The sequence below is a fragment of the Bufo bufo genome, chromosome 6 (genome assembly GCF_905171765.1).
Source record: "Bufo bufo chromosome 6, aBufBuf1.1, whole genome shotgun sequence".
Classification (NCBI taxonomy): Eukaryota; Metazoa; Chordata; class Amphibia; order Anura; family Bufonidae; genus Bufo; species Bufo bufo.
In genome coordinates, this window is record NC_053394.1 from 437,868,573 (window position 1) to 437,936,968 (window position 68,396).

At 50.2% G+C, this 68,396-nt stretch overlaps 1 protein-coding gene across 3 annotated transcripts; it reads right to left on the bottom strand.

Moving 5' to 3' along the window:
* Positions 1-836: 836 nt before the first annotated feature.
* Positions 837-49,285, bottom strand: RHOT1 (ras homolog family member T1). 3 transcript variants are annotated; one of them, XM_040438905.1, is made up of 21 exons: positions 49,134-49,285; positions 39,283-39,341; positions 34,452-34,533; positions 32,622-32,665; positions 32,468-32,521; positions 31,731-31,783; positions 31,519-31,627; positions 29,740-29,841; positions 27,018-27,116; positions 26,830-26,938; positions 26,637-26,757; positions 25,945-26,029; positions 25,669-25,814; positions 25,493-25,593; positions 17,439-17,569; positions 17,256-17,339; positions 17,061-17,180; positions 16,725-16,927; positions 13,292-13,414; positions 4,133-4,276; positions 837-1,818 (listed from the first exon to the last, which is right to left on the bottom strand). In XM_040438905.1, exons 1-21 carry the CDS (start codon positions 49,168-49,170, stop codon positions 1,701-1,703), a joined length of 2,124 nt encoding a protein of 707 aa, XP_040294839.1. In that variant the 5' UTR covers positions 49,171-49,285; the 3' UTR covers positions 837-1,700. The 3 variants fall into 3 exon arrangements, with proteins under 3 accessions (XP_040294839.1, XP_040294841.1, XP_040294842.1); XM_040438907.1 differs by lacking the exon at positions 4,133-4,276 and having other exon boundaries at positions 842-1,818; XM_040438908.1 differs by lacking the exons at positions 4,133-4,276; positions 13,292-13,414 and having other exon boundaries at positions 842-1,818.
* Positions 49,286-68,396: the final 19,111 nt, after the last annotated feature.

Here is a 68,396-nt window from a genome sequence, read left to right on the forward strand (position 1 = left end):
CTGCAGCTCTGGGTGGGACTGGGGTATACAACAGCAGAATAATGACTGCAGCTCTGGGTGGGACTGGAATATACAAGATGATTTAACAGCAGAGTAATGACTGCAGCTCTGGGTGGGACTGGAGCATGAGATAATCTGACAGCAGAGTAATGACTGCAGCTCTGGGTGGGACTGGAATATACAACATGATTTAACAGCAGAGTAATGACTGCAGCTCTGGGTGGGACTGGAATATACAAGATGATTTAACAGCAGAGTAATGACTGCAGCTCTGGGTGGGACTGGAGCATGAGATAATCTGACAGCAGAGTAATGACTGCAGCTCTGGGTGGGACTGGAATATACAACATGATTTAACAGCAGAGTAATGACTGCAGCTCTGGGTGGGACTGGAGCATGAGATAATCTGACAGCAGAGTAATGACTTCAGCTCTGTGTGGGACTGGAATATACAACATGATTTAACAGCAGAGTAATGACTGCAGCTCTGGGTGGGACTGGAGTATACATGACATAACACAGGATCCATCCAGTCTCAGTCAGCGATCGTCCAGCACCCTTCTTGTATATCCAGTTCCTAACCGTGAAGTGACCCCATCACGTGCTCACAAGACGGCCGCCGTGGGGTGTGAGGGTTGGTGTGTAACCATATGATCAGCACACAAGCTGCCAGGATCTGCGGCTTCACCTACTTTACAACGCTCATAGCCTGTGGTATGGAAGCAGAGCCGGTCTCACTAGTTCCTTGCCCCTGTCAGCTGCTGTACATACATTCAGGCAGTGTCAGACTCCACAACAGAAACATCCTAACAGATCTGTCAACAGCAGCTGGTCGATGGGTTCCTTGTGAACAGAGACCCTGAAGATCTGGCATCAGCTTCTGAGTTCTGTCTCTGGGAAAGCTGGATAGCAGAGCAGTGGGCGAGAGCTCTGTGACCATAGCGGGGGCCACATTGGTTTGAGACTGAGTTCCGGACAACAAACAATGGAGCAGACGGGTGCACAGGGTGGAGTTTAATGAAATCCACAGAGGTCAGTGATGACAAATGGAAGCTTCACCCTTGTGATAAGTGGGGGCATGGCCTGAGATGAGTGGTGATGGGCAGGGATACGTGCCATACATAAACAGTGCGGGCGTCTTACGGTGGAGACTGAAAAGTGTGAGAAGGAACATCATGGCGGCACCAGTGGAGGCAGAGCTCGGGTCAATCAATTCATTCAAAAATATTCAAAATTTCTGGCTGGGATCTCACAGACTACACACCGTCTTAAAAAAAATCCATCTGTTCATATAGAGAAACAAAAATGCTCCTTGGGGGCGGGGCCTAGACAGGAGGAAAAGCAGAGGAGGGGCTTTATTGGAAGGTAGTGGGACATTCAGTTATATACATTATATACAGAGAAAGCGCAGTACTCGCTGTCCACAGCGCGGGCGGCTCCACGTGGTCAGTCTGCCGCTCTGTCCCACCACATTTGGCACTTTGTGTCCATCCTGAAGCATCCACAGATCAGGCACAGGGGACACGGGAGGTCCCACCCCCGCAGGTCACGCTGCCAGTCCTGGGGAATCTCTGGTATTGAATACTAGGAGCAGGTGATGAAATCCACACGTAGTGATCATACAGCGAATAAATAATACCGGGTGGGGAATGGGCGGGGATAAAACAATGTCCGTGGGCGGAGCCATGGCCGATCCTGGATCATCGCTGCTTCAGCAGAGCTTTGTACATGGCAAATCCCAGGACCGCAAAGACGGTGGCGCCAAAACTGGCACGGAGCCAAAACGTGGAGCCTTTCAGCTCTGCTTGCGACATGTGCCTGCAACACAGAAAACAATCCGTCAGTGAGCACCCTGCACCAGTTCAGCACTGCTACATACACACTACTGCAACTCCCATCATCCACTAGTGCCAGGCTACAAGTATAAGAACTAATTATCTGCACAACTGGTGTGGAAATTACCATAAACCTGAAGAGGATCTCAGGAACCTAAAACACTGCCAAAATCACCTGCGGGGGCGCTCTGCTTAGTCACTGCCGCCATCGCGGGGGGGGGGCGCTCTCCATTAGTCACTGCCGCCAATGCGGGGTCGCTCTCCAAAAGTCACTGCCACCATCGCAGGGGCGCTCTCTATAAGTCACTTCCGCCATTGTGGAGGTGCTCTCCATTAGTCACTGCCGCCATTGCAGGAGCTCTCTCTATAAGTCACTGCCGCCATCGCGGGGGCGCTCTCCATTAGTCAATGCCGCCATCGCGGAGGCGCTCTCTATAAGTCACTGCCGCCATCGCGGGGTCGCTCTCCATAAGTCACTGTTGCCATCGCGGGGGCGCTCTCTATAAGTCACTTCCGCCATTGTGGAGGTGCTCTCTATAAGTCACTGCCGCCATCGCGGGGGCGCTCTCTATTAGTCACTGGCGCCCCCGGGGGTTGGTAGCGCTAACTATAAGTCACTGCCGCCATCGCAGGGGGCACTCTCCATTAGTCAATGCCGCAATCGCGGAGGTGCTCTCTATAAGTCACTGCCGCCATCGCGGGGGCGCTCTCCATTAGTCACTGCCGCCATCGCGGGGGCGCTCTCCATTAGTCACTGCCGCCATCGCGGGGGCGCTCTCCATTAGTCACTGCCGCCATCGCGGGGGCGCTCTCCATTAGTCACTGCCGCCATCGCGGGGGCGCTCTCCATTAGTCACTGCCGCAATCGCGGAGGTGCTCTCTATAAGTCACTGCCGCCATCGCGGGGGCGCTCTCCATTAGTCACTGCCGCCATCGCGGGGGCGCTGTCCATTAGTCGCTGCCGCCATCGCGGAGGTGCTCTCCATTAGTCACTGCCGCCATCGCGGGGGCACTCTCCATTAGTCACTGCCGCCATCGCAGGGGCGCTCTCCATTAGTCACTGCCGCCATCGCGGGGGCGCTCTGTATAAGGCGGGGGTGCTCTCTATAAGTCACTGCCGCCATCGCGGGGGCGCTCTCCATTAGTCACTGCCGCCATCGCTGGGGCGCTCTCCATTAATCACTGCCGCCATCGCGGGGGCGCTCTGTATAAGTCACTGCCGCCATCGCGGGGGAGCTCTGTATAAGTCACTGCCGCCATCGCGGAGGCGCTCTGTATAAGTCACTGCCGCCATCGCGGAGGCGCTCTGTATAAGTCACTGCCGCCATCGTGGGGGCGCTCTCTATTAGTCACTGCCGCCATCGCGGGGGTGCTCTCTATAAGTCACTGCCGCCATCGCGGGGGCGCTCTCCATTAGTCACTGCCGCCATCGCGGGGGCGCTCTCCATTAGTCACTGCCGCCATCGCGGGGGCGCTCTCCATTAGTCACTGCCGCCATCGCGGGGGCGCTCTGTATAAGTCACTGCCGCCATCGCGGGGGAGCTCTGTATAAGTCACTGCCGCCATCGTGGGGGCGCTCTCTATTAGTCACTGCCGCCCCGGGGGGTTGGTAGCGCTAACTATAAGTCACTGCCGCCATCGCAGGGGGCACTCTCCATTAGTCAATGCCGCCATCTCGCGGGGGTGCTCTCTATAACTCACTGCCGCCATCGCGGGGGTGCTCTCTATAAGTCACTGCCGCCATCGCGGAGGCGCTCTGTATAAGTCACTGCCGCCATCGCGGAGGCGCTCTGTATAAGTCACTGCCCCCATCGTGGGGGCGCTCTGTATAAGTCACTGCCGCCATCGTGGGGGAGCTCTCCATTAGTCACTGCTGCCATTGCGGGGGTGCTCTCCATTAGTCACTGCCGCCATCGCGGGGGCGCTGTCCATTAGTCACTGCCGCCATCGCGGGGGTGCTCTCCATTAGTCACTGCCGCCCCGGGGGGTTGGTAGCGCTAACTATAAGTCACTGCCGCCGTCGTGGGGGTGCACCACATTAGTCACAGAGGAGCTCTCCCAGCTCTATGGGGCTGAGTGCGGTGCCAGCCCGGCAGAAGAGTGGGACGTCACCTGACTGGTACGCTGTCACTTGTACAGGGGTCACTGGTCTCCACACATGGTCTTACAGTAATGCTGCGTACACAGAACGACACGCATGGTCGGTTATATACAGTTAGTCTTGGCACACACAGACCTGGGGATTACAGGGTTAATGTGCCCAGGCCACACCCCTCAGGAGGTCACACGCCCGGTACCTGGCCACCTCTACAGTGGGCGGAGCAGATGATTCCATGAAGATGGAATGTTCCATGTGGGAGACGGGGTGCACTTGGTGTCCCAGGCTGCTCTCCGCATCCGTCATCAGCGACTCTCCCAGGACATCTACCCAGGCTCTCAACCTTATACACACACACAGGGGCCGGTCACAGGGGCCACAGAGACAATCCTGCACTCACACTCTAGAAAGGGGGAGGGACGTGAAAGAACAGGGGGAGGAGCCTGTCTCCTATTACCAGCGCATGCAGGGCGAGGAACTTGTCTCATATTACCAGCGCAGAGGGAGGAGCCTATCACAAGCACATGCAGGAGGAGGAGCCTGTCTCCTATCACCAGGGACAAACGCAGGGGAGGAGCCTGTCTCCTATCACAAGCGCAAGCAGGGGGAGGAGCCTGTCTCCTATCACAAGCGCAAGCAGGGGGAGGAGCCTTTCTCCTATCACAAGCGCAAGCAGGGGCAGGAGCCTGTCTCCTATCACTAGAGACCAGAGCAGGGGGAAAAGCCTGTCTCCTATCACAAGCACATGTAGCGGGAGGAGCCTGTCTCCTATCACCAGGGACCAGCGCAGGGGGGAGCAGCCTGTCTCCTATCACCAGGGACCAGCGCAGGGGGGAGCAGCCTGTGTCATATCACCAGGGACCAGCGCAGGGGGGAGCAGCCTGTCTCCTAACACCAGGGACCAGCGCAGGGGGGAGCAGCCTGTCTCCTATCACCAGGGACCAGCGCAGGGGAAGCAGCCTGTCTCCTATCACCAGGGACCAGCGCAGGGGAAGCAGCCTGTCTCCTATCACCAGGGACCAGCGCAGGGGAAGCAGCCTGTGTCATATCACCAGGGACCAGCGCTGGGGGAGTAGCCTGTGTCCTATCACTAGAGACCAGCGCTGGGGGAGTAGCCTGTGTCCTATCACTAGAGACCAGCGCTGGGGGAGTAGCCTGTGTCCTATCACTAGAGACCAGCGCTGGGGGAGTAGCCTGTGTCCTATCACTAGAGACCAGCGCTGGGGGAGTAGCCTGTGTCCTATCACTAGAGACCAGCGCAGGGTGAGGAGCCTGTCTCCTATCACCAGGGACCAGCGCAGGGGGGAGCAGCCTGTCTCCTATCACCAGGGACCAGCGCAGGGGAAGCAGCCTGTCTCCTATCACCAGCGACCAGCGCAGGGGAAGCAGCCTGTGTCATATCACCAGGGACCAGCACAGCGGGAGTAGCCTGTGTCCTATCACTAGAGACCAGCGCTGGGGGAGTAGCCTGTGTCCTATCACTAGAGACCAGCGCTGGGGGAGTAGCCTGTGTCCTATCACTAGAGACCAGCGCTGGGGGAGTAGCCTGTGTCCTATCACTAGAGACCAGCGCTGGGGGAGTAGCCTGTGTCCTATCACTAGAGACCAGCGCAGGGTGAGGAGCCTGTCTCCTATCACTAGAGACCAGCGCAGGGTGAGGAGCCTGTCTCCTATCACCAGGGACCAGCGCAGGGGGGAGCAGCCTGTCTCCTATCACCAGGGACCAGCGCAGGGGAAGCAGCCTGTCTCCTATCACCAGGGACCAGCGCAAGGGAAGCAGCCTGTGTCATATCACCAGGGACCAGCGCAGGGGGAGCAGCCTGTCTCCTATCACTAGAGACCAGCGCTGGGGGAGTAGCCTGTGTCCTATCACTAGAGACCAGCGCTGGGGGAGTAGCCTGTGTCCTATCACTAGAGACCAGCGCTGGGGGAGTAGCCTGTGTCCTATCACTAGAGACCAGCGCTGGGGGAGTAGCCTGTGTCCTATCACTAGAGACCAGCGCAGGGTGAGGAGCCTGTCTCCTATCACTAGAGACCAGCGCAGGGTGAGGAGCCTGTCTCCTATCACTAGAGACCAGTGCAGGGTGAGGAGCCTGTCTCCTATCACTAGAGACCAGTGCAGGGTGAGGAGCCTGTCTCCTATCACTAGAGACCAGCGCAGGGGGAGCAGCCTGTCTCCTATCACTAGAGACCAGCGCAGGGGGAGCAGCCTGTCTCCTATCACTAGAGACCAGCGCAGGGGGAGCAGCCTGTCTCCTATCACTAGAGACCAGCGCAGGGTGAGGAGCCTGTCTCCTATAACTAGAGACCAGTGCAGGGTGAGGAGCCTGTCTCCTATCACTAGAGACCAGCGCAGGGGGAGCAGCCTGTCTCCTATCACTAGAGACCAGCGCAGGGGGAGCAGCCTGTCTCCTATCACTAGAGACCAGCGCAGGGGGAGTAGCCTGTGTCCTATCACTAGAGACCAGCGCAGGGGGAGCAGCCTGTCTCCTATCACTAGAGACCAGCGCTGGGGGAGCAGCCTGTCTCCTATCACTAGAGACCAGCGCAGGGGGAGCAGCCTGTCTCCTATCACTAGAGACCAGCGCAGGGTGAGGAGCCTGTCTCCTATAACTAGAGACCAGCGCAGGGTGAGGAGCCTGTCTCCTATAACTAGAGACCAGCGCAGGGTGAGGAGCCTGTCTCCTATCACCAGGGACCAGCGCAGGGGGGAGCAGCCTGTCTCCTATCACCAGGGACCAGCGCAGGGGAAGCAGCCTGTCTCCTATCACCAGGGACCAGCGCAGGGGAAGCAGCCTGTGTCATATCACCAGGGACCAGCACAGCGGGAGTAGCCTGTGTCCTATCACTAGAGACCAGCGCTGGGGGAGTAGCCTGTGTCCTATCACTAGAGACCAGCGCTGGGGGAGTAGCCTGTGTCCTATCACTAGAGACCAGCGCTGGGGGAGTAGCCTGTGTCCTATCACTAGAGACCAGCGCAGGGTGAGGAGCCTGTCTCCTATCACTAGAGACCAGCGCCGGGGGAGGAGCCTGTCTCCCATCACCAGCGCAGGGTGAGGAGCCTGTCTACTATCACTAGAGACCAGCGCAGGGGGAGCAGCCTGTCTCCTATCACTAGAGACCAGCGCAGGGTGAGGAGCCTGTCTACTATCACTAGAGACCAGCGCAGGGTGAGGAGCCTGTCTCCTATCACTAGAGACCAGCGCAGGGTGAGGAGCCTGTCTCCTATCACTAGAGACCAGCGCAGGGGGAGCAGCCTGTCTCCTATCACCAGGGACCAGCGCCGGGGGAGCAGCCTGTCTCCTATCACCAGGGACCAGCGCCGGGGGAGCAGCCTGTCTCCTATAACTAGAGACCAGCGCCGGGGGAGCAGCCTGTCTCCCATCACCAGCGCAGGGGGAGCAGCCTGTCTCCTATAACTAGAGACCAGCGCAGGGGGAGCAGCCTGTCTCCTATCACTAGAGACCAGCGCCGGGGGAGCAGCCTGTCTCCTATCACTAGAGACCAGCGCAGGGGGAGCAGCCTGTCTCCTATTACTAGAGACCAGCGCAGGGGGAGCAGCCTGTCTCCTATCACTAGCACATGCAGGGGAAGCAGCCTGTCTCCTATCACCAGGGATGAGCGCAGGGGGATGAGATTATTATATTTAATAACGTGCATAAACCAGATGTCTGACCAGCACAATAAATAACATTTAGTAGGAAACAGTCAGCATGCAGATTAGTGTTTAGCGATTGTAGGACAGGACTGTAGAGATGGGACCGGACCCCACTGACTGGTTAACTCTCCATGCCCCATGCACACTTCTGCAGATTGTTTCCGTGCTGATTTCTTCAGCGTCAATTGTTTACAGTTTTAGCTGCAGATTTGACCCTTTTTCCAAAGAATCGTGAGTTCTGCGGTAAAACTGGATCAAGTCAGCGCCAAAAACCCACAGAAATCTGCACGGAAATATGTGTGGTCACCCGCATCGTGTGCAGGCGGCCTAAGGCATGGTGAAGGTGCACTTCTGTAAGTGACTGCAGCTCTGGGTGTGACTGGAGTAGAAGACATAATGTGACTGCAGCTTTGGGTGTGACTAGAATAGGAGACATGATGTGCCTACACCTCTGCATGTGACTGGAGTAGGAGACATGATGTGACTGCAGCTCTGGGTGGGGACTGGAGTATGAGACATGATGTGACTGCAGCTCTGGGTGGGGACTGGAGTATGAGACATGATGTGACTGCAGCTCTGGGTGGGGACTGGAGTATGAGACATGATGTGACTGCAGCTCTGGTAGGGACTAGTGCATGGCACAAGATGTAAGGTAATTTCTGCAAAAGCTCCAGACCTCAGTGAAGGGGGTCAGTCATCAGGAATATCTCACACACTGCAAGCAGGAGGGACCCAGCAGAATATGGGGGTGCAGCCGAGCAGGCTGGGGGACTGAGCCCTCACAAGGAGGCGCCACGTGTCATGTGATTCCTCTGCAGCCCCAGGAGCATGCTGGGTAGAAGGGATAGGGAGCAGCGTCACATACAGTTGCAAGAAAAAGTATGTGAACCCTTTGGAATGATATGGATTTCTGCACAAATTGGTCATAAAATGTGATCTGATCTTCATCTAAGTCACAACAATAGACAATCACAGTCGGCTTAAACTAATAACACACAAAGAGTTAAATGTTACCATGTTTTTATTGAACACACCATGCAAACATTCACAGTGCAGGTGGAAAAAGTATGTGAACCCCTAGACTAATGACATCTCCAAGAGCTAATTGGAGTGAGGTGTCAGCCAACTGGAGTCCAATCAATGAGATGAGATTGGAGGTGTTGGTTACAGCTGCCCTGCCCTATAAAAAACACACACCAGTTCTGGGTTTGCTTTTCACAAGAAGCATTGCCTGATGTGAATGATGCCTGACACAAAAGAGCTCTCAGAAGACCTACGATTAAGAATTGTTGACTTGCATAAAGCTGGAAAGGGTTATAAAAGTATCTCCAAAAGCCTTGCTGTTCATCAGTCCACGGTAAGACAAATTGTCTATAAAAGGAGAAAGTTCAGCACTGCTGCTACTCTCCCTAGGAGTGGCCGTCCTGTAAAGATGACTGCAAGAGCACAGCGCAGACTGCTCAATGAGGTGAAGAAGAATCCTAGAGTGTCAGCTAAAGACTTACAAAAGTGTCTGGCATATGCTAACATCCCTGTTAGCGAATCTACGATACGTAAAACACTAAACACGAATGGATTTCATGGGAGGATACCACAGGGAAGCCACTGCTGTCCAAAAAACCATTGCTGCACATTTAGAGTTTGCAGAAGAGCACCTGGATGTTCCAGCAGTACTGGCAAAATATTCTGTGGACAGATGAAACCAAAGTGGAGTTGTTTGGAAGAAACACACAACACTATGTGTGGAGAAAAAGAGGCACAGCACACCAACCTCAAAACCTCATCCCAACTGTGAAGTATGGTGGTGGGGGCATCATGGTTTGGGGCTGCTTTGCTGCGTCAGGGCCTGGACGGATTGCTATCATCGAAGGAAAAATGAATTCCCAAGTTTATCAAGACATTTTGCAGGAGAACTTAAGGCCATCTGTCCACCAGCTGAAGCTCAACAGAAGATGGGTGTTGCAACAGGACAACGACCCAAAGCATAGAAGTAAATCCACAACAGAATGGCTTAAACAGAAAAAAATACGCCTTCTGGAGTGGCCCAGTCAGAGTCCTGACCTCAACCCGATGGAGATGCTGTGGCATGACCTCAAGAAAGCGATTCACACCAGACATTCCAAGAATATTGCTGAACTGAAACAGTTCTGTAAAGAGGAATGGTGAAGAATTACTCCTGACCGTTGTGCACGTCTGATCTGCAACTACAGGAAACGTTGGGTTGAAGTTATTGCTGCCAAAGGAGGTTCAACCAGTTATTAAATCCAAGGGTTCACATACTTTTCCCACCTGCACTGTGAATGTTTACATGGTGTGTTCAATAAAAACATGGTAACATTTAACTCTTTGTGTGTTATTAGTTTAAGCCGACTGTGATTGTCTATTGTTGTGACTTAGATGAAGATCAGATCAGATTTTATGACCAATTTGTGCAGAAATCCATATAATTCCAAAGGGTTCACATACTTTTTCTTGCAACTGTATGTTAACCTACAGAAAGCAGCCAGCATCACATTTCTATAGGGGCCACACTGCTGCCCCTATAGAGAGGCCGGGAAACAATGTATCACCATATCCTGTACTGATCCCGAGTTACATCCTGTATTATACTCCAGAGCTGCACTCACTATTCTGCTGGTGGAGTCACTGTGTACATACATTACTTATCCTGTACTGATCCCGAGTTACATCCTGTATTATACTCCAGAGCTGCACTCACTATTCTGCTGGTGCAGTCACTGTGTACATACATTACTTATCCTGTACTGATCCTGAGTTACATCCTGTATTATCCTCCAGAGCTGCACTCGCTATTCTGCTGGTGCAGTCACTGTGTACATACATTACTTATCCTGTACTGATCCTGAGTTATATCCTGTATTATACTCCAGAGCTGCACTCACTATTCTGCTGGTGCAGTCACTGTGTACATTACATTACTTATCCTGTACTGATCCTGAGTTACATCCTGTATTATACTCCAGAGCTGCACTCACTATTCTGCTGGTGCAGTCACTGTGTACATACATTACTTATCCTGTACTGATCCTGAGTTACATCCTGTATTATACTCCAGAGCTGCACTCACTATTCTGCTGGTGCAGTCACTGTGTACATACATTACTTATCCTGTACTGATCCTGAGTTACATCCTGTATTATACTCCAGAGCTGCACTCACTATTCTGCTGGTGCAATCACTGTGTACATAAATTACTTCAGCCTGAGCTGTGCCCCCTCCACCTCTGCAGACTATCAGCCTGAGCTGTGCCCCCTCCACCTCTGCAGACTATCAGCCTGTGCTGTGCCCTCTCCTCTGCAGACTATCGCGCTGGTGCAGACTCTCCTCACCCCCTCTGCACATTATGGAGTTGCCTCGCTCTTGGGTCACACATAGGCAGCGTTGAGTGCTCACCACAGGATGGCGGCACTATAAACCCAGCCAGGAGCAGTCCTCTAATCCGGCATCAAGCTCCAGACTATCAGAGAGCTACATTTAAAGGGCCGGTGCACCTTCTGCGAGTTTAGTGTTTGAATGATAACAGTCAGTGAATGGAAACATCCATTTATATTCAGAGGCTGAAAATACTTCTCACAGCTGAGGGTTTGTTACAGTGTATCACAATTTGTTATAATGCATGAGGATTGTTTGGGCTGACACACTGCAACAAACCCTCAGCAGTGAGACCAGATCAAATCATTCACATTTGTTGACAATAAGCAGAGATGTTGAAAATGAGCCATTCCAGATGCGGAAGCTGGCATGCAGCTGTGTGACATAGAGAGGGCGTCCTCGCTGGACTATCAGATGCCGGAGTACAGGGAGCGGGCTGTGTGAGAGAATGGTGGAGTAGTCCACACACCATATGGGAGAGAGGTGTCTGCAGGAGAAGCGCAGATCGGAAGAGGCGTATACTGTCCGAGTCAGAGGTCCGTGTGAGGCACAGTACGGCGGCGTCTATAGGCGAGGCACAGTACGGCGGCGTCTATAGGCGAGGCACAGTACGGCGGCGTCTATAGGCGAGGCACAGTACGGCGGCGTCTATAGGCGAGGCACAGTACGGCGGCGTCTATAGGCGAGGCACAGTACGGCGGCGTCTATAGGCGAGGCACAGTACGGCGGCGTCTATAGGCGAGGCACAGTACGGCGGCGTCTATAGGCGAGGCACAGTACGGCGGCGTCTATAGGCGAGGCACAGTACGGCGGCGTCTATAGGCGAGGCACAGTACGGCGGCGTCTATAGGCGAGGCACAGTACGGCGGCGTCTATAGGCGAGGCACAGTACGGCGGCGTCTATAGGCGAGGCACAGTACGGCGGCGTCTATAGGCGAGGCACAGTACGGCGGCGTCTATAGGCGAGGCACAGTACGGCGGCGTCTATAGGCGAGGCACAGTACGGCGGCGTCTATAGGCGAGGCACAGTACGGCGGCGTCTATAGGCGAGGCACAGTACGGCGGCGTCTATAGGCGAGGCACAGTACGGCGGCGTCTATAGGCGAGGCACAGTACGGCGGCGTCTATAGGCGAGGCACAGTACGGCGGCGTCTATAGGCGAGGCACAGTACGGCGGCGTCTATAGGCGAGGCACAGTACGGCGGCGTCTATAGGCGAGGCACAGTACGGCGGCGTCTATAGGAGAGGCACAGTACGGCGGCGTCTATAGGCGAGGCACAGTACGGCGGCGTCTGTAGGCGAGACACAGAACGGCGGCGTCTATAGGCGAGGCACAGTACGGCGGCTCTCTATGGGTGAAGCACAGTACAGCTGTATCTATAGGGGATGCACAGTATGACTCTCTATGGGTGATGCACAGTACAGCAGTGTCTATAGGGGATGCACAGTACATCTGTATATATAGGGGATGCACGGCATGGTTCTCTATGGGTGATGCACAGTACAGCAGTGTCTATGGGGGATGCACAGTACAGCAGTGTCTATAGGGGATACACAGCATGGCTCTCTCTATAGGTGATGCACAGTACATCTGTATATATAGGGGATGCACAGCATGGCTCTGTATGGGTGAGGCACAGTACGGCAGTGTCTATAGGTGGTGTACAGTACATCGGTGTCTATAGGAGATGCATGGATCTCTATGGGTGATGCACAGTACAGCAGTGTCTATAGGTGATGTACAGTACAGCGGTGTCTATGGGGGATGCACAGCATGGCTCTCTATGGGTGATGCACAGTACATCTGTATATATAGGGGATGCACAGCATGGCTCTCTATGGGTGATGCACAGTACAGCGGTGTCTATAGGGGATGCACAGCATGGCTCTCTATGGGTGATGCACAGTACAGCGGTGTCTATAGGGGATGCACAGCATGGCTCTCTATGGGTGATGCACAGTACATCTGTACCTATAGGGGATGCACAGCATGGCTCTCTATGGGTGATGCACAGTACAGCAGTGTCTATAGGGGATGCACAGCATGGCTCTCTATGGGTGATGCACAGTACAGCGGTGTCTATAGGGGATGCACAGCATGGCTCTCTATGGGTGATGCACAGTACAGCAGTGTCTATAGGGGATGCACAGCATGGCTCTCTATGGGTGATGCACAGCATGGCTCTCTATGGGTGATGCACAGTACAGCGGTGTCTATAGGGGATGCATGGCTCTCTATAGGTGATGCAGAGCACAGACGAGGGGCGTGCAGCGGGTCAGTAGGTTAGGGCACATAAGATGAAGGACCTGTTGACAATGGAGGTGAAGAGTTTGTTCTTTACGGCCTGGAGGAGGTCAGAGTGCAGCAGGTTCTGACACAGGCAGTATGTACACCTGTTGCAGGTACAGAGGCAGCGTAGCCGGGCGTGACTGCGGAGACATACAGAAGACATAGGGTCAGAATCTGCACAGCGCTCATCATCATCATCATCATCATCATCATCACCACCCCATTCCACCCCCCAGGAAGGTCCGCTCCTACCTAGATGTCCTGAGAGCCCAGAGTCCAGGGAGACGGTCCGCCTATCTGACCGCGGCCCCCACTAAATGCACACACTTCCAATCATCCTGACCTACCGCTGCTCACACAGCTGAGGGTCTGCTACAGCGTATTGCATGGTTCTGCTCTAGAAGAGACGAGGACTCCAAGAGAAGGTCCAAGATGGCGCCTCCAGTGCTGACAACCAGCCATCAGGAAACTACAATCGGGCCCGAGACCTACACCACAGTAACAAACCCTCAGCTGTGAGAGGCATTAGGTTAGGACAAGTTTCACACTTCTAGACACTTCTGGACTGGAGGCACTAAAACTGCAAGCGCATTATTATAGAATGATGAAGACTAGTGCATCCCTTTAAGAGACGAATTAAGAGCGATGACTAACACACCAAGACCACGCCCACCCTGCGCCTGGGGGCCCGGACATAACGGGAGCCCGGGGAACGGACTGCGGGCGACATGAGGACAGGCCACAAATCCACAAGAGGCAAAATATCCCCCAATACAGAGTGACCCCCCTATAAGAGACGTCATAACCCCCCCAATACAGAGTGTGACCCCCCTATAAGAGACGTCATAACCCCCCAATACGGAGAGTGACCCCCTCTATAAGAGACGTCATAACCCCCCCCAATACAGAGTGTGACCCCCCCTATAAGAGACGTCATAACCCCCCCAATACAGAGTGTGACCCCCCTATAAGAGACGTCATAACCCCCCAATACAGAGAGTGACCCCCTCTATAAGAGACGTCATAACCCCCCCCAATACAGAGTGTGACCCCCTCTATAAGAGACGTCATAACCCCCCCAATACAGAGTGTGACCCCCCTATAAGAGACGTCATAACCCCCCAATACAGAGAGTGACCCCCCTATAAGAGACGTCATAACCCCCCCCAATACAGAGTGTGACCCCCTCTATAAGAGACGTCATAACCCCCCCAATACAGTGTGACCCTCTATAAGAGACGTCATAACCCCCCCAATACAGTGTGACCCCCTCTATAAGAGACGTCATAACCCCCCCAATACAGTGTGACCCCCTCTATAAGAGACGTCATAACCCCCCCAATACAGAGTGTGACCCCCTCTATAAGAGACGTCATAACCCCCCCAATACAGTGTGACCCTCTATAAGAGACGTCATAACCCCCCCAATACAGTGTGACCCCCTCTATAAGAGACGTCATAACCCCCCCAATACAGAGAGTGACCCCCTCTATAAGAGACGTCATAACCCCCCAATACGAAGTGTGACCCCCCTATAAGAGACGTCATAACCCCCCCAATACAGATTGTGACCCCCCTATAAGAGACGTCATAACCCCCCAATAAAAAGTGTGCTGTACATTATAGATCGCTCTCCGTGTGCAGCACATTATAGATCGCTCTACATGTGCTGTACATTATAGATCGCTCTACGTGTGCTGTACATTATAGATCGCTCTCCGTGTGCTGTACATTATAGATCGCTCTCCGTGTGCTGTACATTATAGATCGCTCTCCGTGTGCTGCACATTATAGATCGCTCTCCGTGTGCTGTACATTATAGATCGCTCTCCGTGTGCTGTACATTATAGATCGCTCTCCGTGTGCTGTACATTATAGATCGCTCTCCGTGTGCTGCACATTATAGATCGCTCTCCGTGTGCTGTACATTATAGATCGCTCTCCGTGTGCTGTACATTATAGATCGCTCTCCGTGTGCTGTACATTATAGATCGCTCTCCGTGTGCTGTACATTATAGATCGCTCTCCGTGTGCTGTACATTATAGATCGCTCTACGTGTGCTGCACATTATAGATCGCTCTACGTGTGCTGCACATTATAGATCGCTCTCCGTGTGCTGTACATTATAGATCGCTCTCCGTGTGCTGTACATTATAGATCGCTCTACATGTGCTGTACATTATAGATCGCTCTACGTGTGCTGTACATTATAGATCGCTCTCCGTGTGCTGTACATTATAGATCGCTCTACGTGTGCTGCACATTATAGATCGCTCTACATGTGCTGCACATTATAGATCGCTCTCCGTGTGCTGTACATTATAGATCGCTCTCCGTGTGCTGTACATTATAGATCGCTCTCCGTGTGCTGTACATTATAGATCGCTCTCCGTGTGCTGTACATTATAGATCGCTCTCCGTGTGCTGTACATTATAGATCGCTCTCCGTGTGCTGTACATTATAGATCGCTGTACGTGTGCTGTACATTATAGATCGCTCTACGTGTGCTGTACATTATAGATCGCTCTACGTGTGCTGTACATTATAGATCGCTCTACGTGTGCTGTACATTATAGATCGCTCTACGTGTGCTGTACATTATAGATCGCTGTACGTGTGCTGTACATTATAGATCGCTCTACGTGTGCTGTACATTATAGATCGCTCTACTTGTGCTGCACATTATAGATCGCTCTACATGTGCTGTACATTATAGATCACTCTACGTGTGCTGTACATTATAGATCGCTCTACGTGTGCTGTACATTATAGATCGCTCTCCGTGTGCTGTACATTATAGATCGCTCTACATGTGCTGTACATTATAGATCGCTCTACGTGTGCTGTACATTATAGATCGCTCTACGTGTGCTGTACATTATAGATCGCTCTACGTGTGCTGTACATTATAGATCGCTCTACGTGTGCTGTACATTATAGATCGCTCTCCGTGTGCTGTACATTATAGATCGCTCTCCGTGTGCTGTACATTATAGATCGCTCTACGTGTGCTGTACATTATAGATCGCTCTACGTGTGCTGTACATTATAGATCGCTCTACATGTGCTGTACATTATAGATCGCTCTACGTGTGCTGTACATTATAGATCGCTCTCCGTGTGCTGTACATTATAGATCGCTCTCCGTGTGCTGTACATTATAGATCGCTCTACGTGTGCTGCACATTATAGATCGCTCTACATGTGACATTGATGTGGATGAATCGCGGCTGAACGAATTGGGCATCTCCCTGTTTGTACCCCTATTGGGGGGTCCCGGCAGCCGCACCCTCATTGCTGTCATCTCCCACGTTCGCTAGGACAGCAGTACCGCGCCCTGAGGAATCCACACCCTGAGCGGCACCGGACGCTGTTATCACTGTACGGAGATCAGCGGCTGGAGGAATACACAGGGACGCCGCTGCTCCTGCTTCCCCCAGGTACTCACGGGTACATGGACATGGTGGTCATCTTGATGAATATCTCTCGGCTGGGGTTGTCGGCAGTGTTACACGTGAAGGCTTGGGGTGGAGGCATCTTGTGCTTTTTGCAGAAGTCCGCTGGGGAGATGCTGCTCTCCTGCTTCACCTCATGGAGGTCGGATTTGGCGGCCACTATGAGGCAGGGGGTCCGGCTGTCCATGAAGTGTTGCTGTGGGGAGAGGACAGGAGCGTTAGTAAGATCTAATGACACACAGAGGCCCTGGGGGGGGGGGGGGCGCTGCCCTCGATGCCCAGCAATCACCAGGTCCTCCTCCCCATGACACCTCAGGATCTGAGCAAACCTTGAATATTCGTGCGCAGTACTCGAAGGACTTGGGGTTGGTGATGTCATACACCAGGCAGACGACATCACACGCTGTATCGGCTGGAGATAAAGCCTCGCACTCGGTGATGTGGTGCAGCTAGAAGATAAAGGGTGACATTGTGAACGATGCAGATGGAGCGGGATGAGGTGTGTCGGCGCCGCAGTCACCTACCAGCAGATACTTCTCCTGCCCGTACACGTAGACGGTGTTTATTGCATAGTAGGACTTGTGCTCCTCGCGGATCCTCTTCTGCCGCTGTCATGAGAGGAGAGCGATGTCAGCTTCATACCGCATCCCTGCCCAATCTACACCGCTTATCTGACCCCCAGCATAGACCTGGCAGGCCCCACTCACCAGCAGGTTCCTCCCCAGATGAGCCTGCAGAATGCCACCCTTCCCGCAGCCCCTCGAGCCGATGACGTTGCACCTGAAGACGCTGCGCTGCGTCTGTCTCTTGTGCAGATCGATCTTCTTGTCTCTTGTCACTAGGAAGACAAAACAACGCCAGACGGGGGTAGGATCCCCATTACCACAGCAGACGGCAGGGTTCACGAGCAGTGACGGGTCAAATGACTCACTGCCCATAAAGTGTCCTAGCACAGGAAACGGAAGGTCGTCCCTGTTACTCTGTGCGCCCGGACGATCGCAGCGACACCAAATACATGAAGGTTTTATGTCTTTCATTTACCGTGCGGCACAAATGACAGGCCCCGTTACTCTGTGCGCCCGGACGATCGCAGCGACACCAAATACATGAAGGCTTTATGTCTTTCATTTACCGTGCGGCACAAATGACAGGCCCCGTTACTCAGTGCGCCCGGACGATCGCAGCGACACCAAATACATGAAGGCTTTATGTCTTTCATTTACCGTGCGGCACAAATGACAGGCCCCGTTACTCTGTGCGCCCGGACGATCGCAGCGACACCAAATACATGAAGGCTTTATGTCTTTCATTTACCGTGCGGCACAAATGACAGGCCCCGTTACTCTGTGCGCCCGGACGATCGCAGCGACACCAAATACATGAAGGTTTTATGTCTTTCATTTACCGTGCGGCACAAATGACAGGCCCCGTTACTCAGTGCGCCCGGACGATCGCAGCGACACCAAATACATGAAGGCTTTATGTCTTTCATTTACCGTGCGGCACAAATGACAGGCCCCGTTACTCTGTGCGCCCGGACGATCGCAGCGACACCAAATACATGAAGGCTTTATGTCTTTCATTTACCGTGCGGCACAAATGACAGGCCCCGTTACTCTGTGCGCCCAGACGATCGCAGCGACACCAAATACATGAAGGTTTTATGTCTTTCATTTACACAGTGGCGGATTACAATAGGGACGTTCGGGTCAGCAGCCCCGGGCCCAACACTGACCCAAACGCCCAGATACTGAGGCAGGGCACTGGAGCGCATAGTTCCCTGCCCCGCGCCGATCACCGCCATAGGCTTCAGGCCTAGTAGGCCTGAGGCCTATGCGGTAGTGAAATCCCGGCGCTGGCACGCGTGATGACGTCATTGCGCACGCCTGTGTTGGGATGCAGCACAGTGAAGTGTGCGCGCCTGCCATCGCGCCCCTGGACATAGGTGAGTATTTAGCTTTTAGTTTTTTTCCCTTTTTTTTAAATATATTTTATGTGCCAACTTTGGGGGACATGGGGGGGGGTACATCAGGGGGAAATTGCAGTATTGGGCAAATTACTATGTGGGGGAAAAATACTACTGTGTGTGGGGGGGAAACTACTGTGTGTGTGTGGGGGGGGGGGGGGGGGTAGGGGAAACTACTGTGTGTGTGTGGGGGGGGGTAGGGGAAACTACTGTGTGTGGCGGGGGGGGTAGGGGAAACTACTGTGTGTGTGTGGGGGGGGGTAGGGGAAACTACTGTGTGTGTGTGGGGGGGGTAGGGGAAACTACTGTGTGTGTGTGGGGGGGGGTAGGGGAAACTACTGTGTGTGTGGGGGGGGGGGTAGGGGAAACTACTGTGTGTGTGTGGGGGGGGGTAGGGGAAACTACTGTGTGTGGGGGGGGGGTAGGGGAAACTACTGTGTGTGTGTGGGGGGGGAGGGGAAACTACTGTGTGTGTGTGGGGGGGGTAGGGGAAACTACTGTGTGTGTGTGGGGGGGTAGGGGAAACTACTGTGTGTGTGTGGGGGGGGGTAGGGGAAACTACTGTGTGTGTGGGGGGGGGGGGTAGGGGAAACTACTGTGTGTGTGTGGGGGGGGTAGGGGAAACTACTGTGTGTGTGTGGGGGGGGGGGTAGGGGAAACTACTGTGTGTGTGTGTGGGGGGGTAGGGGAAACTACTGTGTGTGTGTGGGGGGGGTAGGGGAAACTACTGTGTGTGTGTGGGGGGGGTAGGGGAAACTACTGTGTGTGTGTGGGGGGGGTAGGGGAAACTACTGTGTGTGTGTGTAGGGGAAACTACTGTGTGTGTGTGGGGGGGGTAGGGGAAACTACTGTGTGTGGCGGGGGGGTAGGGGAAACTACTGTGTGTGGCGGGGGGGGTAGGGGAAACTACTGTGTGTGGCGGGGGGGGTAGGGGAAACTACTGTGTGTGGCGGGGGGGGGTAGGGGAAACTACTGTGTGTGTGTGGGGGGGGGTAGGGGAAACTACTGTGTGTGTGTGGGGGGGGGTAGGGGAAACTACTGTGTGTGTGTGGGGGGGTAGGGGAAACTACTGTGTGTGTGTGTGGGGGGGTAGGGGAAACTACTGTGTGTGGCGGAGGGGGGTAGGGGAAACTACTGTGTGGGGGGGGGGGTAGGGGAAACTACTGTGTGTGTGTGTGGGGGGGTAGGGGAAACTACTGTGTGTGGGGGGGTAGGGGAAACTACTGTGTGTGTGTGTGGGGGGGGGTAGGGGAAACTACTGTGTGTGTGTGGGGGGGGGTAGGGGAAACTACTGTGTGTGTGTGTGTGGGGGGGGGGGGGTAGGGGAAACTACTGTGTGTGGGGGGGGGGTAGGGGAAACTTTTGTGTGTGTGTGGGGGGGGGGGTAGGGGAAACTACTGTGTGTGTGTGTGTGTGTGGGGGGGTAGGGGAAACTACTGTGTGTGTGTGGGGGGGGGTAGGGGAAACTACTGTGTGTGTGTGGGGGGTAGGGGAAACTACTGTGTGTGGCGGGGGGGGGTAGGGGAAACTACTGTGTGTGTGTGGGGGGGGGTAGGGTAAACTACTGTGTGTGTGTGGGGGGGTAGGGGAAACTACTGTGTGTGTCTGGGGGGGGTAGGGGAAACTACTGTGTGTGTGTGGGGGGGGTAGGGGAAACTACTGTGTGTGGCGGGGGGGGGGTAGGGGAAACTACTGTGTGTGTGGGGGGGGGGTAGGGGAAACTACTGTGTGTGTGTGGGGGGGGTAGGGGAAACTACTGTGTGTGTGGCGGGGGGTAGGGGAAACTACTGTGTGTGTGTGGGGGGGGTAGGGGAAACTACTGTGTGTGTGGCGGGGGGGGATAGGGGAAACTACTGTGTGTGTGTGGGGGGGGTAGGGGAAACTACTGTGTGTGTGTGGGGGGGGTAGGGGAAACTACTGTGTGTGTGTGGGGGGGGTAGAGGAAACTACTGTGTGTGGCGGGGGGGGGGGGGGTAGGGGAAACTACTGTGTGTGTGGGGGGGGGGGGGTAGGGGAAACTACTGTGTGTGTGTGTGGGGGGGTAGGGGAAACTACTGTGTGTGGGGGGGGGTAGGGGAAACTACTGTGTGTGTGTGGGGGGTGTAGGGGAAACTACTGTGTGTGTGTGGGGGGGTAGGGGAAACTACTGTGTGTGGCGGGGGGGGGTAGGGGAAACTACTGTGTGTGGCGGGGGGGGTAGGGGAAACTACTGTGTGTGGCGGGGGGGGTAGGGGAAACTACTGTGTGTGGCGGGGGGGGGTAGGGGAAACTACTGTGTGTGGCGGGGGGGGTAGGGGAAACTACTGTGTGTGGCGGGGGGGGTAGGGGAAACTACTGTGTGTGTGTGGGGGGGGTAGGGGAAACTACTGTGTGTGTGTGGGGGGGGGGGGTAGGGGAAACTACTGTGTGTGTGTGGGGGGGGGTAGGGGAAACTACTGTGTGTGTGTGGGGGGGGGTAGGGGAAACTACTATGTGTGGCGGAGGGGGGTAGGGGAAACTACTGTGTGGGGGGGGGGGGGTAGGGGAAACTACTGTGTGTGTGTGTGGGGGGGTAGGGGAAACTACTGTGTGTGGGGGGGTAGGGGAAACTACTGTGTGTGTGTGTGGGGGGGGTAGGGGAAACTACTGTGTGTGTGTGGGGGGGGGGTAGGGGAAACTACTGTGTGTGTGTGTGTGGGGGGGGGGTAGGGGAAACTACTGTGTGTGGGGGGGGGTAGGGGAAACTACTGTGTGTGTGTGTGGGGGAGGGTAGGGGAAACTACTGTGTGTGTGTGTGTGTGGGGGGGTAGGGGAAACTACTGTGTGTGTGTGGGGGGGGGGGGTAGGGGAAACTACTGTGTGTGTGTGGGGGGGTAGGGGAAACTACTGTGTGTGGCGGGGGGGGGGGTAGGGGAAACTACTGTGTGTGTGGCGGGGGGGGTAGGGGAAACTACTGTGTGTGTGTGGGGGGGGTAGGGGAAACTACTGTGTGTGTGTGGGGGGGGGGGGTAGGGGAAACTACTGTGTGTGTGTGGGGGGGGTAGGGGAAACTACTGTGTGTGTGGGGGGGGGGGGTAGGGGAAACTACTGTGTGTGTGAGGGGGGGTAGGGGAAACTACTGTGTGTGGGGGGGATGTAGGGGAAACTACTGTGTGTGGGGGGGGGTAGGGGAAACTACTGTGTGTGGCGGGGGGGGGGGGGGTAGGGGAAACTACTGTGTGTGGGGGGGTAGGGGAAACTACTGTGTGTGTGAGGGGGGGGGGTAGGGGAAACTACTGTGTGTGGGGGGGGGGGGGGGGTAGGGGAAACTACTGTGTGTGTGTGTGTGTGGGGGGTAGGGGAAACTACTGTGTGTGGGGGGGGTAGGGGAAACTACTGTGTGTGTGTGGGGGGGGGTATGGGAAACTACTGTGTGTGGGGGGGGGGGGGGGGGGTAGGGGAAACTACTGTGTGTGGGGTGGGGTAGGGGAAACTACTGTGTGTGGGGGGTAGGGGAAACTACTGTGTGTGGGGGGGGGGGGGGGGGGTAGGGGAAACTACTGTGTGTGTGTGGGGGGGGGGGGGGAAACTACTGTGTGTGGGGGGGGTAGGGGAAACTACTGTGTGTGTGGGGGGGGGTAGGGGAAACTACTGTGTGTGTGTGGGGGGGGGGTAGGGGAAACTACTGTGTGTGTGGCGGGGGGGGGGGAGGGGAAACTACTGTGTGTGTGTGGGGGGGGGGGGTAGGGGAAACTACTGTGTGTGTGTGGGGGGGGTAGGGGAAACTACTGTGTGTGTGTGGGGGGGGTAGGGGAAACTACTGTGTGTGGCGGAGGGGGGTAGGGGAAACTACTGTGTGGGGGGGGGGGGGGTAGGGGAAACTACTGTGTGTGCGTGTGGGGGGGTAGGGGAAACTACTGTGTGTGGGGGGGTAGGGGAAACTACTGTGTGTGTGTGTGGGGGGGGTAGGGGAAACTACTGTGTGTGTGTGGGGGGGGGGTAGGGGAAACTACTGTGTGTGTGTGTGTGTGGGGGGGGGTAGGGGAAACTACTGTGTGTGTGTGTGTGGGGGGGGGTAGGGGAAACTACTGTGTGTGTGTGGGGGGGGGGGTAGGGGAAACTACTGTGTGTGTGTGTGTGTGGGGGGGTAGGGGAAACTACTGTGTGTGTGTGGGGGGGGGGGGTAGGGGAAACTACTGTGTGTGTGTGGGGGGGTAGGGGAAACTACTGTGTGTGGCGGGGGGGGGTAGGGGAAACTACTGTGTGTGTGGCGGGGGGGGTAGGGGAAACTACTGTGTGTGTGTGTGGGGGGGGTAGGGGAAACTACTGTGTGTGTGTGGGGGGGGGGGTAGGGGAAACTACTGTGTGTGTGTGGGGGGGGTAGGGGAAACTACTGTGTGTGTGTGGGGGGGGGTAGGGGAAACTACTGTGTGTGTGAGGGGGGGTAGGGGAAACTACTGTGTGTGGGGGGGATGTAGGGGAAACTACTGTGTGTGGGGGGGGGTAGGGGAAACTACTGTGTGTGGCGGGGGGGGGGGGGTAGGGGAAACTACTGTGTGTGGGGGGGTAGGGGAAACTACTGTGTGTGTGAGGGGGGGGGGGGGTAGGGGAAACTACTGTGTGTGGGGGGGGGGGGGGTAGGGGAAACTACTGTGTGTGTGTGTGTGGGGGGTAGGGGAAACTACTGTGTGTGGGGGGGGGTAGGGGAAACTACTGTGTGTGTGTGGGGGGGGGGGGGGAGGGGAAACTACTGTGTGTGGGGGGGGGGGGGTAGGGGAAACTACTGTGTGTGGGGGGGGGTAGGGGAAACTACTGTGTGTGGGGTGGGGTAGGGGAAACTACTGTGTGTGGGGGGTAGGGGAAACTACTGTGTGTGGGGGGGGTAGGGGAAACTACTGTGTGTGTGTGGGGGGGGGGGGGGAAACTACTGTGTGTGGGGGGGGTAGGGGAAACTACTGTGTGTGGGGGGGGGGGGGTAGGGGAAACTACTGTGTTTGGGGGGGGTAGGGGAAACTACTGTGTGTGGGGGGGGTAGGGGAAACTACTGTGTGTGGGGGGGGGGGGGTAGGGGAAACTACTGTGTGTGGCAGGGGGGGGGTAGGGGAAACTACTGTGTGTGTGTGGGGGGGGGGGGGTAGGGGAAACTACTGTGTGTGGGGGGGGGGGGGGGTAGGGGAAACTACTGTGTGTGGGGGGGGTAGGGGAAACTACTGTGTGTGGGGGGGGGTGGGGGAAACTACTGTGTGTGGGGGGGGGGGGGGGTAGTGGAAACTACTGTGTGTGGGGGGGGGGGGATAGTGGAAACTACTGTGTGTGTGGGGGGGGGTAGGGGAAACTACAAATACAGGGATTATTACCTGGAGCACAATAGAGGGTGGTATTATTACTGGGGGTCTCTAGGGGACATTATAGCTGCTGTGGACACTATAGGAACATTTGGGGTAATTTATCAGACTGGTGTAACGTAGATCTGGCTTAGTTGCCCATAGCAGCCAATCAGATTCCACCTTTCATATTTGACAGCTCTTTTGGAAATCCAGTTCTACTTTACACCAGTTTGATAAATTACCCCAATTATGTCTCCTGGGGTCACTGTTTTTTCAGCAGTATAGTACCTGGGGCATTGGGGGGCACAACGGGCACAGTATTGGGGGTGGCAGCAGGATGACACTGTGGGGACACCAGGATGAGGAGGTTGATGGACAAATTGAGAAATCTAACGTGTCTGTGTTACAAACTCTGTAGAGATGAGATGCGGCTGAAACGATTAGTCATGGCGGTCTGGGTCTAACGGAGGAGAAGAGGAGTCCCTGGAAGTAAGAGGTATGTGGTGCTGTATTCTCCTCCAAGTCTTTTTTATTATAATCATATGTATTTTACATTTTTCGGTTTAGGAGCACAGACGGATCCGCACCTATAATGCAAACGCTGGTATCCGTTCAGTACGGATCCGTCTGCATAACTAAGTAAAAAAAAAAGTCTAAGTGTAAGTCAAACGGATCCGTCCCCATTGACTTACATTGAAAGTCGGGACGGATCCGTTTGGCTCCGCACCGCCAGGCGGACACCAAAACGCTGCAGGCAGCCTCCAGAGCGGAATGGAGGCTGAACGGAGCCAAACTGATGCATTCTGAGCGGATCCTTATCCATTCAGAAGGCATTAGGGCCGCTTGTGAGAGGAGCCCTGAAACGGATCTCACAGGCGGACCCAGAAACGCTAGTGTGAAAGTAGCCTCATTTGGTTTTGTTTTTTAGTCTGGAGATGTCATGTGTCCGAGGAAGAGACTGTGCGCTCACGAAGCACCGCAGTGAGGAGTCGGAGTTGGGTAGACAGCCCCGGGCCCATCATGCACTTAATCCGCCCCCACATTTACCGCGCGGCACAGACGCCCCCTTTACTTTATGTGCCCGGACGATCGCAGCGACACCAAATATGTGAAGGTTTTATGTTTTCCATTTACCGCGCGGCACATATGACAGGCCCTCTTTACTCCGTGCGCCCGCACCATTGCAGTGACAGCAAGTATATGACGGTTTTCCGTTCTACCGCCCTCACACAGACTTGCGTATATCATTTGTGAGGCCCCGTATTCTGACGCCTTCGTGCTTCCCCCGCTTGTTTCTTGATTTCAATATTTTGGGGGCGTGTGGCTTTCAGATTGAGGTTTTTCTGGCTTTGGGGAGCAGGATGAACACATCAGTTGTGGGTCCGATGCAGCTGCTGAGGCCGAGGAGTGGCTGCAGCAATCACCAGAAGCAGTGGGGACAATGGGAGGTCAGCTCCATGACCAGAATGACGTAAAGGTTTGGGATCCGGTGACATACAGATCATCCCACCTGTGATCGCAGTGGCCTGAGACTCCTGCTCCGTCAAGATGGAGTAACCCAAATAGCCCAAATACTCCAGACAGCGCTGAACATCCAAGTAGGTGGTCAACCTGGGGGAGACAGAAGGTTATGTGAGCGGGGGAGGGGAGAAGACGCCAGCAGTTCTGCTTAGGACCGACACTCACGTCCACTGTGAGAGGAAGCCCTGGTAGGTGATCCAGCCGCGGTCGTTGGTGCAGACGGTGTTATTGACGTCCGGGCCCCAGGGCATGTACGGGAAGACCTTAAATAAATCCTTCAGCTCCTCAGGAGACAAGGCGCAGTCTCTGTCCTGGGAGAAGACACCTGGGTCACCGCACTGGGACAGAACCACCGCCGTCCCCCCACCTGGCAGGTAACAGTAAGTGCCCCCCAGTACAGTCACATGACTTTACAGGATGGGGGAGGGGCACACAACTCACCTGGTCGTGCTTGTCGAACATGCTCTGTAAGAAGAGGTAAGCGTGATGATTGAGCTCCGTGGTGCAATCTACGGGAACCTTCAGCCTGAGGAAGAGCCACAGATCATCAGAGGAGAGCACAGAGCCCTCCCTGCTCCTGCCCCCCACGGCAACTGTCCCCACTCCTGCCCTGCCCCCACCACAGCCGTACCCGCTCCAGCCCTGCCCCCCACCACAGCCGTACCCGCTCCAGTCCTGCCCCCCACCACAGCCGTACCCGCTCCAGCCCTGCCCCCCACCACAGCCGTACCCGCTCCAGCCCTGCCCCCCCCCCCGTAGCCGTACCCGCTCCAGCCCTGCCCCCCCCGTAGCCGTACCCGCTCCAGCCCTGCCCCCCACCGTAGCCGTACCCGCTACAGCCCTGCCCCCCACCGTAGCCATACCCGCTACAGCCCTGCCCCCCACCGTAGCCGTACCCACTCCAGCCCTGCTCCCCACCGTAGCCGTACCCGCTCCAGCCCTGCCCCCCACCGTAGCCGTACCCGCTCCAGCCCTGCCCCCCCCCGTAGCCGTACCCGCTCCAGCCCTGCCCCCCACCGTAGCCGTACCCGCTCCAGCCCTGCCTGCCAGTGCAGCCGTACCCACTAGTGGTACACACCACAACCCTGCCCGTCACTGCAGCACATCCCACACACTGAGGAAATAAACTTTACTGAGGGAAGAGATATTCCGGCGTCAGCTCCAGGTCATCGTCATATCCAAATCTGCGCAGCACGGTCCAGGTGGTCTCGTGTCTTCCCCTCTGGATAAAGAGAGTGTGCAGGAACAGGAAGCCTGCGGCAGAGAAGGGGGCGTCAGTCCACAGACATCAGTATGTATGGGGGGTGCAGAGGCTCCGCCCCTCACCGTTAAGGGTCAGCCCGTTTCCAGAGACGCCGTCATGGACGTTCTTGCGCACCACGTTCTTTACATCCTCCAGTGCTTGTGGAGCCAAAGGGATGTGAAAACACGTCCTCTGAAAGACAGAGTCAGGTTAGGGGGGCACATACTTTACGGATCTCCAGACCGCCGCTGCAATGGAGCACGTGTGTTACCTGGAAGAAGTTCAGCTCGCCGTCGTTCAGGATCCCATCATTGTCCAGGTCAGAAATCTTGAAGATGCGAGTGAGAGCCTTGACACAAGCTGGCTTCAGCTGGGGGGGTGGGGGGACAGAAATGGGGGCGACAAACCGGAAATCAATGGGTCATCACCCCCATTATAAGCCTACACCCCAAATGCACCTCTCACATTCTATAGACCCAGCACCCCAACTACACCCCTCCCCAAACTATACACACAGCAACCCAACCACACCCCTCCCCAAATTATACACACAGCAACCCAACTACACCCCTCCCCAAATTATACACACAGCACCCCAACTACACCCCTCCCCAAATTATACACACAGCACCCCAACTACACCCCTCCCCAAATTATACACACAGCACCCCAACTACACCCCTCCCCAAACTATACACACAGCACCCCAACTACACCCCTCCGCAAATTATACACACAGCACCCCAACTACACCCCTCCCCAAACTATACACACAGCACCCCAACTACACCCCTCCCCAAATTATACACACAGCACCCCAACTACACCCCTCCGCAAATTATACACACAGCACCCCAACTACACCCCTCCCCAAACTATACACACAGCAACCCAACCACACCCCTCGCCAAATTATACACATAGCACCCCAACTACACCCCTCCCCAAATTATACACACAGCACCCCAACTACACCCCTCCCCAAATTATACACACAGCACCCCAACTACACTTCTCTCCAAATTATACACACACAGCACCCCAACTACACCCCTCCCCAAACTATACACACAGCACCCCAACTACACCCCTCCCCAAACTATACACACAGCACCCCAACTACACCCCTCCCCAAAATATACACACAGCACCCCAACTACACCCCTATCCAAATTATACACACAGCACCCCAACTACACCCCTCCCCAAATTACAGGGAGTGCAGAATTATTAGGCAAGTTGTATTTTTGAGGATTAATTTTATTATTGAACAACAACCATGTTCTCAATGAACCCAAAAAACTAATTAATATCAAAGCTGAATATTTTTGGAAGTAGTTTTTAGTTTGTTTTTAGTTTTAGCTATTTTAGGGGGATATCTGTGTGTGCAGGTGACTATTACTGTGCATAATTATTAGGCAACGTAACAAAAAACAAATATATACCCATTTCAATTATTTATTTTTACCAGTGAAACCAATATAACATCTCAACATTCACAAATATACATTTCTGACATTCAAAAACAAAACAAAAACAAATCAGTGACCAATATAGCCACCTTTCTTTGCAAGGACACTCAAAAGCCTGCCATCCATGGATTCTGTCAGTGTTTTGATCTGTTCACCATCAACATTGTGTGCAGCAGCAACCACAGCCTCCCAGACACTGTTCAGAGAGGTGTACTGTTTTCCCTCCTTGTAAATCTCACATTTGATGATGGACCACAGGTTCTCAATGGGGTTCAGATCAGGTGAACAAGGAGGCCATGTCATTAGATTTTCTTCTTTTATACCCTTTCTTGCCAGCCATGCTGTGGAGTACTTGGACGCGTGTGATGGAGCATTGTCCTGCATGAAAATCATGTTTTTCTTGAAGGATGCAGACTTCTTCCTGTACCACTGCTTGAAGAAGGTGTCTTCCAGAAACTGGCAGTAGGACTGGGAGTTGAGCTTGACTCCATCCTCAACCCGAAAAGGCCCCACAAGCTCATCTTTGATGATACCAGCCCAAACCAGTACTCCACCTCCACCTTGCTGGCGTCTGAGTCGGACTGGAGCTCTCTGCCCTTTACCAATCCAGCCACGGGCCCATCCATCTGGCCCATCAAGACTCACTCTCATTTCATCAGTCCATAAAACCTTAGAAAAATCAGTCTTGAGATATTTCTTGGCCCAGTCTTGACGTTTCAGCTTGTGTGTCTTGTTCAGTGGTGGTCGTCTTTCAGCCTTTCTTACCTTGGTCATGTCTCTGAGTATTGCACACCTTGTGCTTTTGGGCACTCCAGTGATGTTGCAGCTCTGAAATATGGCCAAACTGGTGGCAAGTGGCATCTTGGCAGCTGCACGCTTGACTTTTCTCAGTTCATGGGCAGTTATTTTGCGCCTTGGTTTTTCCACACGCTTCTTGCGACCCTGTTGACTATTTTGAATGAAACGCTTGATTGTTCGATCACGTTTCAGAAGCTTTGCAATTTTAAGAGTGCTGCATCCCTCTGCAAGATATCTCACTATTTTTGACTTTTCTGAGCCTGTCAAGTCCTTCTTTTGACCCATTTTGCCAAAGGAAAGGAAGTTGCCTAATAATTATGCACACCTAATATAGGGTGTTGATGTCATTAGACCACACCCCTTCTCATTACAGAGATGCACATCACATAATATGCTTAATTGGTAGTAGGCTTTTGAGCCTATACAGCTTGGAGTAAGACAACATGCATAAAGAGGATGATGTGGTCAAAATACTCATTTGCCTAATAATTCTGCACGCAGTGTATAAATATATACCTCTCCCCAAATTATAACCACAGCACCCCAACTACACCGCTCCCCAAATTATACACACAGCACCCCAACTACACCCCTCCCCAAATTATAGACAGCACCCCAAATACACCCCTCCCCAAATTATACACACAGAATCCCAACCATGACCCCCTTTCCTACACATGTAGTACATGTGGGGGTGCAGACAGTGACAGGACATGTGATCACCTCTTTGTCCTCGGGGCAGTACAGGGGGCCGGTGGGGTGCAGCACCGCCTTCTGTGCGTAGTAGAACAACTCTGAGATGTTCTTCAGGTTCTTTGCTGAACACTAGGAGAAAGGACACTTGGTTAAGACCTCCAGCACTGACGTCAGCAGTATAACTCCCACCAGATGCCGGACCACACCCCCAGATCACACCAGCGGATGACAGACCACACCTCCAGATGACACCAGCAGATGACAGACCACACCTCCAGATGACACCAGCAGATGACAGACCACACCTCCAGATCACACCAGGAGATGACGGACCACACCTCCAGATCACACCAGGAGATGACGGACCACACCTCCAGATCACACCAGGAGATGACGGACCACACCTCCAGATCACACCAGGAGATGACGGACCACACCTCCAGATCACACCAGGAGATGACGGACCACACCTCCAGATCACACCAGGAGATGACGGACCACACCTCCAGATCACACCAGGAGATGACGGACCACACCTCCAGATCACACCAGGAGATGACGGACCACACCTCCAGATCACACCAGGAGATGACGGACCACACCTCCAGATCACACCAGGAGATGACGGACCACACCTCCAGATCACACCAGGAGATGACGGACCACACCTCCAGATCACACCAGGAGATGACGGACCACACCTCCAGATCACACCAGGAGATGACGGACCACACCTCCAGATCACACCAGGAGATGACGGACCCCACCTCCAGATCACACCAGGAGATGACGGACCACACCTCCAGATCACACCAGGAGATGACGGACCACACCTCCAGATCACACCAGGAGATGACGGACCACACCTCCCAATTACAATAATAGATCACAGATCACATTTCCATATCAAACCACCAGATGAGACCACACCACCAAATCACAGACCACACCTCCAGATAATTCCCCACCGGATCACAGTGCACACCCCCCAGAACACCTCCAGATAATACCGCAGTGGATCACAGTGCACACCTCCCAGATCACACCTCCAGATAATATCTCACTGGATCACAGTGCACACCCCCCAGACCACACCTCCAGATAATACCCCACCGGATCACAGTGCACACCCCCCAGATCACACCTCCAGATAATACCCCACCGGATCACAGTGCACACCCCCCAGACCACACCTCCAGATAATACCCCACCGGATCACAGTGCACACCCCCCAGATCACACCTCCAGATAATACCCCACCGGATCACAGTGCACACCCCCCAGATCACACCTCCAGATAATACCCCACCGGATCACAGTGCACACCCCTCAGACCACACCTCCAGATAATATCTCACCGGATCACAGTGCACACCCCCCAGATCACACCTCCAGATAATACCCCACCGGATCACAGTGCACACCCCCCAGATCACACCTCCAGATAATATCTCACCGGATCACAGTGCACACCCCTCAGACCACACCTCCAGATAATATCTCACCGGATCACAGTGCACACCCCCCAGATCACACCTCCAGATAATACCGCACTGATCACAGTGCACACCCCCCAGACCACACCTCCAGATAATACCGCACTGATCACAGTGCACACCCCCCAGACCACACCTCCAGATAATACCGCACTGATCACAGTGCACACCCCCCAGACCACACCTCCAGATAATACCGCACTGATCACAGTGCACACCCCCCAGACCACACCTCCAGATAATACCCCACCGGATCACAGTGCAGACACCACAGATCACACATTTACAGAAGACCTAGCAGACATCTTACCTCCACACAGGTCTCGATCTCGGAGTACTGGTTCATTATGGGGAGGACGGTCTCCATGCTGCTGTAATCCAGCAGGTCTGACTTATTCCCCACCAGGATGAGGGGGATCCTGACAGCAGAGGCAGAATGTGTGTTACAACAGAGAAAGGACCCCTTCCCCCCACACCAGCTGGACACCAAGAGGGGGCAGAGAGGCGCTGCCCCCACATTACCTGCTGTCCTTGTCCATCCGCTCATTAATGAGAGGAATCCAATGGTTAGTGACCTGCAGATAAGAGCAGACGGTCAAAGAAGAAGACTATCCCATAGTGAGGGGGTGGAGACATGGGAGGAAAGGGAGGGGCGGAGAGTAAGAAAGAGGCGGAGGAGAGGTACTGAGGAGGAGGGGCCGAGAGAGGGGGGACTGAGGAGGAGGGGCCGAGAGAGGGGGGACTGAGGAGGGGGGACTGAGGAGGAGGGGCCGAGAGAGGGGGGACTGAGGAGGAGGGGCCGAGAGAGGGGGGACTGAGGAGGAGGGGCCGAGAGAGGGGACTAAGGGTTAGGGTAAGGAGGGAGCGGAGGCAGACCAGGAGGGGGCGGAGGCAGACCAGGAGGGGGCCGGGGCAGACCAGGAGGGGGCCGGGGCAGACCAGGAGGGGGCCGGGGCAGACCAGGAGGGGGCCGGGGCAGACCAGGAGGGGGCCGGGGCAGACCAGGAGGGGGCCGAGGCAGACCAGGAGGGGGCCGAGGCAGACCAGGAGGGGGCCGAGGCAGACCAGGAGGGGGCCGAGGCAGACCAGGAGGGGGCCGAGGCAGACCAGGAGGGGGCCGAGGCAGACCAGGAGGGGGCGGGGGCAGAGCAGGAGGGGGCGGGGGCAGAGCAGGAGGGGGCGGGGGCAGAGCAGGAGGGGGCGGGGGCAGAGCAGGAGGGGGCGGGGGCAGAGCAGGAGGGGGCGGGGGCTCCGGTCACCTTGTCTATGGAGTTCTTGTTGTTGACCGCGTATACGATGCAGATAACATTCGCCTGCAGAGACAGAACAGAAGGGGGGGGTTACTGACCGCGAGGAGTCAAGTGACGTCAGTCTAGTTATAAGCTGTATTCCAGATGAGGGTTGTAGTCTTACCCGCGAGATCTCATTACATAGCTGTTCATCTGTCTGCTCCGACTCTGCAGAGAGCACACAAGACAAAGTGAGAAGGACGCACTGCACTTAAAGGGCTGTTCCACAAATACTCCCCCGGATCCGAATACTTCTGTAATTGCATGTCATTAAAAATGTAGTATAGCCCGTGAGCTACTTAATAACATGTGGTTCTGCAGCGCCACCTGCTGTCCGTTCTTTCCCTTATTTCTCTGTCCATCCCATTGAGGTGGTCACACATGCTCAGTTTCAATCTTTAACTGTCACCAGATAGATCATGTGTTAGAAGCTGTGGCAGATATAGGAAAGAGTTGCAGCAGAAAAGACACGCCCCATGGGAAAAGACACGCCCTCTGCTCCAACTGCTAGATATATTTTATGCTGGTCGACCAATGAATGTGGAGATCTCTGGATGGATGGGAGGCACGGGCTGGTCCTAGCGGAGAGACTCGCGTCCTGAACGATGTCTGATCCTCATTATTTAGGCTCCATTCACACGTCCATGGAGTGTTGCGGACCCGCAAATTGCGGATCCGCAACACACCCGCCCGGCACCCCTATAGAAATGCCTATTCTTGTCCGCAAGCTGCGGACAAGAATAGGACATGTTCTATCTTTTGCGGATCTGCGGACCCGAAGATCAGGGCCGTGCTCCGCGGATGCGGACAGCACACTGTGTGCTGTCCGCATCCATTCCGTCCCCATAGAAAATGAATGGGTCCGCACCCGTTCCGCAAAATTGCGGAACGAATGCGGACCCATTTGCGGACGTGTGAATGGAGCCTTACAGGGTTATTTCCATCCCAGCCCAGATTCAGGCCAAGATGAGAGTAACCAAAGTCAGCTCCGGGGAGGTGGAGTAACAGAATGGCGGTGCGTGCAGCGCTCCTCTGCCCCCGCTTCTTCTTCAGCATACATTCACTGCTATGAGAGTCCTGGACACCCGCAGTGCTCTGCATAATGACCGGACTCCATCTGAGACCCCCGCAGTGCTCTGCATAATGATCGGACTCCATCTGAGACCCCCGCAGTGCTCTGCATAATGACCGGACTCCATCTGAGACCCCCGCAGTGCACTGCATAATGACCGGAATCCATCTGAGACCCCCCGCAGTGCACTGCATAATGACCGGACTACATCTAAGACCCCCGCAGTGCACTGCATAATGACCGGACTCCATCTAAGACCTCCCGCAGTGCTCTGCATAATGACCGGACTCCATATGAGACCCCCGCAGTGCTCTGCATAATGACCGGACTCCATCTGAGACACCCGCAGTGCACTGCATAATGACTGGACTCCATCTAAGACCTCCCGCAGTGCTCTGCATAATGACCGGACTACATCTAAGACCCCCCCGCAGTGCACTGCATAATGACCGGACTACATCTAAGACCCCCCCGCAGTGCACTGCATAATGACTGGACTCCATCTAAGACCTCCCGCAGTGCTCTGCATAATGACCGGACTACATCTAAGACCTCCCGCAGTGCTCTGCATAATGACCGGACTACATCTAAGACCCCCCCGCAGTGCACTGCATAATGACTGGACTCCATCTAAGACCCCCGCAGTGGACTGCATAATGACTGGACTCCATCTAAGACCCCCGCAGTGGACTGCATAATGACCGGACTCCATCTAAGACCCCCGCAGTGCACTGCATAATGACCACACTAAATCTAAGACCCCCCGCAGTGCACTGCCCAATGATCAGAGTCCACCGAGACCCCCTACCCACAGGACACCCATCGGATCCACTTAGTGTTAGTGGATATAAAACAGACAGGATGAGCAGCGAACAGTCTTACCGGAATAATCTACGATGTGGGTGGGCACTCGTTCCGGGGTCACGTCTCCTGGGATCGTAATCTCCTCAGCACGAGCAGGAACCTTAGAGAAGATTGCAGATCACACTGATTATCCACATATAGGCGCATTGATTAGAGGGCCTGGACCAACCTGCTCATTTACATGAAGGGGCCCAAGTCATGTGACTTTACTGAACTCTGATCGCAGCAGAACCTGGTGTACAGTTGGCAGGATAAAAGTAAGCTCCACCTCCAAAAAGGAGAGCTCCGCCTACCACAACCGCTAACTTTAAAGGGCCAGTCCAGTGGTAATCACAGTATAATGTACCCGCGTCACCCCTACAACATACAGAACAGAGGAGCAGAGGCGTCACCCCTAAAACATACAGAACAGAGGAGCAGAGGCGTCACCCCTACAACATACAGAACAGGGAAGAACCGGCGTCACGACTACAACATATAGAACAGAGGAGCACCGGCGTCACCCCTACAACATACAGAACAGAGGAGCAAAGGCGTCACCCCTACAACATACAGAACAGGGGTGCACCGGCGTCACCCCTACAACATACAGAACAGAGGAGCAGAGGCGTCACCCCTACAACACACAGAACAGGGGAGCAGAGGCGTCACCCCTACAACATACAGAACAGAGGAGCAAAGGCGTCACCCCTACAACATACAGAACAGGGAAGAACCGGCGTCACGACTACAACATATAGAACAGAGGAGCACCGGCGTCACCCCTACAACATACAGAACAGGGGAGCAGAGGCGTCACCCCTACAACACACAGAACAGAGGCGCAAAGGCGTCACCCCTACAACACACAGAATAGGGGAGCACCGGCGTCACCCCTACAACATACAGAACAGGGGAGCACAGGCGTCACCCCTACAACATACAGAACAGGGGAGCAGAGGCGTCACCCCTACAACATACAGAACAGGGGAGCAGAGGCGTCACCCCTACAACATACAGAACAGGGGAGCACAGGCATCACCCCTACAACATACAGAACAGAGGAGCAGAGGCGTCACCCCTACAACATACAGAACAGAGGAGCAAAGGCGTCACCCCTACAACATACAGAACAGGGGAGCACAGGCATCACCCCTACAACATACAGAACAGAGGAGCAGAGGCGTCACCCCTACAACATACAGAACAGAGGAGCAGAGGCGTCACCCCTACAACATACAGAACCGAGGAGCACAGGCATCACCCCTACAACATACAGAACAGGGGAGCAGAGGCGTCACCCCTACAACATACAGAACAGGGGAGCAGAGGCGTCACGACTACAACATATAGAACCGAGGAGCACAGGCATCACCCCTACAACATACAGAACAGAGGAGCAGAGGCGTCACCCCTACAACATACAGAACAGAGGAGCAGAGGCGTCACCCCTACAACATACAGAACAGAGGAGCAGAGGCGTCACCCCTACAACATACAGAACAGGGGAGCAGAGGAGTCACCCCTACAACATACAGAACAGGGGAGCAGAGGCGTCACCCCTACAACATACAGAACAGGGGAGCACAGGCATCACCCCTACAACACACAGAACAGGGGAGCAAAGACGTCACCCCTACAACATACAGAACAGGGGAGCACCCGCGTCACCCCTAAAACATACAGAACAGGGGAGCAAAGGCGTCACCCCTACAACACACAGAATAGGGGAGCACCAGCGTCACCCCTACAATATACAGAACAGAGGAGCAGAGGCGTCACCCCTACAACATACAGAACAGAGGAGCAGAGGCGTCACCCCTACAACATACAGAACAGGGGAGCAGAGGCGTCACCCCTACAACATACAGAACAGGGGAGCACAGGCATCACCCCTACAACATACAGAACAGAGGAGCAGAGGCGTCACCCCTACAACATACAGAACAGGGGAGCAGAGGCGTCACGACTACAACATACAGAACAGGGGAGCAGAGGCATCACCCCTACAACATACAGAACAGGGGAGCAGAGGCATCACCCCTACAACATACAGAACAGAGGAGCAGAGGCGTCACCCCTACAACATACAGAACAGGGGAGCAGAGGCGTCACGACTACAACATACAGAACAGGGGAGCAGAGGCGTCACCCCTACAACACACAGAATAGAGGAGCAAAGGCGTCACCCCTACAACATACAGAACAGGGGAGCACCGGCGTCACCCCTACAACATACAGAACAGAGGAGCAGAGGCGTCACCCCTACAACATACAGAACAGAGGAGCAGAGGCGTCACCCCTACAACATACAGAACAGGGGAGCACCCGCGTCACCCCTACAACATACAGAAAAGAGGAGCACCCGCGTCACCCCTACAACATACAGGACAGGGGAGCAGAGGCGTCACCCCTACAACATACAGAACAGGGGAGCAGAGGCATCACCCCTACAACATACAGAACAGGGGAGCAGAGGCGTCACCCCTACAACATACAGAACAGGGGAGCAGAGGCGTCACCCCTACAACATACAGAACAGGGGAGTAGAGGCGTCACCCCTACAACATACAGAACAGAGGAGCACCAGCGTCACCCCTACAACATACAGAACAGGGGAGCAGAGGCGTCACCCCTACAACACACAGAACAGAGGAGCAAAGGCGTCACCCCTACAACACACAATAGGGGAGCACCAGCGTCACCCCTACAACATACAGAACAGAGGAGCAGAGGCGTCACCCCTACAACACACAGAACAGAGGAGCAGAGGCGTCACCCCTACAACACACAGAACAGAGGAGCAAAGGCGTCACCCCTACAACACACAATAGGAGAGCACCAGCGTCACCCCTACAACATACAGAACAGAGGAGCAGAGGCGTCACCCCTACAACACACAGAACAGAGGAGCAGAGGCGTCACCCCTACAACACACAGAACAGAGGAGCACCCGCATCACCCCTACAACACACAGAACAGGGGAGCAGAGGCGTCACCCCTACAACACACAGAACAGAGGAGCAAAGGCGTCACCCCTACAACATACAGAACAGAGGAGCAAAGGCGTCACCCCTACAACATACAGAACAGGGGAGCAAAGGCGTCACCCCTACAACATACAGAACAGGGGAGCAGAGGCGTCACCCCTACAACATACAGAACAGGGGAGCAGAGGCGTCACCCCTACAACACACAGAATAGGGGAGCACCAGCGTCACCCCTACAACATACAGAACAGCGGAGCAGAGGCGTCACCCCTACAACATACAGAAAAGAGGAGCACGCGCGTCACCCCTACAACATACAGGACAGGGGAGCAGAGGCGTCACCCCTACAACACACAGAACAGGGGAGCACCGGCGTCACCCCTACAACATACAGAACAGGGGAGCAAAGGTGTCACCCCTACAACATACAGAATAGGGGAGCACCGGCGTCACCCCTACAACATACAGAACAGGGGAGCAAAGGCGTCACCCCTACAACACACAGAATAGGGGAGCAAAGGTGTCACCCCTACAACATACAGAATAGGGGAGCAAAGGCGTCACCCCTACAACACACAGAACAGGGGAGCAAAGGTGTCACCCCTACAACATACAGAATAGGGGAGCACCGGCGTCACCCCTACAACATACAGAACAGAGGAGCAGAGGCGTCACCCCTACAACATACAGAAAAGAGGAGCAGAGGCGTCACCCCTACAACACACAGAACAGAGGAGCAAAGGCGTCACCCCTACAACATACAGGACAGGGGAGCAGAGGCGTCACCCCTACAACACACAGAACAGGGAGCACCGGCGTCACGACTACAACATACAGAACAGGGGAGCACCGGCGTCACCCCTACAACACACAGAACAGAGGAGCAAAGGCGTCACCCCTACAACACACAGAACAGGGGAGCACCCGCGTCACCCCTACAACATACAGAACAGGGGAGCACCCGCGTCACCCCTACAACATACAGAACAGGGGAGCAAAGGCGTCACCCCTACAACACACAGAATAGGGGAGCACCAGCGTCACCCCTACAATATACAGAACAGAGGAGCAGAGGCGTCACCCCTACAACACACAGAACAGAGGAGCAGAGGCGTCACCCCTACAACATACAGAACAGGGGAGCAAAGGCGTCACCCCTACAACATACAGAACAGGGGAGCACCCGCGTCACCCCTACAACATACAGAACAGGGGAGCACCCGCGTCACCCCTACAACATACAGAACAGAGGAGCACCGGCGTCACCCCTACAACATACAGAACAGGGGAGCAGAGGCGTCACCCCTACAACATACAGAACAGGGGAGCACCGGCGTCACCCCTACAACATACAGAACAGGGGAGCAGAGGCGTCACCCCTACAACATACAGAACAGGGGAGCAAAGGCGTCACCCCTACAACATACAGAACAGGGGAGCACAGGCGTCACCCCTACAACATACAGAACAGGGGAGCAGAGGCGTCACCCCTACAACATACAGAACAGGGGAGCAGAGGCGTCACCCCTACAACATACAGAACAGGGGAGCAGAGGCGTCACCCCTACAACACACAGAACAGAGGAGCAGAGGCGTCACCCATACAACACACAGAACAGGGGAGCACCGGCGTCACCCCTACAACACACAGAACAGGGGAGCAGAGGCGTCACCCCTACAACATACAGAACAGGGGAGCAGAGGCGTCACCCCTACAACATACAGAACAGGGGAGCAGAGGCGTCACCCCTACAACACACAGAACAGAGGAGCAGAGGCGTCACCCATACAACACACAGAACAGGGGAGCACCCGCGCCGATGACCGTTCTCTCCAGGGCTCTGCAGGACCCCGTTCACATGATGAGGAGAGCGCCTCACCTCCTCCGGGAACTCCTCACTGACCAGTGACATGATGAGCGACGTCTTCCCCACCCGGCCTGCAAACAGAAGACAGGAATTATAATCACAGTATAATCTCCGGGAGAGAGCAGTAATAATCTCCAGGTTATAATCTCCAGGACATATAACAGTATAATAGATATGACTGACATCACCGCTATAATCTCCAGGTTATAATCTCCAGGACATATAACAGTATAATAGATATGACTGACATCACCGCTATAATCTCCAGGTTATAATCTCCAGGACATATAACAGTATAATAGATATGACTGACATCACCGCTATAATCTCCAGGACATATAACAGTATAATAGATATGACTGACATCACCACTATAATCTCCAGGTTATAATCTCCAGGACATATAACAGTATAATAGATATGACTGACATCACGGCTATAATCTCCAGGTTATAATCTCCAGGACATATAACAGTATAATAGATATGACTGACATCACCGCTATAATCTCCAGGTTATAATCTCCAGGACATATAACAGTATAATAGATATCACTGACATCACCGCTATAATCTCCAGGTTATAATCTCCGAGACATATAACAGTATAATAGATATGACTGACATCACCGCTATAATCTCCAGGACATATAACAGTATAATAGATATGACTGACATCACCGCTATAATCTCCAGGACATATAACAGTATAATAGATATGACTGACATCACCGCTATAATCTCCAGGACATATAACAGTATAGTAGATATGACTGACATCACGGCTATAATCTCCAGGACATATAACAGTATAGTAGATATCACTGACATCACGGCTATAATCTCCAGGTTATAATCTCCAGGACATATAACAGTATAATAGATATGACTGACATCACCGCTATAATCTCCAGGTTATAATCTCCAGGACATATAACAGTATAATAGATATGACTGACATCACGGCTATAATCTCCAGGACATATAACAGTATAATAGATATGACTGACATCACCGCTATAATCTCCAGGTTATAATCTCCAGGACATATAACAGTATAATAGATATGACTGACATCACGGCTATAATCTCCAGGACATATAACAGTATAATAGATATGAATTACATCACGGCTATAATCTCAAGGACATATAACAGTATAGTAGATATGACTGACATCAAGGCTATAATCTCCAGGTTATAATCTCCAGGACATATAACAGTATAATAGATATAACTGACATCACGGCTATAATCTCCAGGACATATAACAGTATAATAGATATGACTGACATCACCGCTATAATCTCCAGGTTATAATCTCCAGGACATATAACAGTATAATAGATATGACTGACATCACCACTATAATCTCCAGGACATATAACAGTATAATAGATATGACTGACATCACCGCTATAATCTCCAGGCTATAATCTCCAGGACATATAACAGTATAATAGATATGACTGACATCACGGCTATAATCTCCAGGACATATAACAGTATAATAGATATGAATTACATCACCGCTATAATCTCCAGGACATATAACAGTATAATAGATATGACTGACATCACCACTATAATCTCCAGGTTATAATCTCCAGGACATATAACAGTATAATAGATATGACTGACATCACGGCTATAATCTCCAGGTTATAATCTCCAGGACATATAACAGTATAATAGATATGACTGACATCACCGCTATAATCTCCAGGTTATAATCTCCAGGACATATAACAGTATAATAGATATCACTGACATCACCGCTATAATCTCCAGGTTATAATCTCCGAGACATATAACAGTATAATAGATATGACTGACATCACCGCTATAATCTCCAGGACATATAACAGTATAATAGATATGACTGACATCACCGCTATAATCTCCAGGACATATAACAGTATAATAGATATGACTGACATCACCGCTATAATCTCCAGGACATATAACAGTATAGTAGATATGACTGACATCACCGCTATAATCTCCAGGTTATAATCTCCAGGACATATAACAGTATAATAGATATGACTGACATCACGGCTATAATCTCCAGGACATATAACAGTATAATAGATATGACTGACATCACCGCTATAATCTCCAGGTTATAATCTCCAGGACATATAACAGTATAATAGATATGACTGACATCACGGCTATAATCTCCAGGACATATAACAGTATAATAGATATGAATTACATCACGGCTATAATCTCAAGGACATATAACAGTATAGTAGATATGACTGACATCAAGGCTATAATCTCCAGGTTATAATCTCCAGGACATATAACAGTATAATAGATATAACTGACATCACGGCTATAATCTCCAGGACATATAACAGTATAATAGATATGACTGACATCACCGCTATAATCTCCAGGTTATAATCTCCAGGACATATAACAGTATAATAGATATGACTGACATCACCACTATAATCTCCAGGACATATAACAGTATAATAGATATGACTGACATCACCGCTATAATCTCCAGGTTATAATCTCCAGGACATATAACAGTATAATAGATATGACTGACATCACCGCTATAATCTCCAGGCTATAATCTCCAGGACATATAACAGTATAATAGATATGACTGACATCACCGCTATAATCTCCAGGACATATAACAGTATAGTAGAAATGACTGACATCACCGCTATAATCTCCAGGACATATAACAGTATAATAGATATGACTGACATCACCGCTATAATCTCCAGGACATATAACAGTATAATAGATATGACTGACATCACCGCTATAATCTCCGGATTATAATCTCCAGGACATATAACAGTATAATAGATATGACTGACATCACCGCTATAATCTCCAGGACATATAACAGTATAGTAGATATGACTGACATCACCGCTATAATCTCCGGATTATAATCTCCAGGACATATAACAGTATAATAGATATGACTGACATCACCGCTATAATCTCCAGGACATATAACAGTATAATAGATATGACTGACATCACCGCTATAATCTCCAGGTTATAATCTCCAGGACATATAACAGTATAATAGAAATGACTGACATCACCGCTATAATCTCCAGGTTATAATCTCCAGGACATATAACAGTATAATAGATATGACTGACATCACCGCTATAATCTCCAGGACATATAACAGTATAATAGATATCACTGACATCACTGCTATAATCTCCAGGTTATAATCTCCAGGACATATAACAGTATAATAGATATGACTGACATCACCGCTATAATCTCCAGGACATATAACAGTATAATAGATATGACTGACATCACCACTATAATCTCCAGGTTATAATCTCCAGGACATATAACAGTATAATAGATATGACTGACATCACGGCTATAATCTCCAGGTTATAATCTCCAGGACATATAACAGTATAATAGATATGACTGACATCACCGCTATAATCTCCAGGTTATAATCTCCAGGACATATAACAGTATAATAGATATCACTGACATCACCGCTATAATCTCCGGGTTATAATCTCCAGGACATATAACAGTATAATAGATATGACTGACATCACCGCTATAATCTCCAGGTTATAATCTCCAGGACATATAACAGTATAATAGATATGACTGACATCACCTCTATAATCTCCAGGACATATAACAGTATAATAGATATGACTGACATCACGGCTATAATCTCCAGGACATATAACAGTATAATAGATATGACTGACATCACCGCTATAATCTCCAGGTTATAATCTCCAGGACATATAACAGTATAATAGATATGACTGACATCACCTCTATAATCTCCAGGTTATAATCTCCAGGACATATAACAGTATAATAGATATGACTGACATCACCGCTATAATCTCCAGGTTATAATCTCCAGGACATATAACAGTATAATAGATATGACTGACATCACCGCTATAATCTCCGGGTTATAATCTCCAGGACATATAACAGTATAATAGATATGACTGACATCACCGCTATAATCTCCAGGTTATAATCTCCAGGACATATAACAGTATAATAGATATGACTGACATCACCGCTATAATCTCCAGGTTATAATCTCCAGGACATATAACAGTATAATAGATATGACTGACATCACAGCTATGATCTCCAGGTTATAATCTCCAGGACATATAACAGTATAATAGATATGACTGACATCACGGCTATAATCTCCAGGTTATAATCTCCAGGACATATAACAGTATAATAGATATGACTGACATCACCGCTATAATCTCCAGGTTATAATCTCCAGGACATATAACAGTATAATAGATATGACTGACATCACAGCTATAATCTCCAGGTTATAATCTCCAGGACATATAACAGTATAATAGATATGACTGACATCACCGCTATAATCTCCAGGACATATAACAGTATAATAGAAATGACTGACATCACCGCTATAATCTCCAGGTTATAATCTCCAGGACATATAACAGTATAATAGATATGACTGACATCACCGCTATAATCTCCAGGTTATAATCTCCAGGACATATAACAGTATAATAGATATGACTGACATCACCGCTATAATCTCCAGGTTATAATCTCCAGGACATATAACAGTATAGTAGATATGACTGACATCACCGCTATAATCTCCAGGTTATAATCTCCAGGACATATAACAGTATAATAGATATGACTGACATCACAGCTATAATCTCCAGGTTATAATCTCCAGGACATATAACAGTATAATAGATATGACTGACATCACCGCTATAATCTCCAGGACATATAACAGTATAATAGAAATGACTGACATCACCGCTATAATCTCCAGGTTATAATCTCCAGGACATATAACAGTATAATAGATATGACTGACATCACCGCTATAATCTCCAGGTTATAATCTCCAGGACATATAACAGTATAATAGATATGACTGACATCACCGCTATAATCTCCAGGACATATAACAGTATAATAGAAATGACTGACATCACCGCTATAATCTCCAGGTTATAATCTCCAGGACATATAACAGTATAATAGATATGACTGACATCACCGCTATAATCTCCAGGACATATAACAGTATGGTAGATATGACTGACATCACCGCTATAATCTCCAGGACATATAACAGTATAATAGATATGACTGACATCACCGCTATAATCTCCAGGTTATAATCTCCAGGACATATAACAGTATAATAGATATGACTGACATCACCGCTATAATCTCCAGGACATATAACAGTATAATAGATATGACTGACATCACGGCTATAATCTCCAGGTTATAATCTCCAGGACATATAACAGTATAATAGATATAACTGACATCACGGCTATAATCTCCAGGACATATAACAGTATAATAGATATGACTGACATCACGGCTATAATCTCCAGGTTATAATCTCCAGGACATATAACAGTATAATAGATATGACTGACATCACGGCTATAATCTCCAGGACATATAACAGTATAATAGATATGACTGACATCACCACTATAATCTCCAGGTTATAATCTCCAGGACATATAACAGTATAATAGATATGACTGACATCACTGCTATAATCTCCAGGACATATAACAGTATAATAGATATGACTGACATCACCGCTATAATCTCCAGGTTATAATCTCCAGGACATATAACAGTATAATAGATATGACTGACATCACGGCTATAATCTCCAGGACATATAACAGTATAATAGATATGACTGACATCACCGCTATAATCTCCAGGTTATAATCTCCAGGACATATAACAGTATAATAGATATGACTGACATCACGGCTATAATCTCCAGGTTATAATCTCCAGGACATATAACAGTATAATAGATATGACTGACATCACCGCTATAATCTCCAGGCTATAATCTCCAGGACATATAACAGTATAATAGATATGACTGACATCACGGCTATAATCTCCAGGTTATAATCTCCAGGACATATAACAGTATAATAGATGTGACTGACATCACCGCTATAATCTCCAGGTTATAATCTCCAGGACATATAACAGTATAATAGATATGACTGACATCACTGCTATAATCTCCAGGACATATAACAGTATAATAGATATGACTGACATCACCGCTATAATCTCCAGGTTATAATCTCCAGGACATATAACAGTATAATAGATATGACTGACATCACGGCTATAATCTCCAGGACATATAACAGTATAATAGATATCACTGACATCACGGCTATAATCTCCAGGACATATAACAGTATAATAGATATGACTGACATCACAGCTATAATCTCCAGGTTATAATCTCCAGGACATATAACAGTATAATAGATATGACTGACATCACGGCTATAATCTCCAGGTTATAATCTCCAGGACATATAACAGTATAATAGATATGACTGACATCACCGCTATAATCTCCAGGACATATAACAGTATAGTAGATATGACTGACATCACCGCTATAATCTCCAGGTTATAATCTCCAGGACATATAACAGTATAATAGATATGACTGACATCACAGCTATAATCTCCAGGTTATAATCTCCAGGACATATAACAGTATAATAGATATGACTGACATCACCGCTATAATCTCCAGGACATATAACAGTATAATAGATATGACTGACATCACCGCTATAATCTCCAGGTTATAATCTCCAGGACATATAACAGTATAATAGATATGACTGACATCACCGCTATAATCTCCAGGACATATAACAGTATAATAGAAATGACTGACATCACCGCTATAATCTCCAGGTTATAATCTCCAGGACATATAACAGTATAATAGATATGACTGACATCACCGCTATAATCTCCAGGACATATAACAGTATAGTAGAAATGACTGACATCACCGCTATAATCTCCAGGACATATAACAGTATAATAGATATAACTGACATCACCGCTATAATCTCCAGGACATATAACAGTATAATAGATATGACTGACATCACCGCTATAATCTCCGGATTATAATCTCCAGGACATATAACAGTATAATAGATATGACTGACATCACCGCTATAATCTCCAGGACATATAACAGTATAGTAGATATGACTGACATCACCGCTATAATCTCCGGATTATAATCTCCAGGACATATAACAGTATAATAGATATGACTGACATCACCGCTATAATCTCCAGGACATATAACAGTATAATAGATATGACTGACATCACCGCTATAATCTCCAGGACATATAACAGTATAATAGATATGACTGACATCACCGCTATAATCTCCGGATTATAATCTCCAGGACATATAACAGTATAATAGATATGACTGACATCACAGCTATAATCTCCAGGTTATAATCTCCAGGACATATAACAGTATAATAGATATGACTGACATCACCGCTATAATCTCCAGGACATATAACAGTATAATAGATATGACTGACATCACCGCTATAATCTCCAGGACATATAACAGTATAGTAGAAATGACTGACATCACCGCTATAATCTCCAGGACATATAACAGTATAATAGATATGACTGACATCACCGCTATAATCTCCAGGACATATAACAGTATAATAGATATGACTGACATCACCGCTATAATCTCCAGGACATATAACAGTATAATAGATATGACTGACATCACCGCTATAATCTCCGGATTATAATCTCCAGGACATATAACAGTATAATAGATATGACTGACATCACCGCTATAATCTCCAGGACATATAACAGTATAGTAGATATGACTGACATCACTGCTATAATCTCCGGGTTATAATCTCCAGGACATATAACAGTATAATAGATATGACTGACATCACTGCTATAATCTCCAGGTTATAATCTCCAGGACATATAACAGTATAATAGATATGACTGACATCACCGCTATAATCTCCAGGACATATAACAGTATAATAGATATGACTGACATCACCGCTATAATCTCCAGGTTATATAACAGTATAATAGATATGACTGACATCACCGCTATAATCTCCAGGTTATAATCTCCAGGACATATAACAGTATAATAGAAATGACTGACATCACCGCTATAATCTCCAGGTTATAATCTCCAGGACATATAACAGTATAATAGATATGACTGACATCACCGCTATAATCTCCAGGTTATAATCTCCAGGACATATAACAGTATAATAGATATGACTGACATCACCGCTATAATCTCCAGGACATATAACAGTATAATAGATATGACTGACATCACCGCTATAATCTCCAGGTTATAATCTCCAGGACATATAACAGTATAATAGATATGACTGACATCACCGCTATAATCTCCAGGACATATAACAGTATAATAGATATCACTGACATCACTGCTATAATCTCCAGGTTATAATCTCCAGGACATATAACAGTATAATAGATATGACTGACATCACCGCTATAATCTCCAGGACATATAACAGTATAGTAGATATGACTGACATCACCGCTATAATCTCCAGGTTATAATCTCCAGGACATATAACAGTATAATAGAAATGACTGACATCACCGCTATAATCTCCAGGTTATAATCTCCAGGACATATAACAGTATAATAGATATGACTGACATCACCGCTATAATCTCCAGGTTATAATCTCCAGGACATATAACAGTATAATAGATATGACTGACATCACCGCTATAATCTCCAGGACATATAACAGTATAATAGATATCACTGACATCACTGCTATAATCTCCAGGTTATAATCTCCAGGATATATAACAGTATAATAGATATGACTGACATCACCGCTATAATCTCCAGGACATATAACAGTATAATAGATATGACTGACATCACCACTATAATCTCCAGGTTATAATCTCCAGGACATATAACAGTATAATAGATATGACTGACATCACGGCTATAATCTCCAGGTTATAATCTCCAGGACATATAACAGTATAATAGATATCACTGACATCACCGCTATAATCTCCGGGTTATAATCTCCAGGACATATAACAGTATAATAGATATGACTGACATCACCGCTATAATCTCCAGGTTATAATCTCCAGGACATATAACAGTATAATAGATATGACTGACATCACCTCTATTATCTCCAGGTTATAATCTCCAGGACATATAACAGTATAATAGATATGACTGACATCACCGCTATAATCTCCAGGTTATAATCTCCAGGACATATAACAGTATAATAGATATGACTGACATCACCGCTATAATCTCCAGGACATATAACAGTATAGTAGATATGACTGACATCACCGCTATAATCTCCAGGACATATAACAGTATAATAGATATGACTGACATCACCGCTATAATCTCCAGGACATATAACAGTATAGTAGATATGACTGACATCACCGCTATAATCTCCAGGACATATAACAGTATAATAGATATGACTGACATCACCTCTATAATCTCCAGGACATATAACAGTATAATAGATATGACTGACATCACCGCTATAATCTCCAGGACATATAACAGTATAATAGATATGACTGACATCACCGCTATAATCTCCAGGTTATAATCTCCAGGACATATAACAGTATAATAGATATGACTGACATCACGGCTATAATCTCCAGGTTATAATCTCCAGGACATATAACAGTATAATAGATATGACTGACATCACGGCTATAATCTCCAGGTTATAATCTCCAGGACATATAACAGTATAATAGATATGACTGACATCACCGCTATAATCTCCAGGTTATAATCTCCAGGACATATAATAGTATAAATATGACTGCTATAATCTCCAGGTTATAATCTCCAGCAGGGCCCCCGTTATAATCTCCAGCAGGGCCCCTCAGCCTTACGTTCTCCCACCAGCAGGATCCTCACGTCCTTCTTCATGCTGCCCGGCCTGTGGGGGGCACTGGGCCTGTTCCACACGCCAGGACCCCGGAGTCACCTCACGGAGAGGTCCTTACTGAGGAGACTGGAGGACGGTGGCCCGGTGGGGACAAGGGGGGCGGGGCACGTAGGGAACATGACGCATCACGGAGAGGCGGGGCAAGAGAGGCCAGACAGTTTTGGTGTGGACACTAATGGGCATGCGCGGGAGAGGGCGGGATCACAACATGCGGCAGAAGATTTACAAACGCGTAGGGTCTATAGAGCACCTGTGCGCATGCGTGTGAGAAGGCGGGATCTTGAGTGAAAGTGTATTAGTGTAGCGGATGTGTCCAGTATTGTCTCTCCATGTGGGATGTTAGATCTGGTTGTGAGAGAGAGAGAGGGGGCGGCCTAAAACTGGTGTCACCACCAGGCTGTGTAGTAATAACCCTGGTGTCACCTCCTGCTGTGTAGTAATAACCCTGGTGTCACCTCCCGCTGTGTAGTAATAATGGTGTACAGGACCCTGGTGTCACCTCCCGCTGTCTCCTCCAGGCTGTGTAGTAATAATGGTGTACAGGACCCTGGTGTCACCTCTCGCTGTATCTCCTCCAGGCTGTGTAGTAATAATGGTGTACAGGACCCTGGTGTCACCTCCCGCTGTGTCTCCTCCAGGCTGTGTAGTAATAATGGTGTACAGGACCCTGGTGTCACCTCCTTCTGTGTAGTAATAATGGTGTACAGGACCCTGGTGTCACCTCCTGCTGTGTAGTAATAATGGTGTACAGGACCCTGGTGTCACCTCCTTCTGTGTAGTAATAATGGTGTACAGGACCCTGGTGTCACCTCCTGCTGTATCTCCTCCAGGCTGTGTAGTAATAATGGTGTACAGGACCCTGGTGTCACCTCCTGCTGTGTAGTAATAATGGTGTACAGGACCCTGGTGTCACCTCCTGCTGTATCTCCTCCAGGCTGTGTAGTAATAATGGTGTACAGGACCCTGGTGTCACCTCCTGCTGTGTAGTAATAATGGTGTACAGGACCCTGGTGTCACCTCCTGCTGTGTAGTAATAATGGTGTACAGGACCCTGGTGTCACCTCCTTCTGTGTAGTAATAATGGTGTACAGTACCCTGGTGCCACCTCCTGCTGTATCTCCTCCAGGCTGTGTAGTAATAATGGTGTACAGGACCCTGGTGTCACCTCCTGCTGTGTAGTAATAATGGTGTACAGGACCCTGGTGTCACCCTCTTCTGTGTAGTAATAATGGTGTACAGTACCCTGGTGTCACCTCCCGCTGTGTAGTAATAATGGTGTACAGGACCCTGGTGTCACCTCCCGCTGTGTAGTAATAATGGTGTACAGGACCCTGGTGTCACCTCCTGCTGTGTAGTAATAATGGTGTACAGGACCCTGGTGTCACCTCCCGCTGTGTAGTAATAATGGTGTACAGGACCCTGGTGTCACCTCCCGCTGTGTAGTAATAATGGTGTACAGGACCCTGGTGTCACCTCCCGCTGTGTAGTAATAATGGTGTACAGGACCCTGGTGTCACCTCCCGCTGTGTAGTAATAATGGTGTACAGGACCCTGGTGTCACCCTCTTCTGTGTAGTAATAATGGTGTACAGGACCCTGGTGTTACCTCCTGCTGTGTCTCCTCCAGGCTGTGTAGTAATAATGGTGTACAGGACCCTGGTGTCACCTCCTGCTGTCTCCTCCAGGCTGTGTAGTAATAATGGTGTACAGGACCCTGGTGTCACTTCCGGCTGTGTAGTAATAATGGTGTACTGGACCCTGGTGTCACCTCCTGCTGTGTCTCCTCCAGGCTGTGTAGTAATAATGGTGTACAGGACCCTGGTGTCGCCTCTCCCTGTATCTCCTCCAGGCTGTGTAGTAATAATGGTGTACAGGACCCTGGTGTCACCTCCCGCTGTGTCTCCTCTAGGCTGTGTAGTAATAATGGTGTACAGGACCCTGGTGTCACCTCCTGCTGTCTACTCCAGGCTGTGTAGTAATAATGGTGTACAGGACCCTGGTGTCACCTCCTGCCTGCTGTGTAGTAATAATGGTGTACAGGACCCTGGTGTCACCTCCCGCTGTGTAGTAATAATGGTGTACAGGACCCTGGTGTCATCTCCCGCTGTGTAGTAATAATGGTGTACAGGACCCTGGTGTCACCTCCCGCTGTGTCTCCTCCAGGCTGTGTAGTAATAATGGTGTACAGGACCCTGGTGTCACCTCCCGCTGTGTCTCCTCCAGGCTGTGTAGTAATAATGGTGTACAGGACCCTGGTGTCACCTCCTGCTGTGTAGTAATAATGGTGTACAGGACCCTGGTGTCACCTCCTGCTGTGTAGTAATAATGGTGTACAGGACCCTGGTGTCACCCTCTTCTGTGTAGTAATAATGGTGGTGTGCAGGACCCTGGTGTCTCCTCCCGCTGTGTAGTAATAATGGTGTACAGGACCCTGGTGTCACCTCCCGCTGTGTAGTAATAATGGTGTACAGGACCCTGGTGTCACCTCCTGCTGTGTAGTAATAATGGTGTACAGGACCCTGGTGTCACCTCCCGCTGTGTAGTAATAATGGTGTACAGGACCCTGGTGTCACCTCCTGCTGTGTAGTAATAATGGTGTACAGGACCCTGGTGTCACCTCCTGCTGTGTAGTAATAATGGTGTACAGGACCCTGGTGTCACCTCCTGCTGTGTAGTAATAATGGTGTACTAGGACCCTGGTGTCACCTCCTGCTGTGTAGTAATAATGGTGTACAGGACCCTGGTGTCACCTCCCGCTGTGTAGTAATAATGGTGTACAGGACCCTGGTGTTACCTCCTGCTGTGTCTCCTCCAGGCTGTGTAGTAATAATGGTGTACAGGACCCTGGTGTCACCTCCCGCTGTGTCTCCTCCAGGCTGTGTAGTAATAATGGTGTACAGGACCCTGGTGTCACTTCCGGCTGTGTAGTAATAATGGTGTACTGGACCCTGGTGTCACCTCCTGCTGTATCGCCTCCAGGCTGTGTAGTAATAATGGTGTACAGGACCCGGGTGTCACCTCCTGCTGTGTCTCCTCCAGGCTGTGTAGTAATAATGGTGTACAGGACCCTGGTGTCACCTCCCGCTGTGTCTCCTCTAGGCTGTGTAGTAATAATGGTGTACAGGACCCTGGTGTCACCTCCTGCTGTCTACTCCAGGCTGTGTAGTAATAATGGTGTACAGGACCCTGGTGTCACCTCCTGCCTGCTGTGTAGTAATAATGGTGTACAGGACCCTGGTGTCACCTCCCGCTGTGTAGTAATAATGGTGTACAGGACCCTGGTGTCACCTCCCGCTGTGTAGTAATAATGGTGTACAGGACCCTGGTGTCACCTACTGCTGTCTCCTCCAGGCTGTGTAGTAATAATGGTGTACAGGACCCTGGTGTTTCCTCCTGCTGTCACCTCCAGGCTGTGTAGTAATAATGGTGTACAGGACCCTGGTGTCACCTCTCGCTGTATCTCCTCTAGGCTGTGTAGTAATAATGGTGTACAGGACCCTGGTGTCACCTCCCGCTGTGTCTCCTCCAGGCTGTGTAGTAATAATGGTGTACAGTACCCTGGTGTCACCTCCCGCTGTGTAGTAATAATGGTGTACAGGACCCTGGTGTCACCTCCTGCTGTGTAGTAATAATGGTGTACAGGACCCTGGTGTCACCTCCTGCTTTGTCTCCTCCAGGCTGTTTAGTAATAATGGTGTACAGGACCCCGGTGTCACATTCGCTGTGTAGTAATAATGGTGTGCAGGACCCTTGTGTCTCCTCCAGGTTGTGTAGTAATAATAATGGTGTACAGGACCCTTGTGTCACATCCCGCTGTGTAGTAATAATGGTGTACAGGACCCTGGTGTCACCTCCCGCTTTGTCTCCTCCAGGCTTTGTAGTAATAATGGTGTACAGGACCCTGGTGTCTCCTCCAGGTTGTGTAGTAATAATGGTGTACAGGACCCTGGTGTCACCTCCCGCTGTGTCTCCTCTAGGCTGTGTAGTAATAATGGTGTACAGGACCCTGGTGTCACCTCCTGCTGTGTAGTAATAATGGTGTACAGGACCCTGGTGTGAACTCCCGCTGTGTAGTAATAATGGTGGTGTGCAGGACCCTGGTGTCACCTCCCGCTGTGTCTCCTTCAGGCTGTGTAGTAATAATGGTGTACAGGACCCTGGTGTCACATCCCGCTGTGTAGTAATAATGGTGTACAGGACCCTGGTGTCACCTCCTGCTGTCTCCTCCAGGCTGTGTAGTAATAATGGTGTACAGGACCCTGATGTCACCTCATGCTGTGTAGTAATAATGGTGTACAGGACCCTGGTGTCACCTCCCGCTGTGTAGTAATAATGGTGTACAGGACCCTGGTGTCACCTCCTGCTGTGTCTCCTCCAGGCTGTGTAGTAATAATGGTGTACAGGACCCTGGTGTCACCTCCTGCTGTGTCTCCTCCAGGCTGTGTAGTAATAATGGTGTACAGGACCCTGGTGTCACCTCTCGCTGTATCTCCTCCAGGCTGTGTAGTAATAATGGTGTACAGGACCCTGGTGTCACCTCCTGCTGTGTAGTAATAATGGTGTACAGGACCCTGGTGTCACCTCCTGCTGTGTAGTAATAATGGTGTACAGGACCCTGGTGTCACCCTCTTCTGTGTAGTAATAATGGTGTACAGTACCCTGGTGTCACCTCCCGCTGTGTAGTAATAATGGTGTACAGGACCCTGGTGTCACCTCCCGCTGTGTAGTAATAATGGTGTACAGGACCCTGGTGTCACCTCCTGCTGTGTAGTAATAATGGTGTACAGGACCCTGGTGTCACCTCCCGCTGTGTAGTAATAATGGTGTACAGGACCCTGGTGTCACCTCCCGCTGTGTAGTAATAATGGTGTACAGGACCCTGGTGTCACCTCCCGCTGTGTAGTAATAATGGTGTACAGGACCCTGGTGTCACCCTCTTCTGTGTAGTAATAATGGTGTACAGGACCCTGGTGTCACCTCCTGCTGTGTAGTAATAATGGTGTACAGGACCCTGGTGTCACCTCCCGCTGTGTAGTAATAATGGTGTACAGGACCCTGGTGTCACCTCCTGCTGTGTAGTAATAATGGTGTACAGGACCCTGGTGTCACCTCCTGCTGTGTAGTAATAATGGTGTACAGGACCCTGGTGTCACCTCCTGCTGTGTAGTAATAATGGTGTACAGGACCCTGGTGTCACCCTCTTCTGTGTAGTAATAATGGTGTACAGTACCCTGGTGTCACCTCCCGCTGTGTAGTAATAATGGTGTACAGGACCCTGGTGTCACCTCCCGCTGTGTAGTAATAATGGTGTACAGGACCCTGGTGTCACCTCCTGCTGTGTAGTAATAATGGTGTACAGGACCCTGGTGTCACCTCCCGCTGTGTAGTAATAATGGTGTACAGGACCCTGGTGTCACCTCCTGCTGTGTAGTAATAATGGTGTACAGGACCCTGGTGTCACCTCATGCTTTGTCTCCTCCAGGCTGTTTAGTAATAATGGTGTACAGGACCCTGGTGTCACCTCCTGCTGTGTAGTAATAATGGTGTACAGGACCCTGGTGTCACCTCCTGCTGTGTAGTAATAATGGTGTACAGGACCCTGGTGTCACCTCCTGCTGTGTAGTAATAATGGTGTACAGGACCATGGTGTCACATTCGCTGTGTAGTAATAATGGTGTGCAGGACCCTTGTGTCTCCTCCAGGCTGTGTAGTAATAATGGTGTACAGGACCCTGGTGTCACATCCCGCTGTGTAGTAATAATGGTGGTGTGTCTTCCCGCAAGATGACAGCCTGGAGGTGTCATCTTCCCGCACCCCTCCCCTCGGGAAGTTGTTTGATGGTTGTACTTAAGAAAGCGGCATGACGTAGGTGTGCCGCGCTCCTCCTCTGGCTGCCCTCTCCTCTCTCTCCCCCACCTCGCTACCGATGTAAACCGTCGAAGGGACGCTGATCCCAGACCAGCCCTGGCTAATCGAGCCCAGATGGGACCGATGGGACCGTGATCTGCTGAGACGCTACCTCCTGTATGCTATCTGCTCTGAGCGGTCCCCTGTTTCCCGATGTGACCTGCCGCCTGCCGTTTCGCCCTGCCGTCTGCCGTGACCTGCTGTGATCCAACTTGCCGTTTATTACCTGTCCTGAGCGGTCCCTGCTACTCGTTGTGATTTGCCGTTCCGTCCTCCCGCCTGCTGCCTCTACGGTACCTGCCTTGAGCCGCTGCCTGCGGACCGCTGTATGGAGTCTGCTCTGCCCTTCGCTTGCTGCCGGCTGTGACCCGCCTCCATGCTGTTCGTTGCCTCTGATCGGTGGTGTGCCGGTGTCTTGCTGCGTGTGGTCTACTTCCTGTGAGGTATTGGGGGCGCTGGAGCTGGGGAGCCTGGTGAATTACTGGGCTGCGGTATCCGCGGGTGGAGTGGAGAGCCTGGGTCTGGTGTCCAGTGGATGAATTTGGAGATCTCTCTCTACTATTAACCTACTAACATACTTTTGGTAGACGGCAGTGGACTGGTGTTGTTGGCGGGGGGGCGCTGTGAGGTCGGGGTGTACTATACTCCACGATATCTTTTGTGGCCCTTGTTGGATTCCCGTGGGGTTGTCAGCTGTATGACTCGCTGTGGTCACTGGAGCTGGGTCCTGGGAACTTATGGAACGGTTCCCCCCCCTTTTTTTTCTACAGATGAAGCGACAAGGCCCAAGAGGACCCCTTTTCCATTGATAGATTTTGGGACTTCCTCTGTCTAGCCTACTTGGATGGATTGTCTGGATGGATTGATCCTTTAAAAATTGCAGTCGTCACTGGGGAACTTACGCGGGCGCTTTTGTCATTATAGCGGGGCGGTTGAAAAGCTATATTTTTGGGGGCCCTAACCAGGAAGCAAGATCGGTGTCATTGCTGGGTAACCTGCTGTCGTACTCAGTAAACTGGACTTACATACTAACTCTAATCTCAATAAGTTATTTAGTTATTCAGCGGTCCCGGCTTGCTTTCATGAATAGGACTCTCATAGAATGATTACTAACTATAGTTTGTTTGTTATTGGCCTTGTACCTCTCTCTGCTCTATGTGATGATTGTTATATAATTATCTGCAACCGTTTATAGCCTTTTATTTGGGGGAGGTAACTATCTATTTAGTCTGCAACTAGCTTGTGTGTAGGGCTGCGCTTCTACCCAGTATCCGCTTTCTATCATTTATCCTGTACTTATCTTTTTCTTCTTATGAGTATTTGATACCATTAATAATCGGCCTTTTGAGGTGCTGAGTTGGGGCGTTGAATTGTGTTTATAACCGCAGTTTACTTATTTAGATAGAAAATGCCGCCAAAATTTCGCAAATCAGGAGGACTGACCTCCCCAAAAGGAGGTTCAGGGGGGATCCCACAGGCCCGATTAGATAAATTTCTGAAGTCACCACCACCTAAAACTAGAGGAGGGGTACATAGGTCTGCTCCTCAGATTGAGCCAGGATTAGATAATACGGATCTGTTAGAACGGGGTTTATCAAAGGCCAGTTCCTCCCATAGTGAAGGTTTTGATAGTATTAATAAAAAACTCCAGGATATATTGGGAGTAGTAAACGCTACTAACACTTCGGTGGCAGAGTTGACTACTTCTCTTGCAGTAGTTCAAGGCGATGTTACCATAATAAGAGACGAAATGTCGAAGTTGAGACTAAAGGTGAAGGAATTGGAATCGGCAGTCAACTCTGTCACCGTAGAGAATGGTGTATTAAAGAACAGACTAGAAGAGGTAGATGAAGACCGCTCTTGGTTAAGAAGAAAAGTGGTAGGGTTGGAGGATAGGTCTCGTAGATATAATTTGCGGTTAGTAGGGTTCCCAGAAGGGGCAGAACAGGATAACCCGTTGAATTTCATTCAGAAGTGGTTGGTAGAAAGTCTGGGGCCAGACTATGATGTATCTACCTTCTGTGTGGAAAGAGCCCATAGAATCCCCTTCAAAAAACCTCTTCCAGGGGCCCCTCCCAGGGCAATCCTGGCAAAATTTGTTTGCTCAAAGGATCGGGACTGGGTCCTTAGACGCAAAAGAGAAGTAGCAGACATACAATTTAATGGTAATCTGATATCAATTTTTCCCGATTTTTCGCGAGAGACCCAAAATAAAAGATCTTTTTTTGATGTGAAAAAAAGATTGATTGCAGCTAAGATTAACTATTCAATGTTATATCCCGCTAAATTGAGAGTGGTATACAATGATTCTGTGCGTTTTTTTTCCACACAGACGGAAGCGGTGCAATGGTTGGACTTAAAGGGCCTATGAAAAGTACGGAAGGCGGGTGAGGAGGGAGGTTAATGAGGGGAGGTGGCCGGGGGGAGGTTTGGTGGAAAGAGAGAGGTTGATGGGTATTGTGGAATGCCCTGTCAACCATGCAGGGGGATTTTTTGGGGGTGGGTTTAAGGGAGGGATTGGCTGCCGTCGGTTGTTGTGTAGATATGCATGCCTCTCTGTTAAGAAAGGGGGTTTTGGAAATGGAATATGCCGTGTAATATTCTATTTTGGAATGTGAGAGGGCTGGGAGACAGAGTGAAGAGGACGGTGGTATTTGATCTTGTGGTTCGCCATTTGCCGGCGATTGTGGTACTATTGGAGACCCATGCTACATTAGATAGGATTTACACACTTAAAAGGAAATGGGCTTCTCTTGAGTACCACGCTTGCTACTCTTCTTATGCAAGAGGGATTAGCGTATATATTCATCATGGGCTGGAATATCAACCGCTAGATAATCTGATTGATAAAAAAGGGAGATTTGTATTCCTCCACGGGTATTGGAAAGGGCAGGAGGTCATATTGGCTTTTATTTATATCCCTCCACCATTTAATGCAACGGTGTTTTCACAGTTAGTCCAATATATATCCACAAAAAATCAATGTGCGCTGTTAGTGGCAGGTGGCTTTAATGCAGTACCGGATCCTGAGTTGGATCGGTTCTCGGCGTTCTCTGGGCGCGGCCGCACAGGATCCCCTTTGACTGTTGTATGCCAGTAGCTGGCGCTGGTTGATATCTGGCGACACCTCTATGGCAATAAAAAAATCTTTTCATGTTTTAGCCAGTCATTCGGGTCAATGTCCCGTATAGATCTGGCGTTTGCAAGTCGGGATCTATGCGGTCGCGTCCTGAGAATGAGGTATGAACCCCATGGAATCTCGGATCACTCCCCAGTTCTTGTTATATTTGCGGAGGCTCCAAACACGGGTAGAATCTTTAACCGCCTCACGTCCGCCCATAGACTATAAACGTCCTATGGGTGGACGTCTATTTCTGACAGCACGTTTTAAAACGTCCTGTCAGAAATAGCAGCTGCACACTAATCGTGCAGCTGCTGATCGGGTTGCCCGCTGTCAGTGACAGCAGGGCAACCCTAAGACAAGGCAGGGACAGTTCCCAGGTGTCCCTGCCTTCACGATCGCTGCAGACACAGCGCTCACCGAGCGCTGTGTCTGCAGAGAAGGAAGCGCTGTGCGCTTCCTGTTCCGGCCCGGCGGTCATGTGACCGCGGTGAACGGAGAGTGCAGGGGCTGTGTGAGGTCTCTCAGAGACCTCGATCAGCCCTGCTGTGAGGCTGTACAGCGCAGGATTGCTGCTGTACAGCCTCTCTAGGGGTGCATTTGTCCTGTAACTGGGGCTACTATGTCAGCCCCAGTTACAGGAGAAATCAACTGTGAAAAAAAAAGAAAAAGTGAAGCAAATGTCCCCCAGAGGTCTTGTATGACCTTATGGGGGACGAAAAGTGTAAAAAAAAATAGAAAAAATAAAATAAAGTCTCGCATGTAAAAAAAAAAAAAAGTTCCCAAGTTAGGAATAAAAAAAAAAATTAAAAATAGAAAAAATAAAATAAAATAGACATATTTGGTATTGCCGCGTCCGTAAAAACCAGCTCTATAAAAATATCACATGACCTAACCCCTCGGGTGAACACCGTAAAAAAAAACAAAAAAAACTGTCAAAACAAGCAATTTTTGTCACCTTGCATCACAAAAGGTGCAACACCAAGTGATCAAAAACGCGTATGTCCCACAAAATAGTACCAATAAAACCGTCACCTCATCCCGCAAAAAATGAGCCCCTACATAAGAAAATCTCTCAAAAAATAAAAAAACTATAGCTCTTAGAACATGGAGACACTAAAACATCATTATTTTGGTTTCAAAAATGCTATTATTGTGTTAAAGTGAAACAAATAAAAAAAAGTATACATATTAGGTATTGCCGCGTCCGTAAAAACCAGCTCTATAAAAATATCACATGACCTAACCCCTCGGGTGAACACCGTAAAAAAAAAAAAAAAAAAAAACGGTGTCAAAACAAGCAATTTTTGTCACCTTGCATCACAAAAGGTGCAACACCAAGTGATCAAAAACGCGTATGTCCCACAAAATGGTACCAATAAAACAGTCACCTCATACTGCAAAAAATGAGCCCCTACATAAGAAAATCTCTCAAAAAGTAAAAAAACTATAGCTCTCAGAACATGGACACATTAAAACATAATTTTTTTGTTTCAAAAATGCTATTATTGTGTAAAACTTTAATAAATGAGAAAAAGTATACATATTAGGTATCGCCACGTCCGTAACGATCTGCTCTATAAAAATGTCACTTGACTGAACCCCTCAGGTGAACGCTGTAAAAATAAATAAATAGAAACTGTGCTAAAACAACCAATTTTTTGGTCACCTTGCCCCATAAAGTGTTATAATGAATGATCAAAAAATCATATGTACCCAAAAATAGTACTAATAAAACTGGCACCTTATCCCCTAGTTTCCAAAATGGGGTCACTTCTTGGGAGTTTCTACTGTAAGGGTGCATCAGGGGGGCTTCAAATGGGACATGGCATCTAAAAACCATGTGGAGTTCCTTTCCTTCTGCGCCCTGCCGTGTGCCCATACAGCAGTTTATGACCACATGTGGGGTGTTTCTGTAAACCGCAGAATCTGGGTAATAAATCTTGAGTTTTGTTTGGCTGTTAACCATCGATGTGTTAAAGAAAAAAATTGATTAAAATGGAAAATCTGCCAAAAAAGTGAAATTTAAAAATTTGATCTCCATTTTCCTTTAATTCTTGTGGAACGCCTAAAGGGTTAACAAAGTTTGTAAAATCGGTTTTGAATACCTTGAGGGGTGTAGTTTCTACAATAGGGTCATTTATGGGGGTATCCACTATGTAGGCCCCACAAAGTGACTTCAGACCTGAACTGGTCCTTATAAAGTGGGTTTTGGCAATTTTCTTATAAATTTGAAGAATTGCTTCTAAACTTCTAAGCCTTCTAACGTCCTAAAAAAATAAAATGACATTTCCAAAATGATGCCAACATAAAGTAGACATATGGGGAATGTTAAATAATAAATATTTTATGAGGTATCACTTTCTGTTTTAAAAGCGGCGAAATTGAAATTTAGAAAATTGCGAATTTTTCAAATTTTTTGGTAAATTTGGGATTTTTTCATAAATAAAGGTGAAATATTTTGACTCAAATTTATGACTATCATGAAGTACAATGTGTCACGAGAAAACAATCTCTGAATGACTTGGATAAATAAAGGCGTTCCAAAGTTATTACCACATAAAGTGAGATATGTCAGTTTTGCAAAATTTGGCCTGGTCAGGAAGGGGGCAAATGGCCCAGATGGGAAGTGGTTAAACTGAACCCGCACTGGTTTGATGTGATAGGGGAGCAATCCCGAATAGATCAGGATATTCGTGAATTTTGGGACCTCAACGTAGGATCAGCACATATTTATTATGTGTGGGACGCTTTGAAGGCTCATATAAGGGGCCTATACTTCAGTAAAATTAATAGGTTTAGAAGGGAAGTACGGCGCAGGGAACAACAATTGACAGACTTAATAAGGAGTTTACGCACCGCTTTAATTGACTCCTACACGGAGCAATCCATTAAGCAGTTAAAAGAGGTCAACTTACAGCTTAAGACGCTCCTCTATAAAAAAAAGCACAACATAAGCTTCTATTTTCAGGCCAGAATCGTTTTTGCGAATCTGGTAAAACGGGTAGGTTTTTGGCTCGTCTGGTGGCCAACCAGAGAGAGTCTACCAGTATAAGAGAAATCAGGAATTCACAGGGCGCTGGGGTGTGTTCTGCAGAGGAGATAAGGGAGGAATTTGTGAGATATTACTCTACTCTTTACAAATCTGAGTCTATGTTTAGTCGCACCGTTATGGATCAATATCTTCAAAAATTAGAGCTCCCCCAGTTATGCTCTCAAGATAGAGAGCGCTTGGACTCCCCCATTCTTTTAGAGGAACTCCAGGCGACTCTTCCCTCTCTAAAATATAAATCAGCTCCCGGCTCAGATGGATTGCCGTTTGATCTATATAGGTACCACGCTAAAGCACTCTTGCCGATTCTGCTTCTAGTCCTGAATGAATCTCGTGCATGTTGCTCTCTACCTCCATCATTTAGAGAGGCAGTGATTATCTTGGTCCTAAAAAAGGAGAAGGACCCGTGTGATATGGGGTCATATAGACCCATATCACTCCTAAATACGGACTATAAGATTTTCGCAAAAATTCTGGCTAATCGTCTGAAGAGGGTTATAGCGGGTTTGGTACACTCCAATCAGACGGGTTTTATCCCGGGACGGCAAATACAGATGAGCCTATATAGGGTCTATTTGAATTTGTCTGTTGGGGGCAGTATAGACCACTCCATTCTGTCCTTAGATGCCGCAAAGGCGTTTGACAGGATGGAGTGGTCCTTTTTGTGGGCTACAATATCCCATTTTGGCGTTGGGAATCCGTTTCTGGAAATGACTCAAATGCTATATGCACATCCAGTTGCATGTATCAGTGTCAACGGTATTAGTTCTTCCCCCGTTACGATGCAGAGAGGGATGCGTCAGGGTTGTCCCCTGTCTCCTCTCCTCTTCGCTCTTTTTATTGAACCATTGGCTTCCCGGATTCGCTTAGATAGTCGTATAGATGGCTTTCGGGGTGGCGGGAGTGAGCGATAAAATAAGCTTATATGCCGATGACGTGATCCTGTTCCTGGACCAGGGGTGGAAAATTCTCCCGTATGTCATAGAGGTAATAGAAGATTATGGTAAACTATCAGGCTATAGAATCAACTGGTCAAAGTCATCGCTCCTCCCGCTGAACCGGAAAGCTGTAGACGAGGGGAGGCGAGTCCGTGTTTTGGTCCCCAACGACACCTTAGATTATTTGGGGGTTAAGATTGGGGTTCCTATAGATAGGTTTTACGAGCTTAATTTGGCCCCGGTTTTGAATAAAGTTAGGGACAAAATCAGCGCTTGGCGGAAATTGATATTGGCACAGACGGATCGAATAGCTCTGATTAAAATGATTATCTTACCGATAGTTTTGTTTCCGTTGTGTGCCTCCCCCATCTGGATAGATGATATTTTCTTTCATAGGTTGGAGACGCTGATTAACGATTTAATTTGGGGAAGGAAGAGGGTGCGTATAAAGCAGAGATATCTATGGCTGTCGGAGGCAGATGGTGGGCTGTCATTACCTTTTTTCAGGGTTATTATTTATGCGCACAGATTCAGCGTTGTTGTTTTTCAAAAGAGAGTTTACTTTCACGATATTTGACTAAAGTCTTTGATAAACCAGTTGATAATATTTTTGCATGTTTGGAGACGGGGTCTATGGGGATGAGGAGGTCCTTGCTGGTCCCGTGCTCACTGCAGAGGGTTTGGAACAGACTGAAGAAGGTCCTTAAATCTCCCGGTCCGTTTGTTTTCACCCCTTTGTGGGAGAACAGGGAGCTGGAGGAGTTCTTCAAAATTACAGATTTTGGTTATTGGTTACGCAATGGTATCAATAGGGTGTCTGACCTTTTTTATCTGGGTCGCTTTAAATCACTTTTTGAATTTGGTTTTACTGATAGTTCACCATTAGATTTATTTATGTATTGAAACATATATTTGAAGCCTCTAGGAATAGGGGTTGCATTTTTCCACGAGAGAATATATTTTTTGATTTTTGTGACGCCCAGAAGTATGAAAAGGTGAAGTTATCTAGACTTTATGCAAAATTTCGAACGGCACTGGCAACTGTAACACCTTTCAAAAGCACAGATAAGTGGGAGCAAGAGCTGAATTGTCCCCCACTACAGTGGCCTACTATCTATAGGAATGTGAGAAAGGCGACAGTTTCCAGTGCGCATAGGTTAATTCAATTTAAGATCCTCCATAGACTGTATTATACGCCTAAAACCCAAGGAAAATTTCCCCAAAATAAAGATCGGGATTGCTGCTGCGCTAAATGTGGATACGTTCAGTGCTTTAAGTGGGCCAAAAGAGGTGCCGGTACTCTATTAGGCGCCGGTGCTCCCCCCCCCTGCACATCAGACCCCCCCATCACACACATATATATTAGTTCCTCTATGTACCAGTACAGTACCCCCCCCACCACCGCACATTCGTTCCTCTCTGTACCAGTACCCCCCTGCACATCAGACCCCCCCCACTCATCACACACACACACATTAATTCCTCTCTGTACCAGTACCCCCCCTGGCAGGGGGGTACTGGTACAGAGAGGAATTAATGTGTGTGTGTGTGTGTGATGGGGGGGGGGTCTAATGTGCAGGGGGGTACTGGTTCAGAGAGGAACGAATGTGCGGTGGTGGGGGGGGGGGGGTACTGGTACATAGAGGAACTAATATATATGTGTGTGATGGGGGGTCTGATGTGCAGAGGGGTACTGGTACAGAGAGGCACTAATGTGTGGTGGTGGGGGGGGGGGTACTGGTAAAGAGAGGAACTAATGTGTGTGATGAGGGGGGGGGGTCTGATGTGCAGGGGGGTACTGGTACAGAGAGGAACGAATGTGCGGTGGTGGGGGGGGGGTCCTGGTACATAGAGGAACTAATATATATGTGTGTGATGGGGGGGTCTGATGTGCAGGGGCCCCCTACACATCAGACCCACCCATCAGACACATATATATTAGTTCCTCTATGTACCAGTACCCCCCCCCCCACCACCGCACATTCGTTCCTCTCTGTACCAGTACCCCCCTGCACATCAGACCCCCCCCCCCCCCTCATCACACACATTAATTCCTCTCTGTACCAGTACCCCCCTGCCAGGGGGGGGGGGGGGGTACTGGTACAGAGAGGAACTAATGTGTGTGGGGGGAGGGGGGGTGCCTGTCACTCACCAGTACTCTTCAGAAGTTGGATTCCAAAGCAAAGTCGATGTTCTTTGCTGCACCGTCCGACTCCTGACTCCAAGGAGGACCAGTCACTGGTCGCCGCACTGATCGCTCCTCAGTCACAGGCGCGCGGGAAGGAGTTGACGTCACCTAACGTAAGGTCAACTCCCTGCCTGCGCCAGCCTGAGCCGTACTCTGCAACGACCCGCCCCCCTCCACTAGCTGCCCAGCCAACGACATTAGGGAGGAGATACTGCCAGCTCTCCGCTGCGCTCCGGTACCGGAAACCCACGTACTGGGCGCACGGAGAGGTGCTGGTACTCTCCAGGGCAATTTTTGGAAGTGGCGGTACTGAGTACCGCCGCGTTCCGGCCCACTTCAAGCACTGGATACGTTAATGCAAACTATGTCCATTTGCTTTGGAGCTGCAGCAAAATAAGAAAATATTGGGATGAGGTTTTTGCTACCCTACAAAAGGAATGTTCAATGAACTATAACCCGGGGATTCTGATAGTGATCTTTGGAGATTATGGGTCAGAAGTGGAAGTCCCGCCCCAGGTCAGACGGATTTGGATGCGGGGATTGATGGTCGCTAAAGCTTTATTGACAAAGTATTGGGGCTCTGTCTCCCCGCCCTCAATAAGGGAGTGGGGTTCATATCTTCAACAAATTAGAGTATATGAGGACATCGAAAGGAAACGGAGAGTTGCACGCAGAACTACATAGCTATAATTGATACTGATACTATGCTACACATCAATGAATGGAGTGGACGGCAGCCAATTGGGGGGGGGGGCTTGATATAGTTATTATTATATATTCTCGCGAGGGTGTTCTTAGGACATTGTGTAGAATTTTTCTTATAATGATGTCTTTGATTGCCATGCTAGGCATATCGATGTGATTAATATTGTTTTATGTATTAATATTATGATTATGGAAAATAAAAATATTTATAAAAAATTTTTTTTTAAAAATGGTGGTGTGTAGGACCCTGGTGTCACCTCCCGTTGTGTCTCCTCCAGGCTGTGTAGTAATAATGGTGTACAGGACCCTGGTGTCTCCTCCAGGTTGTGTAGTAATAATAATGGTGTACAGGACCCTGGTGTCACCTCCTGCTGTCTCCTCCAGGCTGTGTAGTAATAATGGTGTACAGGACCCTGGTGTCACCTCCCGCTGTGTAGTAATAATGGTGTACAGGACCCTGGTGTCACATCCCGCTGTGTAGTAATAATGGTGTACAGGACCCTGGTGTCACCTCCTGCTGTCTCCTCCAGGCTGTGTAATAATAATGGTGTACAGGACCCTGGTGTCACCTCCTGCTGTCTCCTCCAGGCTGTGTAGTAATAATGGTGTACAGGACCCTGGTGTCACCTCCCGCTGTGTAGTAATAATGGTGTACAGGACCCTGGTGTCACATCCCGCTGTGTAGTAATAATGGTGTACAGGACCCTGGTGTCACCTCCTGCTGTCTCCTCCAGGCTGTGTAGTAATAATGGTGTACAGGACCCTGGTGTCACCTCTCGCTGTATCTCCTCCAGGCTGTGTAGTAATAATGGTGTACAGGACCCTGATGTCACCTCCCGCTGTGTCTCCTCCAGGCTGTGTAGTAATAATGGTGTACAGGACCCTGGTGTCACCTCATGCTGTGTCTACTCCAGGCTGTGTAGTAATAATGGTGTACAGGACCCTGGTGTCACCTCCCGCTGTATCTCCTCCAGGCTGTGTAGTAATAATGGTGTACAGGACCCTGGTGTCACCTCCTGCTATGTCTCCTCCAGGCTGTGTAGTAATAATAATGGTGTACAGGACCCTGGTGTCACCACCTGCTGTGTAGTAATAATAGTGTACAGGACCCTGGTGTCACCTCCTGCTGTATCTCCTCCAGGCTGTGTAGTAATAATGGTGTACAGGACCCTGGTGTCACATCCCGCTGTGTAGTAATAATGGTGTACAGGACCCTGGTGTCACCTCCTGCTGTCTCCTCCAGGCTGTGTAGTAATAATGGTGTACAGGACCCCGGTGTCACCTCCCGCTGTGTAGTAATAATGGTGTACAGGACCCTGGTGTCACATCCCGCTGTGTAGTAATAATGGTGTATAGGACCCTGGTGTCACCTCCTGCTGTCTCCTCCAGGCTGTGTAGTAATAATGGTGTACAGGACCCTGGTGTCACCTCATGCTGTGTCTCCTCCAGGCTGTGTAGTAATAATGGTGTACAGGACCCTGGTGTCACCTCCCGCTGTGTCTCCTCCAGGCTGTGTAGTAATAATGGTGTACAGGACCCTGGTGTCGCCTCTCCCTGTATCTCCTCCAGGCTGTGTAGTAATAATGGTGTACAGGACCCTGGTGTCACCTCCTGCTATGTCTCCTCCAGGCTGTTTAGTAATATTGGTGTACAGGACCATGGTGTCACATCCCGCTGTGTAGTAATAATGGTGTGCAGGACCCTGGTGTCACCTCCCGCTTTGTCTCCTCCAGGCTGTGTAGTAATAATGGTGTACAGGACCCTGGTGTCTCCTCCAGGTTGTGTAGTAATAATAATGGTGTACAGGACCCTGGTGTCACCACCTGCTGTGTAGTAATAATAGTGTACAGGACCCTGGTGCCACCTCCTGCTGTATCTCCTCCAGGCTGTGTAGTAATAATGGTGTACAGGACCCTGGTGTCACCTCCTGCTGTGTCTCCTCCAGGCTGTGTAGTAATAATGGTGTACAGGACCCTGGTGTCACCTCATGCTGTGTCTCCTCCAGGCTGTGTAGTAATAATGGGGTACAGGACCCTGGTGTCTCCTACAGGCTGTGTAGTAATAATGGTGCACAGGACCCTGGTGTCGCCTCTCGCTGTGTCTCCTCCAGGCTGTGTAGTAATAATGGTGTACAGGACCCTGGGTGTCACCTCCCGCTGTGTAGTAATAATGGTGTACAGGACCCTGGTGTCACCTCTCGCTGTATCTCCTCTAGGCTGTGTAGTAATAATGGTGTACAGGACCCTGGTGTCACCTCATGCTGTGTCTCCTCCAGGCTGTGTAGTAATAATGGTGTACAGGACCCTGGTGTCACCTCCCGCTGTGTCTCCTCCAGGCTGTGTAGTAATAATAGTGTACAGGACCCTGGGTGTCACCTCCCGCTGTGTAGTAATAATGGTGTACAGGACCCTGGTGTCACCTCTCGCTGTATCTCCTCTAGGCTGTGTAGTAATAATGGTGTACAGGACCCTGGTGTCACCTCCCGCTGTGTCTCCTCCAGGCTGTGTAGTAATAATGGTGTACAGGACCCTGTTGTCACCTCCCGCTGTGTCTCCTCGAGGCTGTGTAGTAATAATGGTGTACAGGACCCCGGTGTCACCTCCTTCTGTGTAGTAATAATGGTGTACAGGACCCTGGTGTCGCCTCCCGCTGTGTCTGCTCGAGGCTGTGTAGTAATAATGGTGTACAGGACCCTGGTGTCACCTCCCGCTGTGTCTCCTCCAGGCTGTGTAGTAATAATGGTGTACAGGACCCTGGTGTCACCTCCCGCTGTGTAGTAATAATGGTGTACAGGACCCTGGTGTCACCTCCTGCTGTGTAGTAATAATGGTGTACAGGACCCTGGTGTCACCTCCTGCTGTGTAGTAATAATGGTGTACAGGACTCTGGTGTCACCTCCCGCTGTGTAGTAATAATGGTGTACAGGACCCTGGTGTCACCTCCCGCTGTGTAGTAATAATGGTGTACAGGACCCTGGTGTCACCTCCCGCTGTGTCTCCTCCAGGCTGTGTAGTAATAATGGTGTACAGGACCCTGGTGTCACCTCCTGCTGTGTAGTAATAATGGTGTACAGGACCCTGGTGTCACCTCCCGCTGTGTCTCCTCCAGGCTGTGTAGTAATAATGGTGTACAGGACCCTGGTGTCACCTCCTGCTGTGTAGTAATAATGGTGTACAGGACTCTGGTGTCACCTCCTGCTGTGTCTCCTCCAGGCTGTGTAGTAATAATGGTGTACAGGACCCTGGTGTCACCTCCTGCTGTGTAGTAATAATGGTGTACAGGACCCTGGTGTCACCT

Coding starts and splice junctions, on each gene's coding strand:
- RHOT1 (XM_040438905.1), bottom strand. CDS start 49,170: ATGAAGAAGGACGTGAGGATCCTGCTGGTGGGAGAAC. Junction 26,939..27,017: donor GCGAGCTGAACTTCTTCCAG/GTAACACACGTG, acceptor TCTGTCTTTCAG/AGGACGTGTTTTCACATCCC. Junction 17,181..17,255: donor GGCAGGAGAAGTATCTGCTG/GTAGGTGACTGC, acceptor TTTATCTTCTAG/CTGCACCACATCACCGAGTG.